This window comes from Oryza sativa, chromosome 5 (genome assembly GCF_034140825.1).
Source record: "Oryza sativa Japonica Group chromosome 5, ASM3414082v1".
Classification (NCBI taxonomy): Eukaryota; Viridiplantae; Streptophyta; class Magnoliopsida; order Poales; family Poaceae; genus Oryza; species Oryza sativa.
In genome coordinates this window covers 8,408,505-8,469,452 of record NC_089039.1, presented here as the reverse complement: position 1 = coordinate 8,469,452, position 60,948 = coordinate 8,408,505, and the positions used below count along the sequence as shown (strand labels likewise).

The following is a 60,948-nucleotide window of genomic DNA, read 5'->3' as shown; positions in this document are numbered from 1 at the left end:
AATAAATGTTATCATGGAAATAAATAGTTTACAGTAATTATGCTAAGCTTGTGAAATTACCCTAAGAACAGAATTTCATAATTTTACTACTCCTCTATTCCCAAATATTGTTGGTTTACATTTGTTTTAAACTACGTATCATACCCATAACTATATAATATAAGCTGTTTTCAGATATTGCTTTTATTCTTTCCACTGTTTTCGTATATTGAAATATATGCAGATTCAAATCAACGACAGCCCTAGAGTTGCAGTTTTTCTTCTTTCTATTTTTCTTTTCATTTGCTCTGTCTCTCTCCCACGTATGACGGTACGAGGGAGGAGCTGGATGTACAACTGCAGAAGACCCAAAAAGGAAAAAAAAAACAGTTTTGCTGTCCTTTTACCGATCTGATCCTACGGCTTCCTCCTTGCTTTTTTTCCTCCATCTGATGGTATATATGTTTTTTTTGCTGATCAGGTAGTGTTTTGGCATTCACCATTCACTTATAGAGATTATTAGCTCATTCTTTACATGAATTTTATTTCAGTTCTGTTATCTTTATTCTGATAGTTGAGGCAGAACAGCCCTGATGGCTCTATTTTCACCAAAAATATTTAAGCTTTTGAGTGCATTGTTCCAGCATTTTATTCTCCATAGCCCCCTGGCAGAGTAGCATAGCCAATTCAAGCTCGTATTCTGAAAGTCCAAAACAAACATTTTAGATGTTGGTAAATAGATTTTAGGAAAAAGTATGAATTACCCCCTGAACCACAAAACCGGACATTCTTCACCCCAACTATGCAAACCGGACGCGGTGGTTTTGGTCTACGTGGCGCACGTGTGGCAGTCCGGTCAGCATTCTATTTATAAAAAAAATATGGGACCCACCTATCATACTCTTCCTCTCTCTCTCACGGGTGCGGCACGAGCGGCAGCGGCGGGCGCGGCTGGTGGAGGGCGGCGGCTGACGGGCGGACGGCGCATGGGGGCGGACGGTGGTCTCACGGGGTGGTGCCGTGACATCTCACTTGGGGGAGGTCGCGACGGCGGTGGGTGGCGTGCTCGTCGGCGTGGGAGTGGGGGGGTCACGGCTCCAGCTGAGTACCACCGGCACCTCCACGGCCGGCTGCGGCGGAGGATGTCCCCGGCGTGAGCAGCCTAACACCGCCAGAGATGCGGCGGCGGAGATCCTGCCACGTCCACACCACGGCGCCGCTCCACGGGAAGCAGCCGTCGTCGTCGTCGGCAGCGCCCTAGTAGTACCCAATCCTCCTCTCCCGCCGCCACCCCTTCTCCTCCTCACCGGAGGAGCTCGCCTTGGATCCCTCCTCCTCCTCCTCACTGTCGGTGCCGTCAGAGTCGGAGTCATCGCCAGTGGCTCCCACATCTCCACCAGTAGCGCCGCCATGCTCGGCCCCCGAAACCTCCCCACCCTGGTCTCTAGCATCGCCGCTGCCGCCGTCTCCATCGTCCTCACCTCCGCCACCACCGCCCACCGCTCGTCCGCCCCCGCGCACACCCACCGCCCATGCGCCCCCGCGCACCCCTGCCGCCCGTCCGCTCTCGCACACCGCCGCTCACCAGCAGCCGAGCCTGCCGCCGCTCGCCGCTAGTTGCACCGGCTGTCGCTCACCACCAGCCGCGCCCACCACTCCCGCTCGCGCCGCTACCCACTTCCTGCCCCTGCATCGCCCCATGAGAGAGAGAGAGAGAGTGAAGAGAGAGTGGGGAAGAGGGGAAGTGGAGTTATGACATGTAGGTCCCACATTTTTTAAAAATTAGAAAATGCTGACTAGATTGCCACGTGTACGCCACGTAGGACAAAACCGCTTTGAATTGGATCGAGGGGGGTAATTTGTCCGGTATTGAAAGTTCAGGATGAACAATGTCTGGTTTTGTAGTTCAGGGGGGTAATTCGGTTGACCGTGATAGTTAGGGGGGTAATTCGTATCTTTTCCTAGATTTTATGGTCACATATAACTTCACGGGTGCATGGATATCAACGTATCACTTTACCTCAGAGCATTTAGAAATATCGAATCATAAAAAATGTGTGCGTATAATTTTATAACGGGGCGACGGGGGTGAGAATCGGGATACTGCTCAACTCGGAGGACATAGCGCCATGATGGCGTTGTAGCCCTGCGCTCGCACTCAGGCGATATGGAGAGAGACGAGGCGCATCGTTATTTTTTCCATGTGTTTGGTTTAGGGATGAGGTGGGATGGGTTAGGTTCATTCCTCTTTTTCTGGGATGGGATGAACCTAGTCTCTGTTTGGTTGGAGGGATGGAGCGAACCCTATTTTTTGTTTAGTTTGAGGGATACAATGGGTCGGAATGATTCTATCCCTTGTTTGGATGGGGGATTGTTGGCGGCTGTTAAGTGCCAAATATATACCGCCAACACCTGCATAATACTCAAATAATAGAACATCCGACATAGTGATAGGGATTATTTCTAACATATTCCACGAGTGTTGGTGTTTTTTCGATGCAGGACATAAACACCGAGGTTGGGAGGAAAATCAGACTAAAGGTGAGGAAGGAGTATATCCATACAAGGATGGGATTTGAACTTTATCAAAATAGCAGAGAATCAACTCAAAATTCACAGAAATAGATAGAGCAAGCTCAGAGGGAGAGATGGGCTAAAGGCCAGACCAGGAGGCCCCAGCCAGGGTTCGGCCGAACCAATACCTCCACCGTTAGATGTGGGGTTTGGCATGGACGCTCCTGATCACTCCTTGATGGCGGTTGGAGGGCACTTCGAGTATTTCCCCTTCCACAACCGTCATTAACTGTCCTATAAATAGACTTCACTTCTTCACTTTCAAGACACACTCCCAAGCTTGAGCTGAATTATAAGAGGCTCTATTGTACTATTTGTATACTACAATTAGGAAGAGCGTATAGTAGAAGACGTCAGAGAAATTCCGGAGCTGTCGGTAATCCTCTCCTATTTATTTTGTTCTGTTTATTACTCTGATATTAATAGCATTATCTTCCTGAGTAATATAGATTTATCTTGTGAGAATCATCTCTTGGCTAGTTCCTAATCAGCATACGGGATTATTGTTCACTATAATCAACTAAAATATAGTGATTTCTTTTGTGTTTTATAAACACTAAAGTAGATAATAATTGTTTAGATGTGGTGTTTAGGTAATTATTATCCAGTAATTGTTGCGTATCCCATAGTACATTTGAGGTGGGTGTAGAGGTGGTGATAGCCCTCAAGAACACTTAAGTCCTCTCTATCCGGGTACATACTAGAGCGACATCTGAGAACAGTGGGTTGCCAATGCCTGAAGTATTGCGTTAGGATTAAAATTAAGCTTTTCCTATGTTTCTCAGTAGAAAATTCTCTGTATCCTTTGCCTATCTTCGCTTGGTATCCTTGGATGAACCGGAGGAAGAGCTAATCACACACGTTTTCCTAGATTTGATACCCTTGGAATACTCCGTAGGGAAAGTGCTACATCGGTATATCCGTGCGCTTGCGGATTTTATCTGTGATCGTAAGAAATACCAACAGGGATAAAGGTGGGTTGTCTAGATAGAGACACCTCCTGGTGAGGTTACATCTCTCATACTAGGTGATTCCCCGCGCTTTGCTACGGTAATTACTAAGCAATTTTTAATATATTTTTTCGACAATCAAGCTAGGAGTAAAAAAGAAAAAAAAATGAAACGTCAGAATTTATCAGTACTTATCATGAACTGATACTCGTACTTTAATGTGGAACATGTTGATAAGTATGTGTTAAATATTATAAAAATGATAGATAGACTAGTTAAAATATCATAGAAATGATGTGAGAGGTGATGATTGGATATGCTTGCATATTGATTTGTTTAATTAAAAACAAATCCAATTTTCATCCTTCAACAGGAAAACCTGATACAACAGGTCCCTCAACTGTGAAACCAGTGCAGATGAGGTCCCTCGGCGGTTTTGACGGTGGTTTTGGCTGACGTGGTGCCTACGTGGCAAATTTGATTTGGTCTTCATCTGACGTGGCGCTTACGTGGCAATTTGATCCAGAAAAATAATAAACTTCGTGGGACCCACATGTCAGTCTCACACATAAATTAATAAAAAATGGTGGGGCATATATGTCAGTCAAACAAAAAAAGTGGGACCCACAAGTCAGTGGTCCCACTTCCTCTACCTTATCCTTCCAACTCCCAACCTCTATCTTCTCACCAGCGCTCTATGCTCTCCCCACATCGGCGAGCGCGCATAGAGGACGAGGCGGGTAGGCCGGCGGGGTTGCCGGCGCTTGGGAGGACAGGAGCCCCATCCTCGCTGGTGGTGTCCGCGTGTCTCTACCTATGCGACTGCCACCTTGCCGCTGATGCCACGTCTTTCCTCCTCCAGATCTGGTCCGCCTCACCCGCGATGGGCGAAGATCCGGCAGGGTCCCGCCACTAGTAGTGTGACGCCGACGAAGACCAAGGTTGGCTCTCCTCCTCCGCTGCCGGCCTTGGTGACGACCACTTCGACCGCCTACCCAACCCACTCCTACTCGTCATCTTATACTTTCTTCCCCCAGATCACACGCATCGTGCTCGGCGGCATCGTCAACCCCATCCAGGTGCTCGCCCAAATACTTTCGCTGCCAACTCCACCTCTATCCTCGCGGCATCTGTACCCTCTTCCCCCTCGTCATCGTCCTGCTCCTTCTCTTTGCCGCGGCGACGGGCTCTCTCACCGCCGTGTTTCACCTCTCCAAGGCCGACGGAGCGCACCTGTCGGGCACCTCGCCATCCGTCAAGCCGATAAAGTAGGCCTTGTCCTTGTCACCCAGCCATGGCGGTCGAGGAGCATCTCGAAGATGAGGTCGGGGACCGGGAGCTCACCGTCGCGTAGGTATGGCAGGAGGAAGAGCTCCATGAGCATCTAGTCGCCCGCTTCGAACATGAACCTCGGCGAGAACCCCCTGCGACCTCGCCGCCGCCCGCTTCCTCTCCCATAGCCCGTAACCCGCCGCGCGCCGCTCCTTCTCCCCATCACCCATCGTGCCCGCCTCCGCCTCCGCTGCTAGCTAGGAGGCGTCCTCCTGCGAGTCCGCCACCACAGCGTCGTCGCGACGGCATTCACGCCGCACCCCGCTCCATCAGTAGCCGCGCCGCGAAGAACGGAGAAGGAAGAAGAGCAGCAACAACCGTAGGGGATTGAGGATGACATGTGGGGCCCACCATTTTTTATTATTTTGTGGCGAAACTGGCAAGTGGGTTCCACGGGTTTTATTATTTTCTAGATCGAATTGATACGTAAGCGCCACGTCAGATGAAGACCGAGTCAAATTAGCCACGTAGGCGCCACGTCAGCTAAAACTGCTATCTAAACCGCTGAGGGAGCTAGTCTGCACCGGTTTTAATAATTGAGAGACTCGTTGTATCTGGTTTCTGGTTGAAGAACGGAAATCGGATTAGTTGACAAGTCAAGGGACCACAGATGAACTTATTCCTTATTTTTATGTTGCCTTCCGAGGCCTTTTAATCTTCCGGGTGTATTGGGCCTAATAGCTGGAATTTTAATTCTAAAAACAAAAATCACCCAAGCAGCCATTTTTGCGCGACAGAAATGAATTCGCGGGCCTATTTCGGCCCGAAAACCACCCATCAAAGCTTGCCCTTACGGATAAAAATGTTTTTTTTAAAACACAGTACAAAACGCAGGCGCTCACAACGTACGCACACTCACCCCTATGAACGCACACACGCACACCCTACCCTATGAGCACCTCCGAAAGACTAGGCCTCGCTGTCGACGGGTACGTCGCCTACCACTGAAAGAATAATTAGCCGTAAATGCGAGCACCCGTGTATTTTGAATGGATATAAACATGCACAACTCTCATTAACATTCAACTAATTAAACTGCCGACCCAGAACTCTTTTAACGCGGTTAAAATATTTTTCTAGTTAACAATCGGTTAGGGATGGGTTTCATCTCTTTTACGGATAAGATCGTATTTTAGACACGGTTTTTACAGATAATTTCCCGAGACCACGCGCTCCCCTCGCCGCTATATATATTTTGCGTTAGCCCTTCATCTCCTCCTCCTCCCTACCTAGATCACCGACGGAGGTAGTTGCCGCCGCCGCCGCCGCCGCCACCGCCGGCGAGGAAGAACCAAGATGTCGGCGACGGAAGTGATGGAGGAGTGCACGGAGACGGCGAGGGAGCGGCGGGAGGAGGAGCGGCTGAGGAATGTGAACCTCGACGACTGGCTCCCCATCACCTCGTCCCGCACCGCCAAGTGGTACTACTCCGCGTTCCACAACGTCACCGCCATGGTCGGCGCCGGCGTCCTCGGCCTCCCCTTCGCCATGTCCCAGCTCGGCTGGCCCACCGGCGTCGCCGCCATCGCCTCCTCCTTCGCCATCACGCTCTACACGCTGTGGCAGCTGGTGGAGCTCCACGAGCCGGCGCCCGGCGGCGGGAAGCGGTTCGACCGGTACCACGAGCTCGGCCAGGCGGCGTTCGGCCGGCGCCTCGGCGTCTGCCTCATCGTGCCGCTCCAGCTCATCGTCCAGGTCGGCACCGACATCGTCTACATGGTCACCGGCGGCCAGACGCTGAAGAAGTTCGTCGAGCTCGCCTGCGACGGCCGCTGCGCCGACATCCGCCTCACGTTCTACATCATGATGTTCGCGTCGGCGCAGTTCGTGCTCTCGCAGTGCCCCAACTTCAACTCCATCTCCGCCGTCTCCGCCGCCGCCGCCGCCATGTCGCTCTGCTACTCCATGATCGCGTTCTTCGCCTCGGTCCTCAAGGCCCACCCGGCCGCCGCCGCCGCCGTGGACTACGGGTTCAAGGCGACGACGGCGGCGGGGCGGGTGTTCGGCGCGTTCAACGCGCTGGGCGCGGTGTCGTTCGCGTTCGCGGGGCACAACGTGGTGCTGGAGATCCAGGCCACCATCCCGTCGACGCCGGAGCGGCCGTCGAAGAGGCCCATGTGGCGGGGCGTCGTCGTCGCCTACGCCGTCGTGGCGCTCTGCTACTTCACCGTGGCGTTCGGCGGCTACCACGCGTTCGGCAACGCCGTGGCGCCCAACGTGCTCATCTCGCTGGAGAAGCCGCGGTGGCTGGTGGCGGCGGCGAACCTGATGGTGGTCGTGCACGTCATCGGCGCGTACCAGGTGTACGCCATGCCGGTGTTCGACATGATCGAGACGGTGCTCGCCAAGAAGCTCCACCTCCGCCCCGGCCTGCCGCTCCGCGTCACCGCCCGCTCCGCCTACGTCGGTAAGACTTCACCTTTTGGATCTAAGATTTTATAAGATGGTATACTCTCTTCGGGCTAATAATACTTATCATTTTGGACAAAAGTGAGGTCAAACATTAAAATCTCTAGTTATAAATAATTTATAAAATATTTGTCTTTGAAATATGGTGACTACATGTATATGTATAGATTAGTTTTAAAAAATACTTCAATAAAATCATTTATTAAGATTTATATACATATTATAATAAAAATAATGATTAAAGTTGTTTTTTTTAAGATCGTGCCTTTGTCTAAACGACAAGTATTATTAATCCGAAGGAAGTACTTATGTTGTATGAGTGTATCAAAATTTTCAAGAATTTTTCATAACCGTTTAGATAGCTTTTACACTCTCTGGAGCGATCAAAACAATTTAATGTGTTTTGATCTGTCAACTTTGTGCAGCATTGACCATGTTCATCGGGATAACCTTCCCCTTCTTCGACGGCCTCCTCGGCTTCTTCGGAGGTTTCGGATTCGCGCCAACAACTTACTTCGTAAGATTTATTTATATATCCGATCACCATTAATCTCCATTAATTAATTTTTATGTTCTTGGTTAATTTGTTTGCTTATTATTATTTGTTCATGTTATTTAATTAGATCCCCTGCATCATATGGCTCATAATGCGCAAGCCCGCCAAGTACAGCCTCTCATGGTTAATGAACTGGGTAAGTTTCAGTTTTCATTACGCTCCTGAAAATAAACAATCAAATCGATTCTTTTAATCATGTTGTTCTTACTTCTTACCGTTCAATTTGGCCAGTGTTTCATCATCATCGGAATGCTGCTCATGCTGGTTTCACCCATCGGAGGATTACGGCAGATCATCCTTGACGCTAGCAAATACAAGTTTTACTCTTAGTCCGATCCGGCCTAGAAGATGATAGAGTAGGATTAGTTGTCAAAAGAGCTAGTAGTAGTAGTTTTTAAGATTTCTTTAGCAATGCACGGTGCAAGTTATCAGTGTCTAGAAGACCAGGCATCAGAGATGTAATAGAGTGCCTGAGTTTATCTCTATTATTATTATAAAAATTTAAGATGTTTTTATCAAATTTTCGTCCGTCACATGTAGTCAAATTCAACCCGTATGGCCGTATTCAAAGAGCATGCGATTTATAATCCACATCCGATTCCGTTTCTTCCCACCGGTGTTTTTGGTTGTTTGGCAGCACGAGAACCAGGCAGTAGGCTGCGTAGCATGGGCCACTGCTGCAATCTCCCACCCAACGTTGGAGAAAATTGCAATGTTGAGACTGCAAACATGGGGGCTTGGCTGTTTTAACATTTCGAGTGGATGACAAATGGACCCATCTGTGTGTATGAAATGTGGGTCTAGTGTCTGTGGGGAGATAGAAAAAAGAAGTTGCAATATATATTCCTCGTATCATTTATTAATATATATTTTTATTTTTAACTGTTAGTGTGTTACTATAATGTTATCGTTAAATTTTGTTAGATTATTCGTCTTATTTAACAAATTATATATATTATTATTTATTTTGTTATGTCTTGTTTTATCATTAAAGAAACTCTAAGTCGATATGGCTTACACTAAATTTTAAATAAAATAAATGATCAAACATTATTTTAAATGTTAACGATTGTAATATAGTATATCTTAGAATGTGCACATCAAATGTGTATATGACTCAATGTCAATATGATCCTGCTTGGATGAGTCTTGCTATCTTTTTTAAAATTTGAAAACAAACATATAAACAGTTGTGTCCCGGAACGTTGCAGTAGATAATTTTTTTCATTGCAGACAAGGTAACTTGTTAATCAAAATCAAGCAGATATAACAGGAGTTGGAACAGATACGATTGGATTGGGCGGATCAATGCATCCAATAAACAGATACGATATGTTAGATTCGAAATTTTGCATTTACCATTTGACTTTATTTTAAATATAATTAAAATGCGATTAAAATTGTATTTAGGGTAAAAACAAAATTAGCACGTTGTATTTTAAATTTGTACTCCACAAATATGCGATATCATTCATAAATTACTCCCCTCACCTTATTATTAACGTGTTCCCTGTATTAATGAATATTATTTTTCTTTCCTTATTATGAGGTCGATCTTACCTCTAGCAAGGTAATAGCGTGCTTTGACAGTTGGATCTTGGTCTAATGGACGGCTGGAAAAAAAAAACTTAGAACACTTTAGATAAGTCCTAACAGAACACATCATGGTCTGAATAGTCAATATTCCAGGATGAATTGTCGTGCTATCCTTTTGGATCTGGGAAGACCACATTTCAGCCATAAGAGCATGACATCGAACAGAAATAAATAGCATCCAGATAAAAGATGAATTACTGCAAAACGAATTAATGGTGGTGTAACCTGCAACTGTGTAATGGTTCTCTTTTTTGTTTAGAGTACTGTAAAATTAACCAACTAGCTAGAAGAGTTGAGAGGGAAACCTTCGATCGGAGGAAAAACTTCTACGATTGTGACATGAGATGAGACTACGATCCAGTAACATGCTAGTGAGCGGAAGGAGAATGCAAGCAATGTTTAACTTAGCTCGGTGATATAAACTCACCGTTTTCTAATTGGATAGTAAAAGTGGAATCGCTGTCACCATGAGGAGATTGCTGAAGACGACCTGACCATGTTGAAAAGTGGGAGAGTTATCGGGGAGTGTGCTTAATTGAGAGTGTACATGTGCCTGGCTGCTCGTGGTGACGCGCGCAAGTGCAAAGGAGATGTTGCAAGACATACTGATCATGGTTAAACTGACTGTTGTAGAATTGGATAAGATGGCATGCAATTTTAGATCATGGTTAAACTGACTGTTGTAGAGTTGGAGAAGATGGCATGCGATTTTAGGTGTAGGAGTGGGGGAATGACCCTGCGCATCAGTGTAGGGCTGTAAAAAAGGGTCGAGGCTCGCGAGCATGTCTCATAAACCAGGGCCGAATCTGAGCCCGAACAAAAACTCACGAACTTTAACAAATTGAGCTCAAGCTTCTATCGAGCTTGACTGTGTGTATAGTTTATATTATTTGTTGAACTTATTGATTTAATAAATTAATAGATAAATATATAAATATATATATATATATATTAGTATCTATTCACACAAGCATGTTTTAGCACAATATGATTATTTTAACACTTTTTTACTCTTTTATTAGTTTGGTTGACTAGAAAATAATTATACTAATCAAGAAATTATCATCAAAATATATATTATACTACTTATGACCGAGCTCGGTAGTTGAGCTCAATCTCAAACGAGCTCGAACCGAGCTTGTCTAAAAGCTCGAAGGTGTAATAGGTGTTGGAAATATGGTCATAAATCGGCATATTTTAATCCAAAATATTGAGACAATAATCATGGCATAAACAATGTAGAGTGATCTAGTGACAACATGTAACATAACCAGTAGCATACTAAAAGCATCATTCGCATCATGAACATAGCAGTAACGCAGTAGCATGCTAAAGGCATCATGAATATCAGGAACAGGAACATAGCAGTAAAGCGCTAACAACAGGAACAGGAGAAGGATATACCTCGAGAATGGCCCTCCGCTGGATTGTGAGGCAGAATTGCCTCCGTTAGTGTTGTTGTTCGCGGCATCGGCTCCTGGCGCACCACCTCCGGCTCCTGGCGCACCACCTCCGGCTCCAGCTCCAGGCGCGCTGTCACGCCCAGAAATTCACTAGTAATTTCCGAACTTTTTTTGTGCATAAAATCCTCGTCCAGGAATCAGCCGAGGTACACAAACTGACAATTTAATATACAAATCCATCATAATAATAACGTCACATACTTACAAAAGAAAAGAAAAACAGCAGCGGAATTAACGGTCTAGCGATGGCTTCTGCTCCACTCCCACAAGCAGCTCAACTGGGGTATAAGCCAAACGTCTTCTCCTTCTGGATCCTTTATCTTCAACTGAGGTTTGATTGATTATTGCAAGAATGAGCATATGACATACTCAACAAGCCACACAGCCAATATGCAAGTGCACAAGGATTCCAAATGATGGCATAATATAGGCTCATTTGCGAAAGTAGCATTTAGCAAAGAGTTAAGAGTAGTAAAATAGTAGAGTAATTAATCAGAAATTTTAATCAACACTGAACAGCACACCCATGCTGTACAGGCCCAACCATCCTGAACAACCATACCCGGCTGAACAGATCTAACTCCAAACCAGGAGCTAAGCAAATTATTACCAGTTATAATCATCAATAATTATTGTGAGAGGTGTGAGACTAATCACGAAAAACATTGCTCAACTCGCCCATAACCGCGGGCACGACTATTCGAATAGTTTTACTCTGGCCAGAGGTGTACCACTGTACCCACAAGACACGATTCCGCACATGTCGCCATGCCCCGAAATACCACCACGGCATTGCAAAGGGGGAAATCGTGACAATACCCTTTGCACAACACAACTCAAAACAGTGCACCGTTCCCGGATCATAGTCACCCCCTTATAAACAAGGCTTGGACTCCCCAGCGACCCCCGTGGACTTCTCGCCACTTCTCAGTCTGGCGCACTATAATGAATCACGCTATACAAAAGATAAAGCCGTTGCCCACGCTGGCTTGTGGTTGGCACGATAAATGTTTCACAACAGTAGCTCGCGAACCGGTCCTTAATTGCCATGAGCACGACCTTCAAAACCATGTGCTCACAACCCACCATTAATCATATTTTAATTACCAATTAATTATCATAACACGATTAACCATCGTGAGCTACCATTAAATATAACCATAAATAATAATGTAGTATATATGATTCATCCCATTAGTGAGCTAATGTTTCTAAGCATTGCTAAGCAATTATATATATATAACATTTAGCTGAACCAAACCAATACATAAGGTTCAAGCTAATCAATTTTATTACCCAAGGTATCAAGGAATAGGGCATTCAATGCAAATTGGCCATAACAAAGAAATAGGTTCACACCACCCGGTGACATTCGAAAATAAATGCACAGTTGAAATAAATAGAGAATTTAAATATAGGATCAACATGCTCAAAGGATTGTGTTTAGGATCTGTGTGACTTGCCTTGCAATAATCGGTCTTCAATTAATCTTCTTGATCACTTCCGACGCACTCACGAACCTTCGCAACGACGGAAACGACAAACTAACACGCAAAACGAAGAAAAAGACTAATAAAAACCAAATAAACAGTACATAAAAAGTAAACAAACACGTAGGTCATAATTTTAGATGAATTATGAGACTTGAACGGCCTCATTCTGACTTCAAATGAATTTATTATGAATTTTACAAGATTAAATCTAATTAAAGCCCATTAAAAAAGAATTAAATAAATTTAATTCAATTTATGGACAATTTTAATATGTAGATCTTTATTTTAGAAAAATTTAGCAACTTGAACCACCTGAAACGGATCTACGGTTATTTAGTTATGATTTTCCGAAGATTTAATCTATTAAAAGAAATTGGAAAAAGAGGAGATGATGACGTCGGCATGACGTCATCCATAGCGGCCGGTTAGGGTTTGCGAGCTCGCCGGAGCTAGGGCGATCGGCCGGGACTTTGGAGGACACCTTCACGAAGAGGACGACGAGACGAACCCAACGGTACTCACCAACGCGACGAACGGCGACGGACGACGGCCGGCGATGACGCAAGAGGCGGCGGCGGCTCGGTTGAACGGCGGCGACGGCTCTACGGTGGCCGGCGGCGAAGAAGGACGGGCGGCCGGGCTTCCTCACTCCACGGCGCACCTCTTGGCGGCGGCGGCAAGCGGCGGCGACGGCAGACGCGGCGGCGCGGCGCGACCGGAGGATGGCCGGCGGCGGCGGCGGCTTGACACGCGCGGCGCGGCGGCTAGGAGGCACGGGAGAGGACGGGAGAGGGGGCAAACGAAAGAGGGCGACGAGGGGATGCTTTATATAGCATTAGATTAGAGAGATTGGACTCCAAACGAGAGAAATCGATCCAAGAAAATCAAAACTCGGTTTTGGAGATAAACTCGAAAACGAGTTTGATTCGGGCAAGATACCCAACCATTTGCTCCAATTCTTGAGGGGAAAGATAGAGGAGAACGAGAGGATAAAAACCCCTCAAACAATCGGAAGAAAAGGGGAGAGATTGGGGAGGAAACGGCGCGGCAAGGCGGCACGGCGCACCCGGCTCGGCTCGGCTTGGCCGGCGGCTGGAGGAGGAAGATGGGTCCGACATGTGGGTCCCACATGTCGGTGACCCGAGGAGGAGGGGGCGGGCGGCTTGGACTGGGCCGACGGGAGAGAGAGAGTGTTGGGCCGAATTCGGCCCAACGGCTTAGGGAGGGGTTCTTTTTGAACTTTTTCAAATAAAACAATTTGTGAAATGTTGTTGCAATTATTAAAAATACTTCCCTTGCTCAAATAATTCCCAGAAAATTCTAGAAAATAGAGGAGCAAGCATAGTATTTAATAAAATTTTATCTAGCTCATTTTTATGTTGAGATTTAACAAATTAAAAAAAAAATAGATCTTCTCTTTTAAGCTTTTAAAAATCATTTCTAATAATTCCTTTTAAACAACAATTTATAATTTTAGGATTGTAAACAAGAAAATCACTTAACAATTATAATTAGATCATTATATGATTAATTTAATATTTAAATAATTGCTGAACTTCTCTTTGTATGATTAAAATTAATAATTGAGCTCCGAAAAATCCGAAAAAAATTCCAGAGAGTATAATTAACCATGGAGAATTTAATAAAAATTAAATCCATCCATGCTTTATATTTAGGAAATTTTATTTCCCACCTTTAACTTCACTTGTTAATTATTGAACATTTCATATAAATTCTATTAGTAATTTATTAAATAATTTATAAATCCTAAGACGAAAATCAGGGTGTGACACGCGCCATCTCCTCCAGCAGCAGCGGCGCTGGAGGCAGCTTCGGCTCCAGGCGCAGACATGGTGGGCGAGCAGTCATGCGGGAAGCACTCCCCTAAAACCTGATCACCCGCCTACCCGGTGCAGATCTCAGGCGAAGGTGTGGTTCCGGAGGCCCTGCTCCTTCCGATCTCTCGTGTGCGCAAGCGATCAGAAGCGAGGAGGCGAGAGTAGCATAGGCGTGGACGAGGAGGAACTAGCACCCGGGAAAGAAGCAAGCGATTCATTCTGATCGGACTCGCGGCCTCCTTATCTATCAGGAGAGAGGCAGTCGGCAGTCGTGGGAACGTGGGATCATGGACGCGCCGTTGCGGAGGCAGTCGTGGGAATATGGGTTCGTGGTTGCAAAAGAGTAGCGACGTGACGCCCGCCCGCCCGCCAGCCAGCCAGCCACGCCCACGCCCTCGCCCTCGGCCTCGGCCCGGCCCTGCGCGCGCGCGTGTGGCTTTCCGACCCTCACCTCAACCAATCAACAGGGAGCCTCCAATAACTCCCTATTTAGGTGCCTCCAATAACTCCCTATTTAGGTTGAGATATTCCTCGCTTAAATCCTGAGGTGGTATTATTATCCTTAACACTTATTATGGGCCTTTGAGATTTAATAGGATAAATTGGGCCTAGCCCAATTCTAACAATCCCCACCAAATTTCAAGGCTCATAAGAAATGTTCTCAAGGTTGTGCCTGTTTGATATACCAGGGTTTTGGTGGAGACTGTTAAGTTGAACTTCCACCTAGGAAATGAGCTACATCAGACCACAACTGAATAATGGACTATGCCTTGAATTGTCAGTTTTGTGTGATCAGGTTTCACTCAGACCCTTGACTGGCACTGGGCTGCCGTTCGCATCCCCTCTGTTTGGAGCATATAAGTCAAACTCCAGGCCTTTCATGAGTATCTAGAGATCGCCCAAACCTCATAGACTGTGACTAGCAGTCGAACTCATATAGGTGTGTTCGTTCTGAGATGTTCTGCAGGTCAACATCTCTGCTTGGAAAAGCCACTCGAATCACATTAAGGCATGAGCCATCCTACCATGCAGGAAAGAAGAGAAGTACATCATGAAAATAAGCCCTTTTCAAGGGTCTCTTCTCTCAGTCACACAATAGTTTGTTTCGCCATCCAAATTCACGGGATCTCTGATCACAATGGACAGGTTTCCACTATTGTGCAACCTTAGGTGGGTATCAAGCCCATTTCCCTCAATGCATTGTCTATCACATTACGTGGTAGCCCCTTGGTAAACTGATCTGCCAGATTTCTAGCCGTTTGGACATAGTCCAAAGCTATCACTCCGGAGTTTTTCTGCTTCCTAACAGATTTCAGTCTTCTCTTGATATGCCTAGATGACTTCATGTTGTCCTTTGAACTGTTCACTTTAATAATCACTGTTTGATTATCACAGTTCATTAGGATAGATGGCACAGGTTATTCAACCACCGGCAAATCCATCAGGAGTTCACGAAGCCACTCGGCCTCAACTGTCGCAGTATCTAGTGCTGTAAGTTCTGCTTCCATTGTTGACCTCGTTAAGATGGTCTGCTTGCAAGACTTCCAGGAAACAGCGCCACCTCCAAGGGTAAACACATATCCACTTGTGGCTTTTATCTCATCAGCATCAGATATCCAGTTTGAGTCACTATACCCTTCTAGTACTTTTGGATAACCGGTATAGTGAATTCCATAGCTCATAGTGCCCTTTAGATAGCGCATTACTCTTTCCAGAGCCTGCCAATGATCATCTCCCGGATTTGAGACAAACCGGCTCAGCTTGCTTACAGCAAATGAGATGTCAGGCCTTGTTGCACTAGCCAAGTATATCAATGAACCAATGATTTGAGAGTATCTCAGTTGATCCCTTGCTATTCTTCGGTTTTTCCTTAATAGCACACTGGGATCATAAGGAGTAGGAGCTGGCTTGCAGTCACTATATCCAAAGCGACTCAAAACCTTGTCCACATAGTGGGATTGCACAAGTGTAATCCCACCCTCATCTCCTCTTTGTAGTTTGATGTTAAGAATAACATCAGCCTCTCCCAAATCCTTTATTTCAAAACTCTTGGACAGATAGTCCTTGACCTCCTCAATCACATTGAGGCTGGTCTCAAAGATCAATATGTCATCGACATATAAGCACAAGATCACTCCTTCTCCCCCACCATAGCGATAGTACACACATTTGTCAGCTTCATTCACGACAAAGCCTGTAGATGTAAGCGTGGTGTCAAACTTCTCATGCCATTGCTTAGGTGCTTACTTGAGGCCATATAAGGATTTCAACAGTTTACACACCATTCCCTCCTGACCTTCTAGTATCTACCCGTCTGGTTGATCCATATAGATCTCCTCCTCTAGCTCTCCGTTTAGGAAAGCTGTCTTAACGTCCATCTGATGGACGAGAAGACCATGAGAGGCTGCCAGAGCAAGTAGTACTCGAATCGTGGTCAAGCGAGCAACTGGTGAGTATGTGTCAAAAAAAGTCCTCGCCTTCCTTTTGGGTATAACCCTTGGCCACAAGCCTTGCCTTGTACTTTTCAATTGTACCATCAGGCCTAAGCTTTTTCTTGAAAACCCATTTGCATCCTACGGGCTTGCACCCATATGGATGCTCAACGACTTCCCAAGTACCATTAGACATAATCGAGTCCATCTCACTATGTACTGCTTCCTTCCAGTAGTCTCGAACACATAACTGATCAATGCTCCACGGAACAGGCAATCCGAAGCCTCGAACTTAGCCTCTTCCTCAGGAGAAAGAGGTGGTTCACTTCGTTTGCCCCATGAAATATAGAAGCATTGCAACGCTGTCAACCATAATAGTGCACGTGCTTTCCATCTCTTATAGTTAGAACCATCAAAAGCATATGGTTTCAGTGCAGCAGCAAAGCCAACTACCGAAAATGACCTATCAGGTTTTTTGGATTGTTGGAAATATGGTCATAAATCGGCATATTTTAATCCAAAATGTTGAGACAATAATCATGGCATAAACAGTGTAGGGTGATCTAGTAACAATATGTAACATAACCAGTAGCATACTAAAAGCATCATTCGCATCATGAACATAGCAGCAACACAGTAGCATGCTAAAGGCATCATGAATATCAGTAACAGGAACATAGCAGTAAAGCGCTAACAACAGGAACAGGAGAAGGATATACCCCGAGAATGGCCCTCCGCTAGATTGTGAGGCAGAATTGCCTCCGTTGGTGTTGTTGTTCACGGCACCGGCTCCTGGCGCACCACCTCCGGCTCCAGCTCCAGGCGCGCCATCTCCTCCAGCAGCAGCGGCGCCGGCGGCAGCTCCGGCTCCAGGCGCAGACATGGTGGGCGAGCAGTCGTGCGGGAAGCACTCCCTAAAAACCTGATCACCCGCCTACCCGGTGCAGATCTCAGGCCAAGGTGTGGTTCCGGAGGCCCTGCTCCTTCCGATCTCTCGTGCGCGCAAGCGATCAGAAGCGAGGAGGCGAGAGCAGCACAGGCGCAGAGGAGGAGGAACTAACACCCGGGAAAGAAGCAAGTGATTCATTCTGATCGGACTCGCGGCCTCCTTATCTATCAGGAGAGAGGCAGTCGGCAGTCGTGGGAACGTGGGATCATGGACGCGCCGTTACGGAGGCAGTCGTGGGAACGTGGGTTCGTGGTTGCAAAAGAGTAGCGACGTGACGCCAGTCAGCCATGCCCTCGCCCTCGCCCACGCCCTCGGCCCGGCGCGCGCGCGCGTGTGGCTTTCCGACCCCCACCTCAACCAGTCAATAGGGAGCCTCCAATAACTCCCTATTTAGGTTGAGATATTCCTCGCTTAAATCCTGAGGTGGTATTATTATCCTTAACACTTATTATGGGCCTTTGAGATTTAATAGAATAAATTGGGCCTAGCCCAATTCTAACAATAGGCTTATCACGAGCTTGGCTGGAGCTCGAGCCTGAGCAGATGAGCTTGCTCGAGCTCGGCTCATTGACAACCCTACATTAGTGACTAATCCATCATAATGAACGAGAGAGGGGAGAGGTCAGTCACGGTGACTTAACTACTCTGTTGTTCCATTGTTTGGCCTCATCATTGATGGGATTGTAACCTGGGCTTTTTGTCAATGTTCTTTATCAGTCTTATGGATCACGTACCACATAAGGCATACATTTGGTAATTTCTACATATAGGGCCGGCTGTGTTCGTTAGTATGGCTTCCCAACCCACACAGCACAAGTGGAAAGTCCATTAGCACATAATTAATTAAGTATTTGCTAATTTTTTCTTCAAAAATGGATCGATATGATTTTTTTTAAGCAACTTTCGTATGGAAACTTCTTGCAAAAAACGCACCGTTTAGCAGTTTGAAAAGCTTGCGCGTGGAAAATGAGAGCAGGGAGTTGGTAACCAAGAGTTGCGAACAGAGCCGGGCTGAGTTTTATCTCTACTTTCCCAACTCATCTACCTCGTTTTTCACGCACATGTTTTTCAAACTGCTAAATGGTGTGTTTTTTTTTAAAAATTTTCTATATGAAAGTTACTTGAAAAAAAATCATATTAATCTATTTATTTTAATTTCTTTTAGCTAATACTTAATTAATCATGCACTAAACGCTGCATTGTTTTGTGTGCTAGAGAGTAAGGCAAGTTTCCGGAGTCCAATCCAACAATTATGATAACTTATATGCCCGTAGTCTACTTGAAATCCTTGAGTTGTACATGGAAAAGGGTTTGCCTATCTGTATAAATACAAAGCCTCCGAGGAGGGAAGGGCATCGAATCATAAGCCATAGCCACAAGTCACATTGAATACTAGCTAGGAGAACATCCAAAGCTAGCCACAGACTCCAAGTCACTACATAGGTTAGTTCTTGACAAAAGCTAGTTGGTAGGCTAGATTAACTAGCTTGCTCCCCTCTTGGTAATTGGTGTGACAGATCTCGTTGCTATACATATAAAGGGTTATGGCTATTACCCACCTCGGGAGTCCGAACCAATGTAAAAACTACTCTAGTCACGTGTATACCCTGGTATCAATGTCCCCTTTAGCTATAAAATACTATTGTCGGGTCCAACCCTTCGACACTTTTCATTTCTTGAGGAAATATGATCTAATTGATCAGATGGCTGAAAAAATAATGTTGATATTAACTATATAAAAAGAGGGATTGCTTCTAGACGTTCAGTGTTTTTCTTTTATTAGAGGAAAGATCATTATATTTGTCGGTGATATGGGCCTAGGGGTTCCAAGCTCAGGAGAGAAAGGCTCTCCCCGTGGGACACGTGTCATAAATTCCCTGAAGGGATCATGTCCTTGCGTGGGGAGCGGCCGTTTTCCCCCCTCGGCCTCGGGCCTCCCCCGGTCCCGAGGGGACGAGCCACCCCGAGGCCCTCGCTCGGGCGCCGCATGGCCACCAGACGAGGGCAATTGGGTGGGCGTGAACGCCGCCCACCTAATCACATCTATGGTTAGTAGGGCAGCCGCCCCCCATTGTATTTAATGCGATAGAGCGGGGCGTGGGACGTGCGCCTGTGACCGGTCTGTGACCGGTTGATGGATGGATGGAACAGCGGCAGGCGCACCCACGCCCGAGCTCGTGTCAGGCGGCGTGAGGGCAGGTATGCCCTGTTCCATCATGAATGATGGGACACCCTGTATCCCTCATCTAGTTAGCAGCTGGCTTGACCGAATGGAATGTGTCTAGGTCGCCGGCCCGGTGCATGCATGCCCACGAAGTTGCCTTTCATTCAATGCCGAATGACGGGAGATGTCCCCGGTGTCAGCTAGAGAGACTTGATGGGAACCACACGGCAGCTGGCGTGCGGGTCGCTTCCGGACCAGGGCACAAGACGCGTATTAAATGTAGACAATATTTGCTCTCTCCCCTAGGGAGGTCTAACGGCATGTGTGGTATCCCCTTGGACCATAAAAGGAGGACCATACCTAGCAGGAGAGGGGTTGGATGGCTAGATCCCTGAGCCAAAGCTTGTCTAACCCTAGCTTGTACACCAGGGATTCAGGGGCTTTCTAAGCTCAGGAAAATCATCATGCACACAGGAGTAGGGTATTACGCTTCATAGCGGTCCGAACCTGTATAATCATCTTTGTCTCACTTTCGCAAGTAGCCAAGCTCCTCTAGAGTTAACCGCTTCCCCGGCCGAACTCACAAAGGGGGGCCTCACAATCCCCCGCTGGAGGGAATCACTCTTCGACAATATTGATAATGACCAAGCCTTGTCGAGAAAGCCGAAACAAAGTTTGAAAGAAAGGGAAAACAAACACACACACTTGACAATATCATAATGTTTGCACCTCTAGATTACTAGCACGCCAATTTTTGGCATTCACTAACAACAATGTGGCACAAATTTCACTAACCTGATAGTTTTCTTACCTATATATAGTTGACTAAACAACCAGCAAGATCATTTCTATAACATCGATGCCATCATATTAATCTTAGTGATCCAGCCACAATATGTTTGAGTGTAGGGGCAAAAAGGGATCACATATGACCATTGTTGGAAAGGAAGAAAATATAATGCTTGTGTCATATGACTATGTTGTAGAAGACTTCTCTGAGAGTGTTTACCCCTTCCTCTGGAGGTAAATCGAGCTGGTATACCTTGTTTTTTTTAGCACACCCTCTACTTTGACTTTTGAGTAGCCCTATGGTATCGGATTGCAATGTATGCATCCCCTTCTATTACGGGATGTGCCATGCCACATGCCACCTTCAAGTGATGGTTTGTAGGGGCACATGCCACATGTACAGAGTTCGTATAGTGATGTCATCCACGACATAATACACCATGTCTGATTCTTGAGTGATGTGTCTAAGTGTCCGGTCTTCCTATAGGTTTGATTTGGCAACGTGATACTTTCACAGTTTGAGGTTTCTGATCAGAGATCATCACCTTGCAACTGCTACACCCACACATCTAGTTGTTATAAACCATGCTCGTGGTCGACCTCACCATGAAGGTTTTATCCATGCAAGTAATCGAAGAAATTCACAAGAACAAGAAAGAACATGATCCGAATTGTAGGTGAATGATTAGCACTCAAAGTTGGGGTTTCACAAATCGGACTTGTTAACGGAGAAACCGTGGCATATGGCGATAGACTAATATAAGCAAAACCCAACTCTAAACAATGATGGCTACTGAATATATATAAGTTGGGATGTTCTAGGGTTAACCTAAGGGCGAACACCCCTTAGGCCTAGCCCACGATACAATTACAAGGCCTAAGGCCCACAACAGACTCGGATTTGATGAGATACATAGCTTGTTTTGATTATTCCGAACAACTCATAAGGAATTTTGACATGAGATCAAAAACATATGAAGGTATACTCCAAAAGCTAACAAACACGCACTCATGGGATCCGAGAGTCCTTCTAGGTTAGTTCTAGGCCTATTTGAAGTTGATGCTTTTACGAGGCCCGAACATGAATCTAAATCATTTAGAATTTTATCTCTTCGTTTTTTTGACCCAAAAGTGACGTGGTCGCATGGAAGTAGACTGAAGGACTTTATATGGTTCCCAATCAACTTGATCATCTGTTGTCTCCTTATGCTTGCTTGTCTTTGCCTTATCCACGCAAAGCAAACCTTTGTTAAAATATAAAACAAGTAAATCTTATATAGAAATGTTGCACCTTTGCTTTATTGATGTGTAATATATGCATGGTTGTATCCAAGCCAATAATGTCCTCATCATTAAGGGACATCAATTGACACAAAGCTGCTTCGCCTCCTGCATGATGCATTTATATGTGGTGATTTATTAGTTGAATTGGTACAGATGACTTGGCGGGATTATTGGTGCCAGCAATTTCTTAATTCAGGTGGGTAGAAACACCTCATATGTGCTGGTCTTAAGTGAACCGGCACATATGAGGATGTTACCTATGGGGTGTTCTGTAGTATTGGATCTGACAAGTCTATCAAATTCTTTGGTAGAATGTTTAGTGGATGATCCGAATTTATATACTCCATACAACATCCGCTGATGAATCCAATAGCCCAACCCATCAGCTAACCTAGACTCGTTGTTAATATGTTCTCACATCACGTATCAGTCGCATGTCTGCCTCCACATTCCGATTCAAGCACATAGTGGGTGATGCATCGATGCTTGTTGCTTCACATGGTGTCGGCTCACCATATGCCATTGCCCCTTCTTTTGTTCAACATATATGCCACCATATGTTCAACATCTATAGGCCGTCACGACTTGATGTGAGGATGTTGTATTGTTAGCTTTGCTAACTTTTGCATTGTTGAGTTGATGTTATATTGAGTGCATATACAAATAACATCCAACAATTTTAATAATGTTTCGAGCAGAGTCGACTCTGCACCATTTTTACATATGTAAACAATTCACTCAACATCTGCACACTATCAACACTCGCTCCCACTTGCATACTTCATAGAAAAAGCGATGGAAAAAGTGTAAGTGAGGTGTTGTGTAAACTTGGGCTATTTCCAGAGAAGTGTACATACATTTTCTACAACATTGATGACATCGTATAAATATAAGTGTTCCTACCACAACATGTACAAGTGAACCATTTTATACAAAGCGAGGGAAAAAATGTAAGTAGGTGCATACGTTGGCTTGTTCTATAGAAGAGTTGTGCTAATGCGGATTTTGGAATTGTGGGTGTTGCACTATTTATGTTAACCTTCTCTGACCATATTCACTAGATCCTGTATCTCCTGCAGTCTTATTTCCTCTGTATTTAAGTAGGATAACATAGTTATTCTTTTCCAAAATTATTTATAACCTTGCAAATCCTTGTGCCTACTGAATATGTACCTTGTGTATTAAATGTATTTAAGTAGGATAACATAGTTATTCTTGGACTAGTAGCGATACTTTTGTTTATACAAAAAAGGAAGTTTCTCACTTAGTTAGTTGAATATTTCCTATGGTTTTATTGGAGATGCTACAAATTTTTTATCATAATTTGTTAAATTTCTTAATATTCATTTGTTTGGGATGATGTGTTGATTTAACTGTTTATATGCTTTTCTTTGATGAGAAAGAATCAATAAAAAATGCATCTATATACTATATAAAATATGTATGGACCTTGTTCTTTTTAAGTCCTTTATAAAAACAATGTTGATTTATTTTACTAAAGGCTCTGGACAAAATTTCTTCATGACAGGTGTATGATGGTTGTCAAAGCTGGGAAACATCTTTTATTGTTCAAGCTTATTGTTCAACAGACCTTGTTAATGAGTTTAGTCAAACACTCATAAAAGCACATGAGTTCATAAAAATGTCACAGGTTATGTGTTCTTCTCTACTTTTGATTCTTGTACAATGCAAAATGAAACAATATTTTCAAAGTTGATTTTGATGTCCTTTTTTTTCAATTTTAGGTCCTTGAAAACACTCCAGACAATGAAGCTTATTACCGCCATAGATCAAAAGGTTCGTGGACACTATCAACAGCAGATAATGGATGGTGTGTATCTGATTGTACTGCTGAAGCACTTAAGGTAAATGTATATTAGTTGTTACATTATTTTTCTTTAGAAATTTGAGAAACTTTATTTCCTAATGAAAAATAGAATATATAATGGAAGTAAAACTCTTTGATTTTTTGGTAAAAAAATATAGTTGTGCCATTCTAATTGCTTCGGGGAAATATTGATTTTGTTATCTTATGCCTCTAGAAGTGTTGTACAGATCAAAACACCACCCTACGTTCAAATAGTTAGGTGGCTTTGTTTTGTGTTAATTGGATGACTGAGCGGTCTAAACGAGCCAGTTACTAAGACCAGGCCTTCATAGATGGGCGAGATAGGTTAGCAAAACATATAGATCACTGGTTTACAAACAAGCCCTTCTAGATTAACCCTTTTACACAAAGAAAATTTTGTGCATTTATGGGCTTGCCGCATTGATGGGTTGCCTTGCGCATTAAGCATAAGTTAGAAGTTGCGGAATTACATCCTACTTGATGTAAAGGTCCAATTCTGCATAATAATTGGAGGCGATAGAATTGTTGCTACTGCAATGTCAAGTGAATATGTTTTAACTATCATAGATGAGTTTAAAGAAAAGGGAACATCTACTACCTCCATCCAAAAATATAGCAACTTCTAGCTATGAATCTAGGAACACAGTTGTCCAGACTCATAGCTAGAAATGCTTTTATTTTGGAACAGAGGGAGTAGGTGTTACAGTAATATCTCTGAAACTATCAAAATACCAATAAATGTGAATTAAAGAAAGAGATACATATAGGCAAAACTCATATGCATAGTAAAATGTTCATGGTGTTGAATATCGATGCCTTCAAATTTATATATTGAATATGTTATCACATTGTAGCAAAAAAGTCTATTGGTGTACTTGCACAACTGCAATGATGATACATTATATTTGTTGAATTGCTAAACTGTACAAACTTTTACAGTTCATCATTTGTTGATTCCAATATATGTACATGTTACATTTTTTTTCCTGCTAATGCTTGCTTTTTTATTCTTTAGGCCTTACTTATGCTATCAAAGATCTCTCCAGATCTCGCAGGAGATGCCATAAATGGAGAAAGGTTGTATGATGCAGTGGATGGCATGCTCTCTTTCATGGTATAACTTGTACTTGAATTGTTCGCCATGTTCATATATCTAGTTTTCTGAATTTATCCTCCCATCTTTGTCATTGTTTCCCAAATTCGGACGAATAAGGGAATAATTTGAGCAAAGAATACTTTAGGGACAATCTTGTGTGGGCCATTTTATATCATATATGGACATTTAGATATTTTAGTACTAGCATATAAGCTCACCTATTCCGACAACAACTCTAAGACTAAACATTTCACAACACATTAAGTGTAAGCGACGGGCTATGTGTATGTGGGCCTACAGCTACGGAAAGGGTTGAGTTGATGCAGATTTTGAAGCAATGTTTTTCTCATGTGTTATTAGTGTAAATTTTATTACATGGATGATTGTGGTTATGGACCTTTTGACCATGGGTTTGTGGTGCGGTCTGGGACAAGAACATCCACCCTTAATTAATAGAGTAGGTGAATGCAATACACTTGCTCATTAGTGGAGGTATTTGTGCTTCACCGGCATATAAACCCATGTGTTGTCACCACACCACATGCAAGTATACACATATGTGAGCTAGAACCTACCAATTTTTTTGGGTTATTGCAAATTTTGGAAGCTGGGAAGTTAGGAAAGTCATTCAAAATATGTTCAAAATATTGATGTGTAACTTTGACCCTATGGTTGTTAGGGCCCAGTCTATACAATACATGAGTCATATTTTCTTGTACTTGCTTTGCTGAAACATTCCTTTATGCGGGGCCAATATTACTGGGACAAGTGTAAAAAAAATTGCTCATATCTTCCTTCATGCATTTCGTAAAACATGAGAAAATATATCCTATGCCATTGACTATGTCATGTTCTATTTTATACCATCAAATTTTCCATATATTATATGCTATCCCCATAAGTGACAACGAAAAAAGTTGTTATTAATGCATCAGAAAAGACCATATCGCCCTTCGTTTGCAGTGTTAATCCTCGCAAATCAAATTTCATCTTAAGAAATAGTTCCAGGAGCGATGGTGGTACACTAGTTTCATTAATCCATAAGAAAAGACTTGGTATCATTGAGTTCAACTGTCCTCATAGTATCATTCTTTCCCCATGTAAAATGATACTTTTATATTTTTGCCACGATTTTTCCAACACTCACTCAGGTTTAATTAATCAGGTCTTTCCTCTGGGCTAAATCAACCCCTTTAGTGGACGCTAAACGGGGATGGTATAAAATAGAAGTTAAGGGAAAACTTGATGCTATGATGTAGAACCGTAACAAAGTCGATGGTGTATGATAGATTTCTCTATCAACATTATTAGGGAAAAATTGGTGTTGTTTGCAGCAGCAACATGAATATGATGTTGCTTACTTCTGCATATCGGTCATATATTGTTGTAACTTGTCAAGTAATTTTAGCCCGGGTAACTAAGGTTAATAATAATCTTAGCTACAAAAGTGTTTCTCAACTTTCTCATCTCGAATTTATGATCTTTGAGCAAAGTTTAAGTGGCAAACAGGAGTACCACAATCACTCATGCAAATATTTGTTAGGTTTAAATTATTATGCATTTTGGTTTCTTTGCTAATGATTTTCTAAATTTTGTACATTTCTGTCCTCTACTAAAACAGTGCAATTCAAGTGGATAACATTTCATGCCATTGTTTTGATCCCTATTTTGTTTCATTGAAGAATAAAGATGGCACCTTTTCAACATATGAGTGCGAGAGAACTACACATTGGTTAGAGGTAAGTACTATATAGTCCTACTTCGGTTTTAGGTAATTAAAGTGATAAACCAAGTGCATCCATCATATTTAAATCACGTAAAAATGCTCATATAAGACTAAGAAGAATGAAAACCCATAAGCAAACATAAAACTTCAGCTCCATATTACAAATGAAATTATAAAAAAATGATAGGGTTTAGAGGTACTTCTTTTCATCCATTCAAATTTATTTTTGAGGTAAAATGGTCTAATTACAACATAATAGTACTTCCTAGACCATTTATGAAAACAATAACTTAGTTTCACTCACTACAATAATAGCTTAGAAGCAATAAATGGGTCTAGTTGTTGCAAATGGTATACTCCATAAAAAAGCATTAACTCTGTGGATGCAAACTCTTCTTTTGTAAGGGCAAAATATATTTTCATTATAAGGATTTACATTCTATTGCTTTGCCACACATCCACCTCATCTAAATTACTACCTCCATTTCATATTATAAGTCGCTTTGACCTTTTTCCTAGGCAAACTTTGTTAGGTTTGACCAAGGTTATTATCAAAATATATCCAATATTAAATTTAATGATACGTATTTGGTGTCACAAATGTTGCTAAAATTTTCTATAAACCTGGTCAAACCCAAAGCAGTTAGACTAGGAAAAAGGTTACAACGACTTAAGTGTTATATCTATTGAGAATTGTCCAAATGTTATATACTTGTTTTACTGATGTTATACTTAAGTGTACACTAGTCTATTTTTTAAGAGAGAAATGTAAGAATGCTCTTGATTTTCTTTTCATAGGTTCTCAACCCGTCTAAAACTTTTCTGAACATTATTGTTGATTATCCGTAAGTGTGCTCTCTTGTTTGAAGAAAATACCATTGGTTTCACCTCACAACATGTGTAGAGAGCTAACTCAACTGCCTTGAATGAATTAATAGATCTGTTGAATGCACATCATCGGTACTTCAAGCTCTAATCATGTTTAGTGAGTGCTATCCAGTGTACCGCAAAGAAGAGATTGGAAAATGTATTAAAAATGCTTCCAAGTTTATTGAGAACAAACAAAGGAAGGATGGATCATGGTTTGTTGTTCTTATTTGTTGCTACATATTATTATTTTTTTATGTTTACAATCAACCGTTTGATTACTTTTTAACTATGTCACAGGTTTGGTACTTGGGGTATATGTTTCACTTATGGAACATTCTTTGCCATAAAAGGATTAGTTGCTGCTGGAAGAACATATGAAAATAGCTCTTCCATTAAAAAAGCATGCAACTTTATTTTGTCAAAACAACTTAGTACAGGTGGATGGGGAGAGACATACCTTTCAAGTGAAACCGAGGTAATTCTTACCATTCATTTTCACATAATTGACATAGTTACCTCAAAAGTTGTGACCAAATATATTTTTGCAACACATATATAATGTTTAGTTCCGCATTTTTCCTTACATTTAACAAATATATCCATCGAATCTAAAACAACTAAGAAAATGAAGCAGACCTATATAAATTTCATTTAGTTAAGTGCTAGGTCTGGCAACATAAAAATATCTAACACCCCACTCATCAGCCTGCATGCATATGTAATTGTAGCAAACAAATGTAACAAGGGTGTCACGCCCGGAATTTCTATCCAAAATTCCAAACGCTTACATGTGTGTGAACCCTCGTCCAGGAATCAGCCGAGGCACACAATAACAAATTGATAATAGAGTACAAATATTACTCTAATCAATAGGCGAATAAAATGTCATTACAGAGGTAGATAGTTCCTCTCAATCAATAAAGATCTAAGCAGCGGAAAATAAGATAAACGGCGCAGACGGCTCCACTTCACAGGCAGCTTGACCAAGGCTACACCTAATCCTCCACACCTTCGGCAACATTGTAGAACTCTTCCTCTGATGAATGATTGCAAGGTGAGTATATGACATACTCAGCAAGCCACGCAGCAAATATGCAAGTGCACAGGATAACAAAGGATGGCATAGTAGGGTTTCATTTGCAAAAGCAGCATTTAGCAAACATTTGAGAATTTAGTAAAACAGTTAAGTAATTAAACAATATTAATCCAACGCTATACAACATACCCTGTTGTATAGGCCCAACCATTTTGAACAACCATCCCGGCTGTACAGTTCTATCTCCAAACCAGGAATATACCATTCCAAACCAGGAGCTAATCAAATTATTACCAATTATAGCATCATTTACTATGGTGAGAAGTGTGAAACTAATCACGAAAGACATTGTTAGACCCGCCCATAACCGCGGGCACGGCTATTCGAATAGTTTTACTCTGATCAGAGGTGTACCACTGTACCCACAAGACACAACCCCACATCATGTCACCATGTGCCTCAATACCACCACGGTACCTCGGAAAGGAGTTGTGACAATACCCCTTGCATAACACAATCCACCGCAGCGCACCTTCCTGGATCATAATCACCCCCTTATAGACAAGGCATGGACTCCCCAGCGACCCCCGTGGGCTTATCTCCGCCACTTCTCAGTCTGGTGCCCCGCAATGAACCATGCTATACAAAAGATAAAGCCGTTGCCCACGCTGGCTTGTGGTTGGCACGGTTAATGTTTCACAACCGAAACTCGTGAACCGGTCCTTAATTGTCATGAGCACGACCATCAAAACCATGTGCTCACAACCCACCATTACCAGGTTTTAGTTGGCACATTAATTAATTAACCAATCACGATTGACCATCATGAACTATCATTTAGCAGGGCTAAGCAATTATACCTAATATCTAGCTGAACCAATATATATAAAGCTCAACTAGTCAAGTTTTAATAACCCAAGGTATCAAGGAATAAAGTAATCAAGAACAAAAGGGCTATAACAAAGAATAGGTTAATTCCACCCAATGACATTCGAAAAAATAAATGCAATAGTTGAAAAGAAACAATAGCTTTAAATAGGATCAACATGCTCAAAGGGTTGTTTGGGATCTGTGTGACTTGCCTTGCTGGCCTTGGAACTCTTCAAACTCTTCTCCGGCGAAAACGGACTCTCCGGAAACGACGGAATCTAAGCAGAAAAGAGCAAAAACACCAAAACAGCACATAAACAAGCATGAACAGTACATGTGGATATTTTTAACATGTAGATCTCAATTTTAGAAAAATTTAGAGACTTGAACCAACTAAAACGGAGCTAAGATGAATTAGTTATGAATTTTTGAAGATTAAATCGGATTAAAACACTTATATTGATTTTAATTGAATTATGACGCAATAATGAATTATTTTTGAAAAGGAAAAAGGGAATTATTGCGTCAGCGGCTAGGGTTTCGCGGTGGACCGGGCGCACGGCGGCGGTTCACGCGAACGGACGGCCGAAATCGATCCATCCAAAACGGACGGCCGAGATCGATCGGGTCCACGGCGGCTCACGACGAACGACCACGATGACGTCGGCGATGACGTCACCTACCGGCGGCGGTGGCTCGGCGGTTCGTACGCGCAAGCCCGCCGGTGAACGGCGGCGCTTCGGCACGAACGGAGGACACCAACGGGTAGCGGACGGCACGGCGAACTCACCGGCGACCAAAGCGACGGCGGAAGATCAACGGACGGCGACGGCGACGAAGAAAGAACGGCGGCGGTCTTCGGGTCGATGGCGGCGACGGTGCTCCGGCGGTCTCCGGCGGCGGCGAAGGGGTGGACGAGGACGGCGACAACTTGGCGATCACGACGGTGGCCTTCCCGAGGGACGACGACGACCGAGACGGCGGCGGCGCACGGCTGGAGCGACGGCGGCGACGGCGGAGCTAGGGCACACGGCGCTAGGGCGTTTCCGACGACGAGAGGCGAAGGCGAGGGTGGCGGCGGGTAGAGGAGACACCGGGGATCCTTTTAAAGGGGCTAGGAGGCAACGGCGAAGGCCCACGGCGGCCGGCGACGAGAAGGAAAGTTCGGGAAAAACGAATCCGAAACAAACTCGAATCCACGAATTTCCAAACGATTTTAGCCGGTGTTTCCAAAGGAGAAAAGGTAGAGGAGATCCCGAAGATCATTTCCCCTCTATTGATTCGGCCGGAGAAGGAAAGGATCGGCCGAATTGGAAAGCGGCGGCGGCGGCACGGCGCTAGGGTTTCGGCCGGAGGAAGACGATGATCCCGACAGGTGGGACCCACCTGTCAGCGACAGCGCGCTCGCGCGGGCGGCTGCGGCTGCGGACTGGGCCGGCTGGGCCGAGGAGAGAGAGAGGGGTTTTGGGCCGACTTTCGGCCCAAAGCCAAAAGAGACTTTTTAAAACCTTTTTCAATTTAAATTATTTCTTAAATGCAATTCCATTTATTAAAAATACTTCCTCAACTCAAATAAATCCCAGAAAAATCTAGGAATTATAGAATTAAGCAAAGTATTTAATGAAATTTTATCTGGCCCCATTTTATATTGGAATTTATTAATTAAAATTAGATCTTCTCTTCTAGGCTTTTACAATAAATTCTAAAAATTCGATTTAAACAACAATTTATATATTTTGAATTTTCAGGGTGTGACAAAGGGCCAAATGGTCACATTGATTGAGCAATATAATTGTCTTTGTTCTGTGCCCTGGCCATAGCTGTTAACTAGTTAAAGTACAAAACCTATGTATGTTTGCAGGTCTTGAGAAATGCACTTGATTTTTTTCGTCAATCCCTGTCACGCCCGAAAATTACCTTTCCCGAATGCTAGTGTATTAATCCTTGTCCCAGAAAAAGCCGGGGTATACCGCAAGAAACATGATAGAAAAGACACATCTTTAATAATTATCATGATAGTATTTACACTATTTTAAACGCACATTAAGCCTAACAACGAAAGATAAACAACAGCGGACAAGCGGGCCTACGACTCCATATTCACAGACGCTCAACTAGGGTTTGATCCTATACTCCACCTAACACTTCTTCTGCAAAGCTTCTTTAACTGGAGTGGGAAAGATTAAACAAGAAAGAGTACAACTACTATACTCAGCAAGCCACACCGGAATATGCACATAATACAAGGGGGTACTAGGAGTAATCTATTAGGGGTTAAGTTTTTTGTAAAACCATCTTTCAAATAGTTAAAGTATAATGCACATTTCAAAGCACGATACTAATCTAGTCAAAATATTAATCAAGCCGCACACCTGTAGGAACTTGCCTTAACCCAGCCCATCAGGTCATAGTTCCAAGCAATCCAGTTTAACAGAGTAAAATATCTAACCTGGATATATTGCTAAGCTTGCTAGTAATGGGCACACGGAGAGAGGGCAGAGAGGATAAGGATGACGGAAGAGAGGAGATCGGCTTGGCGTATAGGTGGCTCGGTGTTTTTTTCCACATATGTGTTGGTTTAATTAAAAACCGAGACGAATGGTAATTTTATAGGATTCAACATGCTTAGATTATGATATGACTTTCCATGCTCAACGATACGGATTGCCAAGACTTCTATGACGGATTTGAACTGCACAACAGAAACATTTGAAACTACTGCACCTACATGAACAAGAAAACAAGCTACAACTGAATATAAAGACAACATTTAAGTTATAACATAAATTGAGCAACTTAAACGGGCCAATTTGGAGCTCGTATGGCTGAGAAACTACAATCCAAAATTATATGCAATTCAAGTGAATATTTCTGAACTACTTAATTATGATTATACCATTAAATTATGTCCAATGCATCAGCGCTCGAGGAAAGGAAGGATCAAGCGACCAGTAGCCAAGTCCCATGGGTCAAATGGCTAGTTCATCATACACATAAATATTCACTGAGACGGTCCACTAAAAAAGCAGAGTGAGACCCATGTGTAAGCCTCAGAGAAGAGACCAACAAGTGGATCCCATGGGACACCAAACAAGAGGCCACATGCACAAACACGCGGCTATGCGCAGGAGGGATGCACTGACCGGTGCCGGTGGCCCATGACAGAGGTCAACGATGCACAGAAGCATGGCAAAAGGCGAGGGCAATGGGAGGGAGATATTGGAAAATAGATCCTCGCCACGAAAATGAAGATGACCGAATAGTGAGGAGGGGACTGGCGGTGTGGTCTTGAAGGCGATGAACTCGGGGCAGCGACGATGCTTCAGCTTGACAGCGATGATGTAGCTTCGGTGATCTTCTCGCTTGCTAAAGAGGCAGACAGTGGAGGGCTTGGCATTGCAGACTTCATGACGACAATGACAGACGAGGACGTCAACAGTTGGCGCTTCGACAAAGCGGGAGAGATGGTCATGGAAGCTTCGAGTTGACGACTCACGTCGCTCCTATGGGCTTCGGGTCATGAGGAGGTCAGGCTGGGAACTAGCTCGACAAGGAGAACCGAACGCAACGACGGTGTAGCGAGATGATGCATATAGTTGTAGAGTTCATTGACGAGTACAACCCAGCATAATCGAAATCGTTTGTGTGCTTCAGAAGAGAGTCGGGGAGGTCCAAAGTGCAACAAGGGTGAGATTACCCTGTCAAAAGTGAAAACATCGGTTAAAGGGTGGTACAAAATGAAACATCAGTAATAAAATGTGGCCCAAAGTAAAATTTACTCTAAATTTCCATATGTGCTAGTTGGTCCTAAATAATCGGTGAATCAATAATCAACCAAACCTGATCTAAACAAAAAGTAACATAATGCACACAATGCCTTGAAATTGATGTATTGGTCATTCTCTCTCAGTCATGCATTCACAGCCATGGATGTCCTAGTCAACACGACTTTGTATTTGCATGCAGACACACACAAGTCACACAACATAGGTACTAGCATATGAACATAAGTCTTGATAATGTTAGATTACATTCTTTTATTGAACAAGTTTATGTTGGGGCTAGTAGATCTCATGTTGTGAACACTGCTTGGGCAATGTTAGCTTTAATATATGCTGGTTAGGTGTGTTTTGTTCATTATTCATTTTAGTAGGTACTAATTGTCTATTATATTATTTATTGTACTACAATGTTATTTCATAATGCCTCAATGAAAATCAGGTTGAAAGAGATCCATCGCCACTATATCATGCAGCAAAAGAATTGATTAATATGCAACTAGAAACGGGCGAGTTTCCACAACAAGTGAGTATTCAATTGATTAAATGATTTTCTATTTTCTTTAGCACAAACATGTTCAGTATATGGATTTTCTATTTCTTGTAACACAAACATACATAGTCAATAATGAATTAATATACTAACTGCACATAAATATTATTTTTGGATTGCTCATCACTTCATTTTATTTGGATTGTTGTTTTGGTATCCACAAGAATGAAATGGGAAAAAATAGAATCATCAAGTTATGTAGTTTGTGGCCTGGCATTTATGGCATGCATGAATACTCTACCATCCACTCTTGATAGATAATAGTAGTCTAATATTCCAACTTTAATTACAGGAACACGTTGGATGCTTCAACAGCTCCATTTATTTCAATTACAGCAATTATCGCAATTTATTCCCCATTTGGGCTCTTGGGGAGTTTCGTCGTCGATTGGTTCTACGAAAGAACTGAGCCTCATAAAATGACATAATTATTTGATGCCGAACAAAAGTTTGAACTATTTAAATATGCAAATGTTTTAAGTGTAAAAATATCATATACAAAAAATAAATTGCTATCTGATGTAGCAAAACTACTGTGGAGATTATGGATACCCCATACCCACACGGCATGTATATCCGACTAGGTATAAGGGTACCATATTTACATAGAATATCTTTAAAGGACTTGGGATAAATTCGTAACTTGTGTATCAAGGAAATATCCGAGATCCTAGTCGGTTACAATTGTATTTTATCTTTACTTGCCTATTCCGTTAGGAATATGGGTTGTATCTTGTAATACGGACACCTCCCCATATATAAGGAGGGGTCCGAGTGCCTCTTGGGGTATAACTTTTCCTCTAGATCATACGATCAATAACACACTCGGCGGATCAATCCCCGGACAGGAGTAGGATATTACTTATCATTGAGAGGGCCTGAACCTCTCTGATCCCAAGATTACCACCAGCCAAGCCTCTCTGCACGGCACAAGCCAAGCCTTAGCGTTGCTGCCTCGGGATCCAATCGCAGGAGCAGGGATCATGCAAAATGCTCTGTTCACTCGCCAGCTAATGAACATAGAGATCGCCGCGCTGAGCAGCCTCACTCTCCGCGTCGCCGGCAACCCATCGATCTTCGTGATACACTCAATCAACGCCATGCAGAAAGAGGCCACCAACCACACTGTTCACCAAATCGACATCACGACGACGAAGTTGGCGTTGTAGCTTTTACAAGCGACCTGCGTCGAGTGGATTGGCTGGCTAGCTTCAAGCCGACTGGTATCGAGAAGTATGACGGCAAAACCAATCCCGAGTCATGGCTTGTCATGCCCAGAAATTCACTCGTAATTTCTGAACTTATCACGCCCAGAAATTTACTAGTAATTACTAAACTTTTTTGTGCGTAAAATCCTCGTCCAGGAATCAGCCGAGGTACACAAACTGACAATTTAATATACATATTCATCAAAATAACTAAAGCATCTAATACTTACTGAAGAGGTACTTAGTCCTCACAACGAAGAAAACTGTAGCGGAAAAATAAAATCTAGCAAAGCTCCGGCTCCACTCCCACAGGCAACTCAACTGGGGTATAAGCCAAACGTCTTCTCCTTCTGGATCATTTTTCTTCAACTGAGGTTGCTTGATTATTGCAAGGTGAGCATATGACATACTCAACAAGCCACACTGCAAATATGCAAGTGTACAGGATAACAAAGGATGGCATAATATAGACTCATTTGCAAAAGCAGCATTTAGCAAACATTTAAGAACAATAAAAAAGTAGAATAATCATCAATTCTAATCAACACTGAACAGCACACCCATACTGCTCAGGCCCAACCATCCTGAACAACCATACCCGGCTGTACAGATCTAACTCCAAACCAGGAGCTAATTATTGTGAGAGGTGTGAGACTAATCACGAAAAACATTGCTCAACCTGCCTATGACCGTGGGCACGGCTATTCAAATAGTTTTACTCTGGCCAGAGGTGTACCACTGTACCCACAAGACACAGCCCCAAAACATGTCACCATGCTCTCAGTACCACCACGGTACCTCGAAACGGGATTGTGACAGTACCCCTCGTACAACACAACTCACCACAGTGCGCCATTCCTGGATCATAATCACCCCCTCAATAACCAGAGGCATGGACTCCCCAACGACCCCCATGGACTTCTCGCCGCTTCTCAGTCTGGCACCCTGTAATGAACCATACTATACGAAAGGTAAAGCCATTGCCCACGCTAGCTTGTGGTTGGCACGGTTAATGTTTCTCAACAGTAACATTGCAGTCATGAGCACGTCCATCAAAACCATGTGCTCACAACCCACCATTAATCAAATTTTAATTATCAATTGATTATCATAACACGATTAACCATCGTGAGCTACCATTAAATATAATCATAAGTAATAATATAGTATGATTCATCTTATTAATGAGCTAATGTTTCTAAGCATGGCTAAGCAATTATATATATATATATATATATATATATATATATATATATATATATATATATATATATATATATATATATATATATATATATATATATATATATATATATATATATATATATATGATTTAGCTGAACCAAACCAATATATAAGGTTCAAGCTAATCAATTTATTACCCGAGGTATCAAGGAATAGGGCATTCAATGCAAATTGACCATAACAAAGGAATAGGTTCACACCACCCGGTGACATTCGAAAATAAATACACAGTTGAAATAAATAGAGAATTTGAATATAGGATCAACATGCTCAAAGGATTGTGTTTGGGATCTCCTTGCAATAATCGGTCTTCAATTAGTCTTCTGAACAACTTCCGACGCACTCACGATCCTTCGCAATGACAGAAACGACAAGCTAACACGCCAAACCGAGAAAAAGACTAATAAAAACAAAATATACAGCACATAAAAATAAACAAACATGGAGATCATGATTTTAGATGAATTAGAGACTTGAATGGCCTCATGTGAATTAGTTATGAATTTTACAAGATTAAACTGATTTTAGCCTTATACAGAAAAGGATTCACGATTTATTTTAGAAAAGAAAAGGGCTTTATGACATCATTGATGACGTCATCACCGGCGGGAGGCTCGGGTTCCAACGTTTGCCGGCAACCTAGGGCACGACGTCGCGAACCGAAGGCACCGGAAGAAAGAGCACGACGAGGAGAACTCACTGAGGGGCGGCACGACGACGACCGACGACGGGAGACAGCCGGCGACGAACTCCGAAGGGCGGTGAGGTACTGGTCGACGATGACAGCGGCGTTCCGGCAATCTTTAGCGGAGGAAAACCAGTGGACGGGCTTCACCTTGGCTCTGCGATGCCGAAGAAAGCGACGACGACGTCCAGAAACCACGGAGTCGACGGCGAGGCTCGGCCGGAGGTGGAGTAGATCGGATTCACGCCGTCGAGGGGCTTCCAGCGGGTTACGGCGAAAAGGAACTAGTGGCCGGGCTTCTTCTCCTCCTTGCGAACCCGGTGGTGATGACGGCGACCGGAGGCGACGGCTACACCGGATGCTAGGGACGGCTGGAGCGGCTGCCGGCGGCGGAGAGAGAAGGCGGCTGCGGGGAGAGACGGCTAGGGAACGGGAGCTCGAGCTAGGGGTTGGAAACGAAAGAGGAGGTCTTGGGGGTTCTATTTATAGCCAAAGCTGGAGGAGATCGGCTCGGACCCGAGAGGATTTGGCGGCGGATTGGTTAAGGTTCGCCGGTTCGGGGATAAGGTTTATCCGACCGATTTGAACTCGAATCAAAGGGATAAAATCCGATTCCTTAGAAGAAACGGAAGAGAAGAAAAAGGGAAACAAATCCCCTCAACTAATTCTGGAAAAGATCGAAAGGGGAGGCCGGATTTGGAGGGAAAAGCGGCGGCTGCACAGGCACAGGACGGCTGGGTCGGGCTCTGTCTGGAGCTGGAAGATGATACTGTAGCGCGGGGGAAGCAAAACAGATTTTTTGCTGGGCTAAAAACAAAAGAAGGGAGGGATAAGAAATAGACTTCCCCGGAAGACAAAGAGACAGGAAGCAGGCAAAGAGGAAGAATAGGCCGAGGATAAATAAATAGACTTTTCCAGTTTCAGCCCAAAAAGGAAAAGGGAATTTAATTTACTTTTTCAAATAAATTAACCACCGAAATGATCTTTGAATTGTTAAAAATACTTCCATTTCCCGAATAATTTCAAGAAAAATCATGAAACCAATTGGACACTCAAAATACTTAACAAGATTATAATCAGACCATTTAATGACTAATTTAATATGTGAATAATTACTGAAATGTTCTTTGTATGATTAAAATTAAGAATTGAGCTCCGAAAAATCCGAGAAAATTTCAGAGAGTATAATTAATCATGGAGAATTTAATAAAACATAAATCCTATATTTAGAAAATTTTATTTCCCACATTTAGCTTCACTTGTAAATTAATGAACATTCAATATAAATTCTAATAATAATTTATTAAATAATTTATAAATCCTTAGACGAAAATCAGGATGTGACACGGCTTACCGTCTACGGCCTCGCAATCCGCGCAGCAGGAGGAGACAGTAAAGCTATGGCAAATTATTTGCCGGCGGCCCTTGCTAACTCTGCCCGATCCTGGCTCCATGGGTTAACCAGTGGTACAATTGGATCTTGGGCAGAGCTCCGTGAGCACTTCATCGCCAATTTTCAAGGCACTTTCGAACGTCCGGGCACCTACTTCAACCTCTACAATGCGATCCAGAAGCTCGGTGAATCCCTTCGGGACTACATCCGGTTTTTTTCTGAGCAACACAACAAGATTTCAAACATCACCGATGACGTCATCATAGCTACATTCACCAAGGGTGTTTGTCATAAGCTCTTGGTTGGCAAATTTGGACGCAAACCTCCCAGGACAGTTAAGCAAATGTTTGAAAAAGCCAACGAGTATGCCAAGTCTGATGATGCCGTCAACGCCTCTAAGCAGTCGAGCATCAATTGGAAGTCCAAGAAAGATACGCCAGCCGTCAGGGGGAATGGAAGTAACAACAATAAGGATCTCAAGCGTAAGCTTGAAGACCTTGTGGCACTTGCATCACCATCTTCCCGACAGCGTTCGCGTATCAACACTTTTGACAAGGTCATGAACGCCCAATGTTCACATCATCCAAATTCCAACCATGCAGCCAAAGATTGTTTCATCTACAAGTAGTTTGTGGAGCAATACACCAAGCAAGCAAAGAAGCCGACAGATCGGGAGCAAAGAACCTCAAAGAAGAAGGATGACGAAGACGATGGTCCGACTGGTTTTCAAGATTCTCGCAAAGAGCTCAATCCTATCTTCGGTGGGCCGCAAGCTTACGAGTCCAAGCGGAAACAAAAGCTGACTGATAGGGAGATCAACGTCGTCCAGCCCGACACGCCACAATACCTTCGCTGATCAGAAACAACAATCAAGTTTGACCGCTCGGATCATCCTGACCGAGTGGTCCACCTGGGGCGGTATCCCCTGGTACTAGACCTGGTGGTTCGCAATGTCAAGCTCCGACGATCACTAATCGACGGTGGCAGTGCACTCAATATCCTTTTTGACAAAACTCTGGACGATATGTAGATCCCGCGCACTAAGCTGAAGCCGAGTAGCGCTCCCTTCCATGGAATCATCCCAGGGCTGTCTTCTACTCCACTCGGCCAGATCACCTTGCCTATCACCTTCGGCACTCGGGAGAACTTTCGCACAGAGAATATTTGCTTTGAGGTTGCTGACTTTGAAACGGCATACCATGCCATACTCGGACGCCCGGCGTTAGCCAAATTCATGGCAGTCCCACATTACACCTACATGATGATGAAGATGCCACGACCTCGAGGAGTCATATCTTTGCGGAGCGACATCAAGCAAGCCGTCACCTACGATAAGGAAAGCTGTGAGATGGCCCAGACCCGTGAGATTGCACTTGCTCGGAATGAGATCCGACTGGCTGCATCAACCGCAACCGAAGGAGAAGTGCTTGTGACCAAGTCACCGAAGACTGGAGAAGGCGATACCAAGACCAAGAAAATTCCCCTAGATCCATCTGATCCATCCAAAACTGTTGTAATAGGTGCTGAGTTAGATTGTAAATAGGAAAGCACGCTCATCACCTTTCTTCAAGCTAATAAAGATATTTTTGCATGGAAACCATCGGATATGCCTGGTATTCCTAGAGAGATGATTGAGCACTCCTTAAATGTTAAAGAAGATGCTAGACCTATCAAACAACGACTCCGCCGTTTCGCACAAGACAGGAAAGACGCAATCAAGGAAGAATTAACCAAGCTGTTAGCAGCAGGCTTCATTATGGAAGTTTTACATCCCGACTGGCTGGCAAACCCAGTTTTGGTTTGGAAGAAGACAGGACAATGGCGCATGTGTGTTGACTACATCGACCTCAACAAATCGTGTCGTAAGGATCCCTTTGGGTTACCTTGCATTGACCAGGTGGTTGATTCAACAGCCGGCTGTAAGCTACTCAGCTTTTTGGATTGCTACTCGGGTTATCACCAGATCAGTTTGAAGGAATTCGACTGCTTGAAGACCTCGTTCATCACACCATTTGGAGCTTACTGCTATTCACCATGCCTTTCGGATTAAAGAACGCTGGGGCAACCTATCAACGCATGATTCAGAGATGTTTTTCAACTCAGATTGGTCGCAATGTTGAAGCCTACGTTGATGATGTAGCTGTCAAAACCATACAAAAAGATGACCTAATCGCTGATCTGGAAGAAACCTTTGCTAGCATCTGCGCTTTTAGGATGAAGTTGAATCCCGAAAAGTGCACCTTCGGAGTATCGTCAGGGAAGCCGCTTGGCTTTATGGTGTCTCGTAGGGGCATACAAGCCAACCCGGAAAAAATCAATGACATCCTCAACATGAAACCGCCTAGTTCCCAGAAAGATGTCCAGAAGCTGTCTGGGTGTATGGCGGCGCTCGACCGGTTTATTTCAAGACTCGGCGAGCGGGGGATGCCATTTTTCAAGCTACTCAAGAAGACTGACAATTTCCAGTGGGGACCCGAAGCCCAGCAAGCTTTTGGTGATTTCAAAAAACTTCTCACAACTCCACTAGTCATGGCATCACCACATCCGCAAGAGCTGCTATTATTATATGTGTCGGCAACATCGCAAGTTGTGAGCACGGTCTTAGTTGTGGACCGAGAGGAAGACAGCCATGTTCAAAAAGTTCAACAGCCAATCTACTTTGTTAGCGAGGTCTTGGCCGACTCCAAAACAGGATATCCCTTGGTATAGAAGTTGTTATATGGTGTTTTAATTACCGTCAGGAAATTATCCCATTATTTTCAGAGTCACTTGGTCACGGTGGTCACATCGTTTCCACTCAGAGACATACTTCATAATCGCGAGGCAAACGGGCGAATCACGAAGTGGGCCCTAGAGTTGATGTCTTTGGATTTATCCTTCAAGCCACGCACTTCAATCAAGTCCCAAGCCTTAGCAGATTTCGTTGCCGAATGGACTGAGTGTCAAGAAGATACACTTGTGGAGAAGCTGGAGTATTGGACTATGCATTTTGACGGGTCAAAGAGGCTATCAGGCACTGGAGCTGGGGTTGTGTTGATTTCCCCGACTGGAGAGAGATTGAGCTATGTATTATGGATACACTTTTCTGCGTCGCACAATGTGGCAGAATATGAAGCACTTCTCCATGGACTAAGGATTGTTGTTTCTCTAGGGATTCGGTGTCTGGTGGTTCCTGGCGATTCCCAGTTGGTCCTCAATCAAGTTATGAAAGAGTGGTCCTGCCTAGATGATAATATGGCTGCATATTGACAAGAAGTCCATAAATTGGAAGACAAATTTGATGGTTTAGAGTTAACTCATGTGCTTCGGCACGACAACGAAGCGGCCGACAGACTAGCCAATTTTGGTTCAAAGCGAGAAGCGGCTCCTTCAGATGTTTTTGTTGAGCACCTTTATGAGCCAACAGTACCAAGAAAGGATGTAATCGAGAAGGTAGGGACCCAAGAAGTCAGCGTGATTGATACCGATTGGAGAGAACCCTTCATCAAATTTTTGACTAAGCAAGAGCTTCCTCAAGACAAAGACAAAGCCGAGCGGATTTGTCGACGTAGCAGGCTTTATGTTATGATTGAGACCGAGTTATACAAGAAAAGTCCGTCAGGAATTCTGCAACGCTGTTTCTCTTTAGATGAAGGAAGGCAATTGTTACAGGACATACATTCTGGCATTTGTGGAAATCACGCTGCCGCACGAACAATCGTTGGCAAAGCTTACAGATAGGGTTTTTTCTGCCCCACCGCAGTATCCGATGCTGAGAAGGTTGTGCGAACATGTGAAGGTTGTCAATTCTTTGCTAGACAAATTCATCTACCAGCTCAAAAGTTGAAAACTATCCCTCTTTCCTGTCCTTTTGCGGTTTGGGGGCTCGATATGGTTGGTCCTTTCAAAAGGGCTACCGGTGGTTTCACTCATCTTTCTGTATCAGTGGATAAATTTTCCAAGTGGATCGAAGCTAAGCCGGTTGTTACAATCACTGCCGACAATGCTCGAGATTTTTTCATCAACATAGTGCATCGGTTTGGGGTTCCTAATCGTATCATTACAGATAATGGCACCCAATTTACTGGTGGAGTGTTTAAAGACTTCTGCGAAGATTTTGGTATCAAGATTTGTTACACATCTATAGCACATCCTATGAGCAATGGACAGGTTGAACACGCCAATGGTATGGTACTTCAAGGCATCAAAGCATGAGTTTTTGACTGACTGCGTCCCTATGCCAGCAAATGGGCTGATCAGCTGCCATAAGTTCTTTGGTCTCTTCGCACTACACCCAGTCGGCCTATGGGCCAATCACCGTTTTTCTTAGTCTATGGTGCAGAAGCAATGTTGCCAAGTGAGGTGGAATTTGAATCTCTGTGATTTCGTAATTTCAAAGAGGAGCGCTACGAAGACGACCGAGTAAATGATCTCAACCGACTGGAAGAAGCCCGAGAAGCAGCATTAATTCAGTCGGCTCGGTATTTACAAGGATTGCGGCGCTATCACAATCGCAATGTCAGATCACGCACATTTTTAGTCGGAGATATGGTTTTGAGGAAGATTCAATCTACGCGAGATAGGCATAAGTTATCTCCCTCATGGGAAGGACCATTTATCATCTCCCATCTAAATCCGACCTTTTCTCTTGTGTTTTCCTAAAATTAGTTGAGGGGAAATATTTCCTTTATCTTCCTCTCTCGTTTTCCCTAAGAATCGGAACCTAAATCCTTGTATTTTATCCGAATCAAACTCGTTTTCGAGTTTATCTCTCCAAACTAACCCTCGGATTTTCCGGTTAAAATCCTCTCATTTTTAGTTCAATCTCTCTCACCCGTGCCTATATAAAGCATCCCTTAGTCGTCCTCTTCCGTTTGCCTCAAGTTCCAAGCTCTACCGTTGCCCGTAGCGCCGTCGCTGTCATTGTCGTCGTTCCAGCCGCGCCGGGCCGTGGTTGTGGTCGCCGTCGCCGCTTAGCGTCGTCGCCGTTGGGTTCGCGCGGAGGAGGAGCACCTCGGCCGCCCCTTTGCAGCCGCTGAAGACCATCGGAGAGCCGTCGTCGCTGTCAAGTCAAGTCGAGCCGCCGTTGGAGTTCGTCGCCGGCCTTCGTTCGTCGTCGTCCGTCGTTGTTTTTCGCACCGGTGAGTTCACGTCGCCGTCCTCTTCGCATGGGTGTCCTCGGAAGACCCAGCCGAGTCCTCTAGCTCCGGCGACCTCATGGTTCAGAGCCATGGCCGGCGATGTGATGACGTCATAAATCCTTTTATTAGTTTTTCTGTATTAGATAAAATCTTATTAAACTTCGGAAATTCATAACTAAATCATCGTAACTCGGATTCAAGTGGTTCAAGTTGCTAAATTCATCTAAAATCGAGATCTACATGTTAAAAATATCCACATGTACTGTTTATGCTTTTTTTTGTACTGTTTTGTTGATTTTGTTCATTTCCTTTAGTTTCCGACGTTCCGGAGGAGAGCGTTTATGTTGAGGAAGGTTCAGAAGCGTTTGAGGAAGCTCAAGGCAAGTCACACAGATCCCAAACAACCCTTTGAGCATGTTGAACCCGTTTAAAGCTAATGTTTTATTTCAACTTATGCATTTTTTTCGAATGTCATCGGGTGGTGAGCCTTTCCCAATTAATTATGGCCGAAGATGACTTTATTTTCCTATGGGTTATAATTTGATTTGCTAGAACCTTATATATTGGTTTGGTTCAGCTAAATGCTACATATGATAAGCTCATTAATGGGATGAATCATATATACTGCGTTATTATTTATGGTTATATTTAATGGTAGCTCACGATGGTTAATCGTGTTATGATAATTAATTGATAATTAAAACTTGATTAATGGTGGGTTGTGAGCACATGGTTTTGATGGTCGTGCTCATGACAATTAAGGACCGGTTCGCGAGCTACTGTTGTGAAACATTTACCGTGCCAACCACAAGCCAGCGTGGGCAACGGCTTTACCTTTTGTATAGCATGATTCATTATGGGGTGCCAGACTGAAAAGCGGCGAGAAGTCCGTGGGGGTCGCTAGGGAGTCCATGCCTCTGGTTTTGAGGGGGAGATTATGATCCAGGAACGGTGCACTGTGGTGAGTTGTGTTGTGCGAGGAGTATTGTCACAGTTCCTTTCCGAGGTACCGTGGTGGTATTGAGGCGCATGGTGACATATCGTGGAGCTGTGTCTTGTGGGTACAGTGGTACATCTCTGGCCAGAGTAAAACTATTCGAATAGCCGTGCCCGCGGTTATGGGTGGGTTAACAATGTTTTTCGTGATTAGTCCCACACTACTCATTATTGGTGATAATTTGTGATAATTAAATTGACTCCTGGTTTGGAATGGTATATTCCTGGTGTGGAGGTTTGATTTGTACAACCGGGGTTGGTTGTTCAGATGAGGTTAGGCCTATGCAACACGGGTGTGTTGTATGGTGTTTATTTAATATTGCGTAATTACTTAACTGTTTTACTATTCTCTTAAATGTTTATTAAATGTTGTTTAAGCACATAAGCTATATTATACCATCCTTTGTTATCCTGTGCACTTGCATATTTGCTGTGTGGCTTGTTGAGTATGTCATATGCTCATTCTTGCAATATTCATTCATCAGAGGAGGAGTATTTCAGTGAAGGTGATGATCTGGAGGATTAGGCTTTGTACGGGTCAAGTTGCTTGTGGAGTGGAGTCGCCATAGCTGTTTAGTCTTTTTTTGTAAGGAAGCTGTTTAGTCTTTTGTTTTTCCGCTGCGTAGAATTTTATTCTTTTGAGAGGAACTATCCACCTCTGTAATAATTTATTATTTTGCGAATATTAATTAGTAGTTTGATAGTACTCTATTATCAATTTGTTATTGTGTGCCTCAGCTGATTCCTGGACGAGGATTTAACACACATGTAAGCGTTTGGAATTTTGGATAGAAATTCCGGGCGTGACATTCCATGAGGTAATAAATTGTTGTACATAAATGGTATAATTCCAACATAAACAACTTTATAATATTATTTAATGGCATGTCAATCAAGACATTTTTCTGTATTGTTAACAAATGTTACTCACCTAAGTGCACAGTGAGCCCAAAACTCCTATCACAAAGGTGCTGGTGAAGGATAGATGATCACAAAATGGTGTCAAACGATTCCGGTCACCCAACTTCACCAAGACAAGCCAAATCGAGGAGGTGCCCTTTCCTAGCCCAGCCAACCTAGCCCAATCCTCAATCGACTTTGGCCACACGTGGGGAGTATTCGAGAAGCGATACCGACTTCAAGGTGCGATTGGAACCGTCTATGACACCAATCGACCTAATGAAGGGATCCAACCAGTGCCACATGCTCAGATGACCTAACCCAGGTAGGCCAGACCACTAACCTAGGTCGACCGAGAAATCGACTTACCCCCAGGCTATAAATTACCCCTCCCCTCCACATTATTTGCAAAACACCGGTAGCTAAAGATCAAGCTCTAGTTAGCACCATGTTGTCCAAATAGAGTAGAAATGTAATACTCCAACCCATTTTAAGCCTATAGTTATAGGTGTGGTGGTGGTTCAATACCACCTAGGAAGTTTAGGTGGGTAAAGGTTTGCTTATAAGCATTTGTGCTCCAACCATGGTACCCCTAGTCAACCTTTTTACACGAAACGAGGACGAAATTATAAGCAGGGTACCATATGAGCGTGGCCCGCTCAATGTGTAGAGCAAACAACTGTAGATGTTGGAGATACGGTGTTACAGGAAATAGGGGAGTGGGGAGTTTGGATGAGAACGCTACGGTTGTCGGACTTCGCCGACTCTCTAATGCGAAGAAGTTGGGAAATTTTGGCCTCGTCAACATTCGGTGGTTGATCTCTGGTTTGTCAGTAGTCGAATTTTGATCGGTCGATGGTCGTCATCCAATCAAAATGACCGTCTTCATCTTCCTGGTTCGACAATGTGAATCTTACTGTTTTGCATTACTTATCAAGTCATCTTAATGATTCCATACTTATCGATTCTTGCTTCAATTTAGATAAAGGTCTTACTTTATTTATCTTTATTGCTTTGCTAGTATGTGCACTTGAGCAAAGTAGTAGCATGATACGTTAGCGTGGGGCTTAGCTACAAGTTTATTTGGGAAGGTAGTCTAGATCAACGGGGGACCATAGGCGACAAGTTGTGACAACCCTATCCATCCCTTATAGTTAGCCAAGTTAGACTAGATCCCTTCCCAATCAATATTCCCTCATGTCTAGGCATAAGTATCCCAATGGCATTTACATCCTTATGTAACATATACAACACTCAATTACCTCTTTGGTTGTGCATCCTTCTAGGTGTGCCCGATTGTGCACATACTCTTTGATTGTGCACGATTGAGCTTGTTTCGGACGTCGAGGATTGCATGTGGTTTATGGAGGAAGCTTCACTTTGGTCGTGAAGATTAAGTCTAGTTTATTTTGTTTTTCCGCTGCGTATGTGAGTTTCTTTTTGTTATTTTTGTAAGACGTGGATCTGTCTATCAAATTGTCGTTTATGTACTCTGACTGATCCTGGACAGAGATTTAATATAGATTCTGCTTGAAATTCGGGTTAGCGAATTTCTGGGCGTGACAAACAGCGTCATACATTTTTCGATGGAGGGAGTATCAATCAATATTAGTAGCCATCAGGTTTCCAATCAACTCAATTGTTGTTTGGTGACGCAAAGTCCGAAATTAGACCATACTCAAATGCAAAGTCAACTTCCTTTAAGGTAATTTGTCTAAATTACTAGTACTAACCGTGACATCCAATAATATATATGAAGGAAAAACTATGGTGGCTATTAATTTTAACTACTTATAACTCAAGTAACATCCATATCACCGTCGGCCAGAATTCTTCATTTCAAATAGAGTTTGTGCTGCCAACAGCACCTCAAGGTCAATATCCCTGATTTCCAACTGTACACCCTCCATAACTACCTCCACTCCATGATGTGGCTCCGGCGCACCTCCCTGGACACCAGTCTCCCCGGCCATGACGGCCGCTATCTCCAGCTCGACAGCGCTAACCACGTGGCTCCTCCTGTGGCAAAGCCTCCGTAACCGCATCATGCGATGAGGACTCACCCTCATGTTTTTTCTTCCTCTTCTTGGGCGCAAGCAGTAGTAGCTCCTCGTTGGCCTTGAAGGCGGCGTCAGCATGTGGAGCATCACCTTTGAAGTAGTGCACCATAACCAGCCCGAGGCGGCCGTCATTGTGGTCGTCTTTGCCATGGCTCAACTTCTGAGAACGAAACACCCATAGATCGATCATGGCCTCGTTAGCAATGGCAACCTTTTTCACCTTTTTGATGGCCTTCTTACCCTTTTTCTTGGCGTCTTCTTGGAGGGTAAGACTGCAATTCTTCAGAAATGTCTTCCATGGACGACCCATGAGACGATACGAGTTATTAGCTTTAATGTACTTCAGCGTGAGGATGTACTCCTCGCCGGTGCGGTCGTAGGCCTGCACGAACAGCCCATCATCACCATTGTTAGGCTCATTGTTAGGCTTGTTCGTGCCATTGTCATTGTACTCTTTATGCTCATCCTTCTTCTCTTTAGACTCACCGTTCTTCTTATTTTTAGGCTTGCTGGATTTCTTTTTGCGCTTACTTGTGGCGGCTGACTTCTCCGCCAGCGTTAGGATGCTATCAAACGGGGATAACTCGCCATCCTTCTTGCGTGATATTTGTAAACGGTTTTGGCTTTTCAAACGGTCGGAACGCCACATCATCTTGCCGTAGACGCGCACCGGCGGCGAGACGGCGCCGAGGCCGTTGAGGAGGCTGCGCAGCCGGTCGTGGACGACGGCAATGTCGTCAAGCGGCACGACCATGTCGGACCCTGCCGAAGACGTCGACGCGCCGTCTCTGCCTAGGCTGGCCCAGAACTTGCCGTGGCCGCGCCGCTTGGTGTTCTTGCAGGTTCCGATCGCTGTCGTCACGTGCTGTCGTCGGCCACCTCGGATGGCGTCACCCATGAGCTTGTCGGCGGCGGGCAGGCCGATTGGCATGCCGCCGCCACTGGCGGTTGATGGGCTCTCTTCCTCGGCGACCATCTTCCCCTTGCGCCGCCGCTCTCTATCGAATTCCTCCTTGCGCCGCTGCTCCTTTTCGGCATTGTTGGAGTCGCCGTCGGCCACGTCAACACTGCCGCCACCGTTGCCGCCGAGCACGCTACGGTCAGCGGCCGCCGCTACCGTCGTCGTCTCCCTCGGGCGAACTCGCGGCGTTCTATTTCTGTCCGACGACGTGGTCGACACCACCAGAGCTCCATCTCCATCTCCATTGCCAGTACTCCCGGATGGCGTCAAGACCACCACTTGGCCCTCCGTGCGTTCCATCGACTCCTCACGCCGCGACCTCTGCCGCCTCGGAACCTGCGCAGCGGCGAACATGCCTGATGTATCCATCCGCCGGGGTGGCACGCACGATCGACACGAGGATCGATCGATCGATCAATTTCGAAGAGGGCGGTATGCATGGGAGGCTCTTCGTGTTTGATATGGATTCTACTTTGGTAATTCATACGAACTCTGGCGCGTATACCAAACCAAACCATCGCGGTTTCCTCTTCCCTACGAGCCGGAGACTCCTCCTCGCACGCGAATACGCGATCACCTTCCCTCTCAGCGGTCGGCGGCGGCGGCGCGGCGCTCCTCCTCCCTACCCTCCCTCTCGCGTCGTGCGTCCTGCAGTCTTCCCAGGCAGTGTGATGCAGATCCGATCGCCCATTGATCGGAGAAGCCGATGTGGCACCAAGTTGATCGAACACGCTAGCTAGGAGATGGATTTGAACGGAAGGTATTTTCATCTTCTTCTTCGATCTGCTGTTGCTTTGGAGTGGAGATGTTTCTTTTCTGTTCTTGCACATTTGTTTTGTCAGAAAGATGCATTGAAGGTGTTTGTGTTTATGCCTGACTACTGTACTTCTGTCGTCCCAAATTAAATTATTTCATGGATTAATAATGTTCACTTTCATATTTCTAGAGGAATTGGAAGCAGATCTTTTTTTTTTCTTGTTTGATCAACGTTCCCTTCGAATCAATTAATTTTCTGATGGTATACGTGCTGATATTCATGCATTGTCGATGGGTTTAACCGGTGTCATTGTTTGAATTCAGAATTATCTCTCTAATTCATTGCGTCCAAATAGACCTATTCTAAAGTTTTTCATTGTGTCTACTGTATTAGAATTTTCAGATATACAGGAGTACGTAAATTACACTGTTCATTGCTGAAAATATCAGAAATATTGTTGATATCTAACTGACTTGCCACTAATGAGGACACAATCTTTAAGATGTAAAGTACACCATCTGTGTCAAAACCAGTGCCATGTAATTTGAAGGTTGTGGCAGTCCATGATTAATGAAATCTTGAAGTACATTGAAAAGTTTGGAGAGTGCAATTGTTTCTAGAATCTTGACAAATGATATGCTCCAGAAATACAGAGATCTGGTGCTAGCAGAATAGGTGAATTTGCTTGGTTTATTAGATTTTTCTGTTGCTAATCACATACCTGCTTCATACTGTGAGGAATAAGAACGTTTCTGTTACTCTATGGAAAAATAGTATGAATTGTCTTGGGGAGTCAAGTATAGTGGTGCATCTAAAAAGGATCTCTGGAGGAAGGAGCAGCCATATCTAAAGTATGGTTTGAGAGAATATATAATTGCACAGATTTTGCTAAAAGGTGTGTTTAATTGAACTGTATCGTGAAAGGGCATGTAGCCTAGTGGTTGCAGTGACCTGAGTAGCACCCTGAGTTCAAATCTCCATAGGAGCGAATTTCAGATTGGATTATTTGAGAGCTAAGTTCCCTATTCGATAGGCTAAGTTCCTAATTTAAAAAAACTATATATATCCGGTTGGATATAGAGGCCGGGTAAAAATACCCTTCTCTAAAAAAGATAAAAAAAAATTGAACTGTATCAGTGCATATATTTCCTAATTGCGGATATTAGTTGTATAAATATGCATATAATTCTTGTTATAAATCTACATGAAACACTGTAATAAAAGATTGAACAAAAGTGCAAAACTTAACTTTCTTAATTTTGTCCTGTCACTCAACCTGGTATTATTCATTGTATATTTAGAGCTGTATTATAAGCTCCCTGACAAGCCATATGTTTTTTTTCATCCATTGCATATTTGCATAACAAAATTCGCATAGCTGTTGATTTGCAATTGCACTCAGTGATGGCAACTTGGTAGGACTCGACTCCATGGATTTACTACTCTCTATGGATCAATAATACAGAACGAGGTTTTCGTGGACAGAGGGATCACTTGCACTCCACCACACCAATAAGTTTTTAACTAACATTTTGCTTTTTTTATATTTTATTTTTTTAGAGAATGGTATTTTTTACCCGGCCTCTACATCCAACTGGATATATACGGCTTGCTGCAAGTTAGTCCCTTCAAAAGAAGTGCATGCTTGGTTCATAGACATTAATCGGCTTATGGAAGTTTAAAGGTACATTAAGAATATGAAGATGCATTATTTAGTAGGTAGCTATGAGCCATATATATATTGCTTTGAGTTGGCTAGAATTAGATGTCATTTCTATATATACTGTTAAGGTCATCTTATCGGTTTTAACCTGTGGTTTATATCTTCTAAAATCCTGATCATGCCCATATTATATCCTGTAATTGAAGCGTTTTCTTCAGATATATCACCTGTCTCAAGAAACTTCAGTTCAATTATTTGCCTTCGACTTTATCTCTCTCTATAATATGTCATCGACTTTATCAAATTTTTATATAATATGCTATTGGGGGTGGATACTTTTCAAAAAACACCTAAAATGCCCTTCGAACATATAAGGGTCGACAATTGATTGACATACTAGAAGTATCGAAAAATATGAAAATGTTCACATAGCATTCGCACATAATATAGAAGTCTATGTATATTTCAAGATTTTCAATTTGCAAAATGAAATTTATGTTTCATATGCTAATAGAATATTCTTGTATTGATGCTCTTTACGTAAATCATCCTTCATATGCTACATAAAATTATTTTTCTAATCCAGCTATCTTTTGTGTATGTGGTTCCTCTTTCACATGCCACATAAAAATAGTTTTTCAAAAGAAATCATGACAGAAAATCTTAAAATATATACACAAACTTTTATATTGTGTAAGAAAGCTAACAAAAACTTTTATACTTTTTTGAAACTTCTAATTAGTCAATCAATTGTGAAAGAGAATGGCTTGAAGGAAATTTTAGGCATTTTTTGAGAAGTACCCACCCCAGTGGTATATTCTAGAAAAAAATTACAAAGTCGGTGGCTTATTATAGAGGGAGACAAAGTCGATGGCAAATTGTTGAACTAGTATAAAAAATTAGGGGTATATAATAGATTCTCTCATTTTTATAATGATTTATAATTTGAATAATTAAACAAAATATTGGTCATTGTAGGAAAATTAAGCCAAAAATTAGCACCAAGTATACTATCATTTTGTATCAATACAGTAATGAAGGCACTATTCTTCAGTGTGAAATATTTAGAATTACAGGGGTATCGTCCATTGTACTTAAGGCTTACGAATTTAGTTGTGCTCAGTAATTGTGAAAGTCCCTTGCTATTTTTTTCCCCTTATTTATGAATAATGTCAGTTATACTCATTCAAGAATGTATATATGACATGTTAGGCATGATTTTCTTCCCAAAGATATTATTCTTTAGAGTATACAAAATCAGTTGGATAGTGAAAATTTTGATGCTCTTGCCTTAGCTGCCCTTTTTCTCTAGGTGTTGATTACTGAATTTAGAAATGGCTTAGAGTTGACGCTGTTTGATAACGGCTATTTTTTTTAATGGTAGAACACTCATGTTATGTGTTGCGAAAACGATTCTAGTCATGTAGCTGTATATGAAGCTTCTAATGTACAATTGTTAGCGACACGGTGGCAAGTCCCAACCCAGCCGCCACCCTCCCCTCATCCGCCTCGCCAGCAGCCACCGGCAAAGCTGGGCAGCAGTGTGGCCTTCTAGCTCGCTCCAAGACCCGGTGGCTGGGGCATCAACGGGACACGGGCGGAGGGGCCGCGATGTGTCGACGACGGGTTCTGACGCCGTTTGGGCTGGACACGGCCGATCCGGTGCTGACGGAGGTAGAATTGGCCCCCTCGCGACCGGATCGAGAGGGAGCACACCGGCCGCGCCGCATTCAGGACCGGCGGAGGAGGTCATGGTGTCGGTGGAGGAGATCATGGCACCGGCAGAGGAGACCATGGCGTGCTCGCGCGGAGGAGGCGCGGGATGGCCAGGTTCGGCTCCTCCGAGAAGGACGAGGTGGTGAGGAGGCCGTGGAGGTGCGGGCAGCCTGGGAGAAGCAGGCGGCACAGCTGGTGGCGACGGTAGGCCGGCATGGCGCGAGATGCGTGGCGGCAGCAACGTGAGGCTGGCGTGGCGTGAGATGCGCGGCCGGAGGCAGCGGGAAGTCAGCGCGGTGCGAGTTGCGCAGCCGGCGGCGGAAGGTCCGTGCGGCGCGAGGATGCGCGTAGGAGGCCGGTCTGGCGTGGAGGCACAGCCGACGCCGGTGGGAGGCCGGCGCAAGACAGGGAGGCTGACCTAGCCAACGCCACGGAAGGACGCAACGATGGCAGGGAGGCCAGAGTGGCGAGTGTGCCATAGAGGCATGCGGTGGCTGTCCGGCGGGAGGGCATCGGGTCAGCGGTGTCCTCACGCTGATGGCGGATGGTCGGTAGTGGAGCAATGGAGCAATTAGTTGTGGATAGACAGTGACAGGCGACAGCCGCAAAACCTAGCTCGGTGTTAGTTGTTCCAAAAAACAAAAATAATACCTATGAACTTGAGGAGCAATTGATTATTTCTTAGAGGACGTAGGATAAATATTGACAAAAAAAAATCTCTTGCCCAGAGAAATATCAAGATAGAACCCGTGCTTACATCAAATCCAATTTAACTTGAAAACCTACCTTTGCTCAAAATAGCATATGAAATCTAACAATTAAACTGAAGTATATACACGTACTAAAATCACGTGTTAGTTTGAACATATACTACAATAACAAGTAACAGATGTTCACATATAACAAACCAATCAAATGAAATCGCTACATTTTCATATGAATTTTAGGTTTACAATGAATCTACCATAGTCCAAGAATGAGTTAGTACAACTTAATTATCACGAATCGAGTTCTCATACTTCACAACCATCGATCAAAACAATCTGGTGTGCACAACAATATTGTCAGGAATAAATATATAGTACTAATTAAAAATACTCAAAGTCAGTGTAGGACTCGCCGGTGCTCGAGTTGGCCGCGCCGCCACCATCCGCCGCGGCGGGGGCGGCGGCGGCGGCGGCGTTCTCCGGCGGCTTCTTGTCCTTGGGAGTGGTGGCGGACGCGGCGGCGGCGTACTGCCGGAAGTCGACCGGCTCCGGCACCGACGGCGGCGTGAGGCTCCTGACGAGCGCCCAGTTGACGCCGTCGAAGAAGGGGTGCTGCTTGATCTCGGTGGCGCCCCTGGTGAAGGCGATCCGCTTGTGGGGCTCCTTGACGAGCAGGCCGCGGATGAGGTCACGCGCGACGGCGCTGGCGCCGCCGTCGGAGGGGAAGCGGAGCGGCTGCTCGATGACGTTGCAGAGCGTGGCGCGGTTGCCGGCGCCCTTGAACGGGGTGGCGCCGTGGATGAGCTCGTAGAGGAAGATTCCCAGCGTCCACCAGTCGACGGCGCTGCCGTGGCCCTCGCCGCGGATGATCTCCGGGGCCAGGTACTCGTGCGTGCCCACGAACGACATGGACCGCGCCTCCGTCGGCTCCGCGTTGAACTCCACCGCCGCCGCGCCGTTGAGCAGCAGGCCCATGTCGCTCTTGGACGCCTTGCGGCTGCGCCGCGGCAGGATGCGCGGGAAGAAGGAGGAGGGCTGGATGCAGCCCTGGTTCGCCGGCATGCTCTCGCCGCCGTCGATGGCGTCTCCTCTGCTGCCTATGCCGCCGCCGCTGCCGGTGGCGTGGACGGAGGAGGACTTGACGAGGGTGGGGCAGACGGTGCAGCGGAGGGAGAGGTCGAAGTCGGAGAGCATGATGTGGCCGTCGTCCCTCACCAGGACGTTCTCCGGCTTGAGGTCCCTGTACACGATCCCCAGCATGTGCAGGTACTCCAGCGCCAGTAGCACCTCTGCCACGTAAAACCTGACGACGCATCAAAGTTCAAATTTTCCCACGTAAGTTTCATATTTTTTTTAGATCAAATTATCGGACGCAAGTTTCAATTTTCAGATCAAATCTACAATAGAATGATGATACATGAGGTACAGGCAATAGATATATTTTGTTGTCAATCGTGATACATGACTATAGATAAATGTACCAAAATTTATACTAGAAAATAGTGTGCTTCATGGTACATCCTCGAGCGTAGGAAAATCACTCGTTGATTTTTCAAGCAACTAATAAGGTTAGTATTGTGCAAATTCCTTCTAAAATTATTCTGCAAATTTTAGCACCTCCTGCCAGGGCTGGAAATTTCCCCTACAATACAATATTACTTCGGCTGAAATTTTTAAACTTTTCAATTTTTTCATTAATTTTAGTAATATTTATTTAAATTCAACTAAATTTTGGAAATTTCGGTGACCTCCGATCAAAAGGGGTTAACCGATGGAGTGAACCCTGCCTCCTGGTACCAAAGTTACTGCTGTCTAAATTTGTTCAAACTTGACGGAGGTTAATTTCCTCAAACTGCTCCAAGCTCCGTGGAAACAATTTGTTAAAATTCCGAAGTGGAACCTGACCTGGCGGCGGGCTCGGAGAAGTGCTTGGAGGGCTGCTTCTGCCGGAGGGAATGGAGGTTGCCGCCGGAGCAGTACTCCATGACGAGGCAGTAGAACTTGTCGGTCTCGAAGTGGGTGTAGAGCGTGGGGAGGAAGGGGTGGTCGAGGAGGCCCAGGATCTCGCGCTCCGTCTCCGCGCGCGCCATCTTGTTCCGGCTCGCGATCGACGCCTTGTCCATCACCTTCATGGCGAAGAAGGCCGACGTGCCGCGGAGCTCCACCAGGTACACGCTCCCGATGTCGCCGTACCCCAGCCGCTTCAGCAGCCGGAAGTGCGCCAGGCTCAGCGGCGCCGGCGCGTCGCGCGCCGTCGCCGCCTGGACCGCCTCCCACCGGCTGTCCCCGCCGGTGTGCCGCTTCACGTTCTGCCCCGACGCCGACACCGACGCCGTCGACGCCGATGTCGTCAGCACCGTTGGCGCCGCCGCGGCGCCGGTGCTGCTGCTCTCCAGGCTGTTGCTCCGTGTGCTGCCGCTGCTGATGCTGTCCAGGCTGCCGTTGCTGACGGCCTCGCCACGGTTTGTTCCTGCTGTTGCTGCTGCTGCGGTCGTCGTCACCAGCGCCGCCGTCGTCTCGGGCCTCTGCGGCGGCGGGTTCGCCGTCTTGTCGGAGTGATGATTCGGCTTGTTCTTGGGCTTCGATTTCTTGTCTGGAGATGGTTTGGAGGGTGCTGATCGAATGCTGAATTGATCATCTTCTTCAAAGCTGGTTCGATTCTGTTCTGTGCTATTTTTATGAGGGCTGAAATCCATGCCGTCCTCCATCGTTGTTAGTTTATTGAAAGCTTGAGTTTCTAGGTAATCTGAAACTTCACAGGGCAGAATGTCAAAATTTGATAGGTAATTTGAGTGAAAGTGTAAAAACTGGAAAATGAAAAAAAAATTACAATGCAGGTAAAACTGAAGAAGAAAACGAGTCTTGGAGTTTTACTCTACTTTTGGTTGGAATTTTAGAAGAAGAATCGAAGCTTAATCTTTTGTTCTTCTTTCCGGATCTGTTAAACTTAGTTTTTTTTCCCATGTAATGGCAAAATCTTACGTACTCGTGACTTTGTTTGGCTGTATATACCCCACAAAGGTGCAGAGGCCGGATTTAATCTAATCTATTTTTTTTAAAAAAAAGGAAAAACTTAAATTAGGAGTAGTCTTAGTATAATTTTATCACCGGGATGAAATTGTCTGAGATTAAGAAAGCTTCATTTATCAAAAAGAAATGAAAAAAAATGTTCTGCTACTCTCAGGCCTCCTTGACAAGTTGCTAGCCACTTGATGAACAGTTTAGGTTGATTGTGCTTATTCTTTGTTTATTGAAATCTAAAATGAATTTGAAACTGAACATTTAGCAAGCTTTTACAACTTTAAATGTATTAAACTCATAATTTCGAAACTTTTAGGTCATTTGCACTATGGTGAATCCTGTAAGGGATGTTGAAATTGCATTGCGCTAAGACTACTCATTATGGAGGAAATTCTGAAAGGCTATGGCTATCAACATCAAATAAAACCGGTACCACAGCATGGGGAACCTCATTATCAGAAGAAAACAACTTGAAGATCAGATAGGGAAATACAAACCTGGAATCAAATCTTGATAAGGGCTTCAGACAACAAATAATCTGAACAATGCTTCATGTCATACCAGGAAAATCAAAGCTGAAAGGGAATGATCAAACAAAATTAAGGAAAAGGGTCTCTTATTCGTCTTGCCATGCTTGAAAGCTGCAATTGGCAGCAAAACAGGGGAATGATTGCTTTGTTGGGAGGAAAAGAGTAAAAATGCGTGCAGACTTCGCGTTGAATGGTTCGTGGGGTTGAGAGAATAATCCGTTAGGATGGAGGGCATGAATGGACCAAGAATGCACTTCTAAGTTTAGTGCAAAACAAGGGAGTTATTCTGGGTCATCCATGGTCTCTCCCTATTCTTGTTCTGGTTGGGTCTTCCGTTACAGAGTTGATTCGAAACGTGAGGAATTGTCAATTGTGCATGAATTTTGGGTGACCCATGGAAACATAGGTTAGCTACAGTAAAAAATTTGATCATATACCTTCTCCTTATATCTCAATTGAGGAAGGAGTCTCAGCGACCTCACATGACCTCACATGTCAACTTTTTTAAAATCTAAACGGAGGTTATATGATCCAAATCTCCCAAGAAGGTTAACTAGAAACAATTCCCCTCCATGCGTTGGTCCAACGACTTAGACATGATATATTTTGGTTGTAATAATCCAGTTTTACTTAAACTTGAGTTTTGTCCTGGTTTTACGAGAAATTACTACTCCCTTTGTTTCATATTATAATTCGTTTTGACTTTTTTTTTATAGTCAACTTTTTTAAGTTTGATCAGTCTGTAGAAAAATATAGAAATATTTTCAACACAAAACAAATGTATTATCAATATATATTGCATATTAGTTTTAATGAAACTAATTAGGTATTATAAATGTTGCTAAATTTTTCTATAAACTAATTAGGAAATAGGTCAAAACGACTTATAATAAGAAACAGAGGTAGTACATACCAATATTGGTCGTTCTGTTGTTCACTTACCGGTCAAGAGTATCAAAGGCCATCACAAGAGTTATCGATGCAGTTATGTTCAAAAAATCCTTTCCTGGTTGAACAACTGTCTCCAGAGTACAGACATCAGTGCTGATATCTTTTTGGTTGATCCTTCTTGTTCAAGTTCTTGACCTCTTTCATTTCCTTGTTGTGACTTGTGAGCCTTCTCTCTTTCATGCCTGGAACCTGGCTAATTCAGAGAGGCAGCATTATCCAGCCCTTCTTGTTTTTCTCCATCTTCCTTCTAATATACCCAATATGCAGAGAGATTCCAAGAATAATGCATCAATGATCATGTCGTTTTCATCCCTATAATCATGCGATGATAGAATACCTAAGGGTAAACTGTCACATTGCTACAGCTTGCTTTCTTGCTGGTTACTGCCGCCATTGATTGTGCAAGCGAAATCCAACTACAATATTGCAGAAAAACCACTTTTGATCACTTCCATTCCACACCTGGTGGCTGGTGTTACCATGAGCCATTTTCCATCTCAGCTGAAGAAGTACGATGCAAGGTAGGCTTTTAGCATTCTTTTAGAAAAGTAGCCATGATGGCTCCAACCACCATAACCACCATTGCAAACTACCCAGCTTTTCTCTTCCTCCCACTCAAAGCATCAGTCCAGAAATATAGAATCAATCATCATGCAACAACTCCACATGAGCCCATTACTTCATCCCAACAGTAGGGTTCATTGCTCCTATGATCTTATTGTAACATCCTCTACCTCTAGCTGGTAGTTGCTCCTTTCTCTACATCAACATAGATGGCTGTGCCAAGGCGAGTTCATGTCGTCTTGTTTGTGTACATCACAGTGATCCTCACTGCAGTGGCCGTCCATGCACAGAGGGATACCTGTGGTGCCGAGCTGAACACTTTCCTTCCCGCGCCTTTCAATTCATCCGCGCTCCTCTGCAAATCAGTCTGGAACAGCTTCATACTCCGGGTAACATTCCTTATCTAGCCAAAGTTATCATCTGTAAAAGAAAAATGAATTCAAAAAAGATTGTTGTAGCTTCCTAACATAGATATTCCTGACTTATTGTCAAATGTTAATCACAATTTTTACCATCAAATGTAGAGAAAAAGGCAAGAATCAGCAAAGTTCTAGTATGCTTAGTTATAATAAAAGTATCAGTGCCTCTTAATGGTACAAAGGTTGTCTCTCTGCATTGTGCATACATTTGTATCTGAATCCATAATCCTAATCGATCATCATCACTTTTGCTGGAATGACCGAAGGAGGTCATTCAATGTAATTAAGATAGGAAGAAAAATGTTACAAGAAAAGTTTTACATCGACAGCTGGCTGTCGAGGAAGGATGTGCACCAGAGCACACGCCCCGAACCATATGCCAACCGCCCAAACACACGCTACAGAGAGGGAAGCCAAGCACCGAACCGGCCATCGCTATGCGAGACCGATCGCCACCGGGCCAACAACACCACCACGACACGAATACTCTAAAACGACGCCTTCACGAGGGTTGCGACGCCGAAAGACGCCGTCGTCATCCGTCCAAGGAATTGGACAAGGTTTTCACCCAGAGCTCCTTGCCGAGGGAGGATGGGTACCTCAACAGTGCCCTCAGGAGGGTTACCACGCCTGAAGGCGAAGTCACTGTTGGCCCAAAGAAATTGGGCTAAGCTTTCGCTCAGAACCCCCTACCGCCGTGGTCCGTCGCCCAATCCGAAACCACCATCTAAACATCGGCGGCACATGGCTTCCGCCACACTTGACCGACGCCCCTCCGCTGGCCAGCTTCCAGTCCTGCCAACAACAGGACTGCCACCACACAGCACCGACGCCCCACCATCGACTGACTTCAACGAACCTCCATCCCTGAGAACTGGCCCAGGACCCTTCCGATCCACCACCCGCCAGTCTCCTCGCCAATTCTGCCCAAAGGAGAACCCTGGACTGGGTGGCATTGCTTCAGCAACCTGGGCTTCCCCCGTTGACAAGCTGCCGCCTCAATCTAACCTAGAAACTCCCCACAAAGAAGGGGAGGAGCTCCAAGAAGGGCGAGGGTGCCGACCGGCAACGAGGAAGACGACCCACTGCCGCCAGCTCCCTTTGCACTACCATCTAGGCCTGCGCCGACGCCGGAAACGCTGCCGCTCCGTCTCCGGCGCCACCTTTGTCCAGCCTCCTTGCCTCACCTAGCCACGCATAGGCCACCACGGCGACGAGGGAGCTCAGCCGCATTGCTCAGCGCTGGTGATAGCCACCCCGCACACGCCTGGCCGTACGCGTGCTGCCGGCCGCCGCAGCGCCTCCACCACGGTGCTGGCCTCCGCAGCCGCCAGCCTCCGCCGTCGCCGGCCAGCCACCTCCGCACGAGCTCCGCCGCTGCACAGCGGAAGCCACCTCCGCGCGCCTCCGTCGGCCGCCGTCGCCGCGAGCTGCCACCACCTCCCCTCGCCGGCCGCAGCCGACGCGCTGCCCGCCTCCACTGGCAGCCGGACGCAGAGCACCGTCATCGGCCACATCCGCGCCCGGGGGGGTCGGATCCGTCTCCGGCGTGCCCGGATCCGTCGCAGCCACCTCCATCGACCGCCGCCTCCGTCGACCACCGCCCCGTCGACGCTGCTCCGCCTCCAACGCCGAGGAAGGGCTCCCCGAGGATGTTCTCCCCGCCGCCGCCTTCCCGGCCGGCCGCGCGGTTTCCGGCGGCTGGCTCCGGCGGCGGCGAGGCGGCTAGAGGCCGGCGAGGTGGCGGCGCGGGCGGCTAGGGTTTTCTCCCCCGAGCCGCCCGCGTGAGGGCGACGTGAGGGTCACCATCGATCATCATCACACAACTTTAGTACCATATATGTGCTGAATGAAAGCAGGATAGAAATAAATTGGCATTTTTGTTATCAACATAGCTATTGTTAGGTTCCTTGAATACTGAAAGTTCATACTTTGATCTTCAGATAATGGTGAGTAATTTCTTCTGAATGCTCTTCAATTACAAAATAAAAAATTAAGTTACTCTGATACTCAAATTTTTACATGGTTACTTTTTTCTTTGTTGTGCATTGTGAACCCCTGTTAGTAACTTATAACCATTGAAATATCTTATACAAATGGTAGTCAGTGAGCAAGTCAGTCAAAAAATAATCTCCATATATGTTCCAGCAAATACTTGGGCTGCCCAAGTCCGTTAGTTCTTGTCCCTTGCACATGTTCACACTAGTCCAAGATGTGAATCCGATCTTGTACTTTGGTTTTCTCTTCCCTCGTTTCACAGACTAGTACCACGGCCACCAAGAAAATAGTGGAAAGCAGAACTATTGATCTTTAAATTGTGCAAACTTACTCTGCAGAAGATATCTGCGGGAGAATTAAAATTGAACACTTTGAAAGTATAATATATAGCCACAGGTAATGAATTGAAAATTCTGAAAGCATTTTCTAAGAAACAAATTTAGAGAGAAAGATATTGTACTAGACAG

At 44.4% G+C, this 60,948-nt stretch overlaps 3 protein-coding genes, 1 long non-coding RNA gene and 1 pseudogene across 6 annotated transcripts in view; 3 read left to right on the top strand and 2 right to left on the bottom strand.

Annotated features, from left to right (window-relative positions):
* The first annotated feature begins 5,998 nt into the window (after positions 1-5,998).
* On the top strand, positions 5,999-8,401 carry LOC107276054 (lysine histidine transporter 1). Its single transcript, XM_015783330.3, has 4 exons — positions 5,999-7,242; positions 7,670-7,761; positions 7,868-7,936; positions 8,032-8,401. Exons 1-4 carry the CDS (start codon positions 6,132-6,134, stop codon positions 8,128-8,130), a joined length of 1,371 nt encoding a protein of 456 aa, XP_015638816.1. The 5' UTR covers positions 5,999-6,131; the 3' UTR covers positions 8,131-8,401.
* On the bottom strand, positions 7,897-13,466 carry LOC136356467 (uncharacterized). The gene is made up of 4 exons (XR_010741301.1): positions 12,875-13,466; positions 11,065-12,403; positions 10,801-10,929; positions 7,897-8,141 (listed from the first exon to the last, which is right to left on the bottom strand). It is a non-coding gene; the product is annotated as an uncharacterized lncRNA (long non-coding RNA).
* A 7,643-nt stretch (positions 13,467-21,109) lies between these two features.
* Positions 21,110-33,996, top strand: LOC4338180 (achilleol B synthase-like; annotated as a pseudogene).
* A 19,195-nt stretch (positions 33,997-53,191) lies between these two features.
* LOC4338179 (serine/threonine-protein kinase AGC1-7) lies at positions 53,192-56,801 on the bottom strand. Of its 2 annotated transcripts, none has more exons than XM_015783308.3 (3): positions 56,517-56,801; positions 54,904-55,744; positions 53,192-54,301 (listed from the first exon to the last, which is right to left on the bottom strand). In XM_015783308.3, exons 2-3 carry the CDS (start codon positions 55,704-55,706, stop codon positions 53,380-53,382), a joined length of 1,725 nt encoding a protein of 574 aa, XP_015638794.1. In that variant the 5' UTR covers positions 55,707-55,744; positions 56,517-56,801; the 3' UTR covers positions 53,192-53,379. The 2 variants fall into 2 exon arrangements, with proteins under 2 accessions (XP_015638794.1, XP_015638795.1); XM_015783309.3 differs by having other exon boundaries at positions 54,904-55,750; positions 56,517-56,726.
* Positions 56,802-58,200: 1,399 nt separating this feature from the next.
* LOC9266987 (cytochrome b561 and DOMON domain-containing protein At3g61750) overlaps positions 58,201-60,948 on the top strand; it is a 5,360-nt gene continuing 2,612 nt past the window's right edge. The window contains exon 1 of one of the 2 annotated variants that reach the window (XM_015782081.3): positions 58,201-58,453. In XM_015782081.3, the coding sequence (XP_015637567.1) occupies positions 58,274-58,453 (180 nt within the window). In that variant the 5' untranslated portion in view covers positions 58,201-58,273. Of the gene's footprint in view, positions 58,454-58,864; positions 60,433-60,948 lie in introns of those variants that run through there. The other variant, XR_010741512.1, reaches the window with a different exon arrangement.

Bases quoted from the DNA above. Each gene is read 5' to 3' on its own strand.
- LOC107276054 (XM_015783330.3), top strand. From the start codon at position 6,132: ATGTCGGCGACGGAAGTGATGGAGGAGTGCACGGAGACGGCGAGGGAG. The intron at 7,243-7,669 runs GTAAGACTTCAC...AACTTTGTGCAG, and splicing joins CGCCCGCTCCGCCTACGTCG to CATTGACCATGTTCATCGGG. The intron at 7,937-8,031 runs GTAAGTTTCAGT...CAATTTGGCCAG, and splicing joins TCTCATGGTTAATGAACTGG to TGTTTCATCATCATCGGAAT.
- LOC4338179 (XM_015783308.3), bottom strand. From the start codon at position 55,706: ATGGAGGACGGCATGGATTTCAGCCCTCATAAAAATAGCACAGAACAG. The intron at 54,302-54,903 runs GTCAGGTTCCAC...ATGCGTCGTCAG, and splicing joins TTCTCCGAGCCCGCCGCCAG to GTTTTACGTGGCAGAGGTGC.